Raw genomic sequence first — 70,964 nt, forward strand, 5'->3', positions numbered from 1 at the left:
AGCAATTTTGGTCTACTTTATCAGGTGCTGATAGCAGTAAGCATGTGTTTGGCAGGCTCACTGAAGGCAGGATGGTGCCCCAGCAAACCAGTGAGGCCGGTGCTCTCTGGCAGCGTGTGCTGCACCATGGCTGTGCAGTAAAGGGCCAGCATCTTCATATGGTCTGTAGATAGTGCTGCTTTATGGGCCTGGGATGTGTGCTCAGGAAGCAACAGAGGACAGAGGCAAGCGAGCAGATGAAGTATCAGTGGGATGTGTGCTCGGGAAGCGACAGAGGCCAGAGGCAAGTGAGCAGATTAAGTATCAGTGGGATTCGTGGGCAGCTGGGACTCGTACGTCTTGTGTTGTGCACTCCAGAAGTGAAAGCAGAGCACTGGGCAGCATCGCAGCACAGCACACATTGTCCTGCTTGGTGGGACGGGGCTGGAACATGCAGAAACCAGGAGTGAGCAAGCAGCAGTGGAGGGCTCTGTGAACAGCGTGTCTGTATAAACCAATCAAAGCTTACGGAGGCAGAGAGGAGTAGGCATGCTTAGGGAAAAGTGGAAATTACTTCCACGCTGTTAAACGAGCGTAAGGAGCACACCCCTGCATATGCTTTCTGCTCATGCAAACAAGCATTTCCAGCTGGATTTCAGCCCAGTTGCCCTCTCAGCCGTGCACACACAATTGCTTTTGACCAAGGGATCTCTCCTCCGTTGCTGTAGCCAGAGGCTGAAGAGGGGTTCTGCTGGTGTCAGCCATTGACACCAGTGTCCCCTGGAGTCCCTGAGCTCCTTCGGCTTTTCCTTTCTTACTGATGGCGCAGATGCAGCTAGCGCTGCACACAAAAGCAGGGCATGGCTCTGCCCAGAGCAGGTGGGATCTGTATCCCGAATCCAGACACACCACCCTCGGGGATAGATGCATGCGGTGTGCTGGGGAGCCTCTCTCTTTTAGACTAAAAACATGGGACGTAAACATCCAAAGTTTTCACGTTTTATGCTCATGTGGTAGTTTGTCTCTGGATCAGACTCCTGGTAAGAGCTTGAGAAGCCTCAGGCTTGGATTTAGAGCTTCGGATTCAAGTGCTGAGTCTGTGGATGTTGCACATTCCTTTGGCACCGGCTGCTTATCAGCAAATCCCTGCCAGAGGTTACAGGGATTTGCCAGTCTACCAGCAGAGCTGCTCATGTCTTGCTCTTCCATCTGGCTCTGCCAAAAAGCACAGGTTAGCAAAGCCCAGCCATTTAAGGTATTTGAACTATCCCAGTTTCATTTTGATGGAGATGGGCCGCAGCGCAATCATGCCTGTAGCTCCACCGGAGCGTCTTTAGAGTATGAATGCTTGGCAGGGGAGCAGCTACAGCCAGAGGAGGGCATGAACTGCGTCTTTATTGAACTCGGGTTTTGCTGTGGCGAGAAAGGTGTCCTTTGAGCGGTTACCACAGGTACATGGTGACAGCAGGGGTCACCCCTGTGCAGACAGGGTCTCCGCAGCCCCCGCTCCCCGGAATCGAGCACTCTGCGGGGAGTCCCTTCCCCCTGTACCCCGCTCTGTCAACAACCTGCCCTGCTGCCCCCGTTCCGCTTCCCTTCTCGGGGGCGCCGAGGACGGGGGAGCAGCGGCAGGCAGCCGTCCGTCGACGGCCTCTCACCGCCAGGCCGCAGACGGGGGAAGCCCGACGGCCCGGCAGCCGCCTTGTGCCCACCGCGCCGGGCGGGAGGAGCGCGGGCAGCCCCCTCCCCCCTCACCGGCCCGCGGTCCTGCTCCGCGGCCCCGGCCCCGGCCGGGGAGGAGGCGCCCGGGGAGTTCCCTTTCGGGGCATTGTGGGAAGGCGCGGTGCGGCCGAGGCCTCACCTGCCGCGGGGCGGGGAGCGGAGGCAGGCAGGGCGGGAGGGAGGCGGCCGGCAGCCAGCCGGGCCGGGCCGGGCCGGCTCCCAGCCTGCCGCCACGCCATGGTAAGTGGGACGGGGCCGGGCGGGAGCGGCCGCCCCCCGCCCCGCCGTTCGCCCCCCGCGGGCCGGGCCGGGCCGGCGGCGGAGCCCCCCTCGACGGGAGCCTTCCCTGTGCTGTCGGGAGGCAGGGCGGAGCGGAGACGCCCCGTCCCCCTCAGACCCGCCGGGATGGGCCGGGGGAGACCCGCCGCGGGGCCGGGCTGGACGGCGGTGTGCCCGGGGCCGGGAGCAAACAGGAGCGGTTGCTGGAAAGGCAAAGTCCCCGCGGAGGGGCCGGGCCGGGGAAGGGCGCAGCCGGCCGAACCCCCCTGCCCTGGTCGGGGTGGGGAGGGGGCCGTCTCCAAACGGGTCGCCAGCGGCTCCTTCGGGGTCGGAAAAAAGAAACTCGGCTTAGTTTTTTGAAAAAAAAAAAAAAAAAAAAAAAAATCGTTCGGCGGGAATAGTGCGAGTTAGCTTTACATAGAGGTAAAGTGTGTTCTTTGGGAAAGCGCATGCCAGCCTGCCTGCTTAGAGATGTGCCGGCTGCTCCGAGACGCAGAAATGCTGTTTCCAAGTGGGTTTGAACAAGGTTTGCACCTGCTTTGGGGAAATGAAAGTTACGTTCTTTTCCTTTCTGTCTTCTGACCCTTGGGGTGAGCCTGGGTCAGGCTGGTAGCCTTTCCCAGCCAACCAGGAAAACAAGGCTGTTACAGAGAGAGGTTTTATAAAGTCTTCCTGTAACCTGAGGAGCCGAGGTTCAAGTCTGCTCCAGTGCCTGGAGAAGGATCGAATGTGGTTTCATGTGGATCTGTGTCTTTCGGATGGCTCTGGTGTCAAAGTGGAGCAGTGTTGGGCAGTGGATTGTCTTGGTAAGAGCTTTTCCCCACCTGTATTCCCTGGTGCTGGGTAAGTGGAGAGCTTGGATGGCCACCTTGCCTCCAGCTCGGGTGCCTCTGCCCCCCTGCCTGGTCCCAGGGGGGTTGTAGAAACTTCGCTCTGCCTTTCCATCAAGTAATGCATCTGTGATAGAGCGTATGGGTCTGGTTTTTTCCCTTGTATGTTGTCTGTTGGCAACCAGTCTGCATGTCGGACCCGGCTCCATGGCTGGGGAGAGGTGGTAGCAGTGGCTAGTTTTAGCTTGGAAGGAACCTGGGAGGCTGGATCCTGGGAGGGAGGCCCTGTGGCTCTCCAATGCTGTGCTTGGTGGTGGTTCGCTGGGATGAGAAAAGGTTGCCGTGGTTATTCTCTTTTGTTAAGCTTGATGACCAACATCCTCAGAGTAATGGCTAGATTTTCCCCAAGGAGGACTGCAGGCTCTCAAGCAGTAAGATGGTCAGTGATGCCTCTTAATTGAGAAACTATCTCGGTGCTTGATAATTCAGAGTTGGGGCAGGTTCTGCGAGCATGCCCCGAGCTGCTGTCTTGCACAGTTTGCCTATTGTGTGCATCTGTAGCATCAGTTACCAGCAGTGCAGCTGAACGGGAGTCTCGCAGCTCCTTCATCCGAGGCCAAGTTTTGTTGTTTGTCTCTATCCTCAAAGGCAGAGCTGTGTTGTTTCTTTTCAGTGGTTTAGCCAGAATGCTAAATATGTGTTAGTCTAGCGTATTTAGAAAGGTCTACCTGTCATTACCTTTGCAAATAGAATATGCACAGTGACGAATTTACGCAGTCTCCCTATGTGAAGTCCCCATAAAGCTATAACCTTTCTGGTTACACCCCGAGACAGCCCTACATGTCTACTTCCCTTGGGTAAAGCTTATGTAAACAACTGGAGTTCCTATTCTGCCCTTGAAGGTCAGTAAATATGGGAGCTGATTTCAGGGAAGCTGATCTCAGAACTCTCCCTGATGCACGCACTTCACAAATGCCGATTTTCAAAGCACTCACGATGGTCCCAGGGGAGCGCTGCTTACAGCAGTGCTGCTTATTCACAATTTGGAGACTGTCTGCGGTATTGATTGTTACAATTTTATAAGGTGAGTGTGCATTCTTACCATTAATAACTTTTCTTTTTTGCTTTTCTGAGGCCATAGTACAAACTCTTGCTGGCATTACTACACTAACTAGTGCTCTCAGCCTTACCCCATTCTCCTGTTGTTGAGCCAGTGCTGATGAAAGGGTGCTTTTGTCAGGGTACTCTTTTGCTTAAAATTCCTCTGTCTGTCATCCAGTCTCTGTGAAGGGGTTGTTGCACTGCGTAACGTGTCAAGAAATAAGGGTACTGGGTTACAAACCAAGAATAAGCCTTATTCAGGCTCGCGACTGAAGAACTTTCAACAGGTCATTTAAACTCTCCGTAGATCAGTTCCTCTGGTTTGGAATGACATAGTTGTGCTTGCCACCTTTTTTCTGTGTTTTGAGATCTGACTGGAAGGTTCTTGTGCAAAGGGTACAGTGTCTTAGCAAGAGGGTTGCTTCAATAGTTTGCTCTGATGCAGATTTCCAGGGAAGTTTCAGGAAAGAGTCTGTTTAGCGAAGCTAACTTCACATCCTGCTGAGAAAGATAGCTTTTCTGCCCGGCTGCTACTTTGTGACATGTTAAAAAAAAAAAAAAAAAAAAAAGGAAGACTTTTTACAACCGAGACTTAGTTCTGCTCCCTGACATATATAGGTGCAGCAGAGAAACATGTCCTGAAGGATTGCTGTCTCAACAAAGTTGAAGAATGGGGAGAGAGCAGAGAGGAGAAAATTATTAGTTTCCCCCAGGACATGTGTTGCTATAGCCTTTCATGCCTGGAAGTGTTGCAACACCTGGATTCTACTGCCACCTCAGTGTTATCAGTATTACTTTTGTGACAGTACATGACTCTGTTTGCGTAGCTTTGAGTGTAGAATTGTTGCCTGCATAGTAAAGGGCCTGCTTCCCTCCGACCTGTGCTGCTCATCCGTACGGTGAGAAAAATTAGTACTTGTGGGCATGCTCTGAAACCCTGGGGAAAGATCAAAAGAATCCCACCGAGCACAGGGGCTCTTAAAATGTACTTGGCCTGAACAGAAAAGGAGTTGCTAAGCACTGGTTCCACTTAGCAAGACATTTGATACCAGCCACTGGCCTAGAAGCTTGCGTGGAAATACTAGTGGAAGTAACTGCAGCTGCTGACACCTGCCTGGTGTTTGGAAATGAACTTTCAGCTATTCTGAAAATTGACCTCACCAACAGTCTCAATGCTCTTAATTGTTAAAATGGACACAGATCTGCAAAAGATATTTTTCAATGCTGCACAGAATCTACTATCTGCAGTTTGAAGAACCGCTTTTATCCACTCTGTGGTACAGCTGTGTATTTGCCTAGCAAAGAGGATGAACTTTGCCTCTAGGCATTTACCTCTGAAAGACAAGATGGGCAGCAGGTTAGAATAGATGAGGGAAGGAGAGAAAATGACAAATAAAAAATTCTTGTGCGAGGCAACTGTTCTACATGGAAAAAAAAAAAAGTCCATGTGGTATTTCTTTGCTTATTTATCTTGTAGTGAACTATTAGTGTGGCAGTAGATAATGGTAATGGAATGGCGGGTTTTTTTTTTTTTTTAGAAGATCCTAAGTAGATAGACTTTTCAGCTTGGAAAGAGATGACTGGGGGGGAATTGGTAGAAATGCATGAAATCATGAACGCTATAAAGAATGGTTGCTACAAGAAGAGTCAGGGTACATCCTGTGAAATTTTTAGGCACTAAATGTAAATAAAACAAAAGGGAATGCTTTTTTACCCAGTGTAGACGAATGTTTTTAATCCACTGCTGAGGGTGTTGTAGGTATCCTAGTAATTAGGCAGTTCATGGAGGATGGGTCCACAGGTGGGTTGTCTGGATGCAGTTTCTGGCTTTGTATCCTTAAACCTGTGATTCCTAGAGGCAGGACCACCAGAATGATTTTATGCATGCCCTGTTGTTTATGCTCCCCACTTCTGAAAGTTATCACGTCAGAGTACTGCGCCAGAGGGTGATCCATAACCTGGTATTCAGTTACTCCCTGTCATTCAGTTGGACTTTTGAATACCATTTTGTGGGATTTGCTGGGAGAAATGTTTTTTAGGGTTCTTCTCATGAAGTCTGTAATCTTTGAGTGTTGATGTGATCCTCTTCCAATTTTGGATGTCCCCTCTCAAGTACTCAGTATCATTACAGATTGTCACTGTTACACTAGAGGCTGCTCTGGACTGACTGGCTGTGCAGTAACTGCGATGCACACTTTACTGTCTGTGGGTAATAAGCTCATTTCCAGAAAGCAAAAGAAATTTTATGATAGATCATTTGCTGATTCTTTGCTTAAGTAATTTTTATTTTTTTTTTTTAATATTTTCACTCACAAATATGGAAATTGTAGGCGTGTCTCAGAGCCAGGAGTTGATAGGATGTGGAGTGCCAGGAGGGCTTTGGAGAAAGCCATGGCATCTGAGGTAGGCAAATGCAGGGAAGAGGGCTGGAGGGGTAATGGGGAGGAGGCAAGAAAATGATGCCGAGTGTGTGGACCATGTAAAATATTTGCTGCTTTTCTGTATCTTTTATTACTTCAAAATTCCATGCTTTATAAACCATCCCGTAGACCTTCTGCCATCCAAAGACATCAGTTATGTGCAAGAGCAGCAAAGGGAGAAAACGATGAAAGGACTGAGGAAGCTAATGGGTCAGGGAGGGCAGGTAGAGCTTCTCCTCCCCGAAGTACTTACAAGATTTATGCTTTGGCATGTACATCAAGCATTTGTGTCAGCCAGTTGTAGTCTTTCCAGTGATGCCTAAATTAAAACCATACTGCTCCTGTAAAAAGAATTCTTTCTGTATCACATATGCATAGCTACTAATTACCATCCCTGCCCATTCATTTCGCTGCTGTCCTGTTCCTACAGGCTGTCATCTGCATTTACTTGGCTGCATTGCATGTATGCTTTCTCCAGTGGCCACTAGGCCTTTGCATTTTTGCAGATGTTGCAGTTTAGAGAGGTGCAAAGTGCAGTCCTGCACAAATGGTACTTTGTGAGCAGGAATCATAGAATCACAGAATGGTTTGGGTTGGAAGGGACCTTAAAGATCATCTAGTTCCACCCCTCTGCCATGGGCAGGGACACCTCCCACTAGACCAGGCTGCTCAAAGCCCCATCCAGCCTGGCCTTGAATACTTCCAGGGATGGAGCATCCACAGCTTCTCTGGGCAACCTGTTCCAGTGTCTCACCACCCTCACAGTAAAGAATTTCTTCCTGATATCCAATCTAAATCTACCTTCCTTCAGTTTGAGGCTGTTACCCCATGTCCTATCATTACACTCCCTGATAAAGAGTCCCTCCCCATCCTTTCTGTAGGTCCTTTAGGTACTGGAAGGCTGCTATAAGGTCTCCCCGGAGCCTCCTCTTCTCCAGGCTGAATACAGCATGCAGAGTCACTGGGGCAGGATGGGAAAAGAAAATTTACATTTGTGTTTGAAGGCAAGCTTGACGTGCCTTTCTGGCCAGACATGTCTTTCTGGCCTAGTATGTCCTGGTTTTATGTTTCTCAATATCACAGACGTAACCCCAGGTACTCTATGCACCAGTCTTTATTTTCTTCTCTGACTTGCTGAACTTGTGTAGGATGTCCATCTGCTATCCTCCTTTCAGACCTGAGAAGAGAGGGCATTAAAATCCCTCTTCTCCAGCCTGTAAATGCCTGTTGTTGCCTTGCTGTGTGCCGTTGGATCTTGAAGGCAGTTTTGCTCAGACACTTGCAGTTCTCAGTGGCTCGTTAACCAGCGCAGGAACTCCTGTATGGTCATCACCCTCTGCTTAGTCCCTTGAGGGGAGCGATAGACACAAACCGCAGGGGAAGGAGAAACAGAATCAATTTTGTTTGAAGAAAATGGGGAAATTTACCATGTTGTGCCTTTGTCTTTTGCAAGGCTGCAGGCTGGGAGGAGAACACGTAAGTGTTGGGTGAGTGTCTGCCTGTCTGCTCTGAGCTCTAGAAGAGCCGGGGGAATGGCTGCATAAAACTCACAGCTCAACAGACACTGGGCTCAGGAGATGGGGATGGGGAAGGGGCAGTACCTCAGACATTCCCTTTCCTCCAAGTCTCATGACAAGACCTGGATGAATATCAGAATTAATTTTTGGTCCATTTTTTCATTCTGGAGGCTAAATTTCAGGCCAACATAAAGCATTTTGTGACATCCTGGGCTTTGGCCCTTCCTTCCATAAACAATGGTTGCTTCTTTTATGTTTAGGTTATTAAATCCATGTTGGTTTTTTTACCTTAATGAAAAAATGCCATTTTGAAAGGGAAAATTGATAATTTCTTTATTGAAAACGCCTAAATGAAATGCTTCAGTGTTTCCAAAAAATCACTCCCGTGCTCTTTTGGAGTCATTCACAAATGTGACTCTGACTCACACGTATCTTCGGTCCTTCCAGAGCTCGGGTTTTCCCTCAGCATCTTTGCTGGGAGCTGGTGGAACGGGCGTGAGGCCGCTGCAGACCTGCAGTGTTCCTGCTCCACTAGGCACGGGCATCCCCGGGCTGCAGCACTGTCTGTCCCTGGCTGAGGAGTCGGGGAAACTCTGTCACCTTCTGGTGTGCCCGCCAAAGCTTTTTAACTTTGCTTCTTGAAAGGTCGGAGGCAAGGGAAGGGCACCGTAGTGCCTTCACGTAGCAGGGATTTGCAGATGCCTGATAAGACAAACTGGAAATGAGATTCGAAGAGGCTCTACCTTTTCCCAGAGTCCATTGGGCTAGATTTTAGCTCTGTTTCTTCACCAGGTGTTCAAGGAACAGACTGGGAAAATGGCATTTTGTGACTGTAAAGTACACTGGGGCTATAGTGAATTAGGGGTAGCTCTCAGCAGCTTGTTCAGCTTCTCCCCTGGTCTCCTCCTCCTTGTGATAACCTAATGAGGATTTCCACAGCCTCCCAAAAAATGTATAAACATGTATACTTGTTTATATAACTCTGAGACCCCAGCCCAGGAGGCAGAAGGGATGTGAGTACCTAGTTAATAATTGTTCTGAATATCTTCAAATGGTGCTGCTTTTTGTGGGGTTGGCCAGCGGCATCCCTGTGGCTGTGTGGCCCGGAGTGGAGACCGAAGGTGTGAGTGCCATCTCCCCGGTTCACACGGCTGTAGTGCGGTCACCGGCCTGCTCTCACATTGCAGCAGTCGGGGCAGGTTTTGGGCAAATAGCCTGCCTGGATTTCTTCTTGCTTATTGCCTAGAAACTGCAGTTAATTCCACTTGCAGGAATGAAAAACCACTGATTTAAGAAAACAGAGTAATTATCTTTTACAAAAGATGGATGTCATTGCCTGCGTCTACGTCTTAGGATCTATTTTGGACAGATTTGCCATCTTCGCTGTTGGCGGGATGCCCGTCAGCCTGCGAGGAGGAGGCACAAGCATGCCTGTATTGTGGGGAGGATGTTGTTGAAGGAATGCTACCGGCTTATGAGAAATGAGCCAAGGTTGGGAGGACTGGGCATGTTAGGGGCAGCAATAAGCAAGAGCAGAGCTGAGGGGAGCTTGTGGGGCACTTAGGGCTTCATTGAGCTTGGTTTTCTGATCCTTAGGTAGGGATCAGAAGTGAGGAGCTTCAAGATGTTTTTGGTTCGGAGCTTGAGCTCAGCTGTACTGTTTTGATTATAGTTTATTTAACTCAAGTGAGGCTATCGAGAAGGCTGTTGACTGGATCAATACTATATGGTGTAAATATCCTTTAAATGCTAGTATGTTGGTCAATTTAAAATCTTCAGTAATAAGATAAGGGTGACTTCGGCATCATGCAAAGCGTAAAATCAATGTGTAACTATAGTCACGTGTGCCTGTAATGATCTGGCACAGCTTTTATTGCGTGGACTTTGGATGTATTGTTTAGGGGAAATTGTTCAGAAATGTTCCTAATGGAGATTAAGCAAGAAAGAATTCTGTGCCAGTTAGGCAGCAATACACTACTCTGGTACTTTTGTGTTGCTGTTTTTTTGCTTTCTTTTTTTCTTATTTGCTTGCATCATACAGACTAAATAGGTGGTTTAAATTTTAAAGCTGAAATTCTACAGTATTTAACAAACTTATCTGTCAGCTTCTGCGCTGCTGTGAGTAACAGTTTTAGTAACAGAGTAAACAAGTAAGGAAATCAAGATTTTTAATACAGTAGCCTGTTTTGGATTTTACATAATTGTTTTAAAAGTCCCTAAAACTCCAATGTGTATATATTAAAGGTCAGTAGCCAGGTGGAGACTCCATGCCACAGCAGAATACCAAAATACCTATGCTTCAGACTGTTATTATTCTGTCTCTTCCTGATGTGGCTAGGTTGTTAATACATTAGGTCAATACTTGTCCATTTATTATGTCTTTCTCATTTCACCCTAAATGTCTAGCATTCCAAACCGTATGTCTGTTCACACTATAGCTATTCATTTTGGTGGGAAAAATTCAGTATTTACGTCCCTCCCTCCAAAAAAAGGCACTAAACAAAGCAAAAACTAAAAGAGAAATATTTTAGTCTTCAAATGTTTTGGAGAAAAAAAAATCAGCTAATGGCTGGAGTAATTTGGATGTTCATACTTTTTAAAAGAAACAACTTAATGAAAGTAGATTTTGTTCATTTTCAGATGTGATGTAAAATTCTGGACAGCTGTCTGTGTTGGGAAATACATTCTTTCATATCAGAGGAAAGAATGAAAAATAGTAAAAGATAAGCAGAATATGGACTCAACTAGACTAAAACAGTGCCAGAAGATCAAAGAGACTTCAAGGGAGCCAGAATAAGTTAAAAGAGAATGTTATGATGAAAAGTGGCTTCCTCTCCACCAGGTACAGCCAGTCAGCCTGGTTTTCCCCAGGCTTCTGTCCGCAGCTGAAGGTGTGGCTTTTTTCATCCCACTTCCCTTTTTATGTGGTCCGTGAGTTTTTCTTCATTAGCGTCTCATATTTTGCCTGTTACCCTACTGGCAGCAGCAGGCTTAAGTGGAAAGTTCCAAGTTCTGCCAAGCTGTCTGTTTTAGGATAGTAATTCCTAATTTGCAAATTTTATCTAACTTGTGAATTTCAGGAATCTTTCTGTTTTATAAAGGTTTGATTTGGGAGGGCTCTTAACCGAATTCGGAAAGGTTACAGCTGAAGCAGAATCTAAACCCAGTGCTGCTGGAGCGGCAGAGCTGCCTAGCCGAGCAAATCCTTGCCCAAACCAAGCACCCAGGAAAGAGGAGGGTGCTTGCTTTTCCCAGTCTTCCAGCCGCCGTCTCCTCTTCTGCCTTCCGTCCCCTTAGGCTTCTTGGAGTCCTCCTCCCTGTCCTCCTTTCCCACCAAGGGGCCTGGAGCAGCCACATGCCACAGAACAGGTTTGAAAGCAGTCGGCAGGTTGAGTTACAGGAGGAAGAGAAGCATTTCTAGCACATGTTATTCTCATGGAGGGCTGAATTAGAGCCTCGCTGCATTGACCCTGGAGTTCACCTCGCAGGAAGAAATGTGGCATCTTTTATGTGTGTATGTCATTGGATGGTAAACTGGAGAAATGACCCTGGCAGTCAGGAAAGCCACTTTGTCTTCCCCTGTAGTTGTCTTTATTGGATATCCCTACAGGTGGTTTGTTCTGTATGTCGTAGAATATAGTCTGCAGTCCTTTAGACAGTTGTACTAAACGTTGCAGCACAGGTTAAGTTAAGTTTTAAAACCTCTGTAAAAGTTACATGTGATCCAAGTTTGAAATGAGTGAGCCAACCGTAAAGTGTTTGATCGGTCTGGAGTGTGAAATGCCAAATACAGGGGAAGGCTGCGCCGAAGGGGACCTCCAGTCTCGGCCGGGAGCAGTCCAGGAGACGAGCTTAGTGAGCTGCTTATCAGATCGTGACAGACCATTATCAAAAGGAGGGAAAGGTCTCCCAAGGAAGGTGAAGAAAAATCACAATGTGTGTTAGTTTTACATATTTTATTTACATCTGCTGTTTGTAAACATGTAGACCTTCTGTATTTTGCATTTTTGATGTCTGTTCTATTTGTTGTTGAATTATTTTATGTCAAAGCCTACCATTTGATTTTTTTTTTTTTGTAGCCCTGAAGCTCGGGTTGGTGTTTGTTATCCTGGTACACTTCTGTAGATCTCTATAAAACAGAAGGCCCTGTAACTTTCCAGCCCGCTATATAACTTACAGCTGCAATTGATTCAGAGATGCATAAGAAGGGGCTAGAGTTCAGGTTTAGAAATCTAGTTTGAATGCTTGATTTAAAAAAATCCTATTTTTCCAACTAGAAAATAATGGCCTACAAGTATAACGTGGAGTCATTTAGGCTACTTACTGATGTTTATGGAGATCATTTTGCACCGTGGTGTAGGTGGTTGGGTCTGATTCAGTAAAACAAGCTAATAAAATTACACTCAGCTCCCAGACCAAAACGTGTCTCCTGCAGACTCCGCATGTGAAGGCAGCTGATTCTCTCATGGGAACTGCACTCCTCATCCTGACCCACTCAGGCTTGGACCCAAACATTCCCTCTGGCGTCGCCCCTGGGTCTGGCGATTGTTAGTCACAGCCAGCACACCCCAGAAGGGTAGGAAAGGAAACCAAGCACCCCTGGTTCAAAGGTATTTTGCTTGAAGCGAGTCATTTGCCTTTGTTTTCCTCTGGAATTTTTGAAGATGAGTAAAACATTGCAGGGTAATCTACCTCGATTGGTAGTTTGGCTGCTGGAAACCCACTAAAAATTCCTTAATCAACATCCATCTTGTCATTAGCACTATAGGAAAGCAAATATGTTTTCACAGTCAAGGAGCAAAGAGCAGATGAGCGCTTAGATTTGTGTTTGTGCAGTACTTCAACATTTCCAGGTTTACCGATGCATCAAAATCTTTCCAGTGAGCCGTAATGAGCAGAGCTATGAGAGTGAGGAATGTGTTGTATCATGTCAGTTTGGTTGGGCAGAGCAAAGCTGAACTGAACGAAACCACCTCTACAGCAATTGGATGGTTACGCTTACAGGAATTAAGCCATTTAACCTCTTGAGAATGAAATATTATTTACCCCGTAGAGAGTTCCCCAGATAGAATGGGCTTTAGAAATTAGAAAAAGGAAGGAGAATCAAAAGAGAAAAAAACTAAAAACCACCACACGATATTTTCTCTTTTAAGTATCTGCAGCTTTCCAATATGTTGTTTTGTTCCAGGAGCTCTCAGCTGGCCAGTAATATGTACCTAGGCTTGAGGGTATGCTATTTTGCTGCAGAGTGTAAAATTAGAAATGGACTACAGCAGAGGCTCTTATCTATTTTCTAGCTGTATATATTTCTATAATAGTAAAATTGCCTTATGAGGTATGCAGTTATATTCTGCATTTGAAATAGCGTCGGATAGGAGACGCAAAAGAGAGGATTTTTGAAGCTTGTGTATGAATCTTGATACATTTAAGAGCATTAGTGTGTATTTTCTGATTGCAAAGAATGTTCCCTTTACTCATGAAAGTGGTGGTGAAACATCAGCTGCCGTCTGTATAAGAAACAGTGGAGTTTCAAAGCAATTTTAAATGGAGAGCAGCTCACTTTCCTATGGGTGAAGCATAACGTACTGAAGTAAACTAAGCAGCAGAAAATAGTAATAATATTCACAGTAATTCCCTGGCTCATCGGTAGTTAACCTTTTAGAGGCGTAAGGTTGCTGTCCTGGAGATACATGTATTACTTGCAGGCACTTAGATTTAAGGTCCTTTGGGTCCAACAGCTGAACTTAAACCAGAACACCCTTTCATTGTCTGCCCCTGCTGAAGCGCTGCAGGCAAACATATTTCTTCCTGAGGATGTCTTGGGCAGCATGATCTTGTTACGCTGCACGTGCTGTCGGCTTTTGCTAGGGATTCATTGACTAGTTCCCTGCATTTTCAATCAAATCTGATCATCCTTTCCCATCTGATTCAACATATTCTTAGAAATTTGTTTGTGAAGTAGCTGCTACCTGTGCCTGATTGCTTCTAAATGGACGCCTGCTGACCGGCTGCGCTTATCTGCAGAACATACGCTCTGCTTTTTGGAACACGCTCATCTTTGCAAAGTCTTTGGAATTAACGTGCGGCGCAGCAGGCAAAATAGTCTTTCATTCCTCCAGCTCCTCTCAGTGGACAAGCATATGGACAGTAAGTATTGTCCCTTCATCTGCTGGGAAGGGGTAGCCCTGACAGCTGGAGTATTACCATGTCAAAACCCAGCTGGTAATATGGACTGAGAAAGGCAAGAACATGGTGCTTTGATCTTCACTGTAATCAGGCCATGTGTACTGCCAGCAGCATAATTGTTTTTATTTAGCAAGCTCATCTGGAGAGTATTACAGGACTCAACGCAAGGCAGCTACAAAATCCTTGTAATTTTATCAAGCACATTAGACTAATGATGGTAAGAGCCATGTTTCCAGCAGTAGATCCTGCCACAGGCACATATGAATAAAACAGTCCATCTTTCTCTAAAATGATCCCACATTTGAAATCTTTCTCAATATAGTCAGAACTCTTATCTCTGGATTACTCAACAACTATGTGGTTTAATAGCTCAAGAATGGTTCTGAATTATGAATGAATGCTTTGTTTAAAATTCAGTAGCGTTTTTTTTGTTTGGTTTTGAGGGTTGTTTTTAATGTCTTTTGGGTAGAAACTTCTCTGGTGCACTTCTCTGCTTGGACTTCACCGGAGCATAGAATGTCTTTACAGAAATCAGCGTTGTAATCTTGATCGTAATTGTGAACATTAACTTTAGTCCTCACTGGGGAGGTGGAGTGAGGGTGAAGTATAGGTACAGCAATAAACTGCAATAGAAAACAAGAGGGAGACGCCCTTCCTGCAAGTCCCTGGCCTTCAAGCACTGGTACTGGTTAGAAAAGCGATGGGGATGCCTGTCAAGAACGTTGTTTGCAGTGTCTTAAGCCATTGGAAGCGTCTCTGTCCCTCCTAGGTTCTTTTTTTTTTTCCCATTTAGCAGAGGACATCCCATTGAGATGGATGTCATCCCCAAATAGATTTCCTGCATTCTTAAAGCCATTTCCGTGCTGTGGGTAGATGCCTTACTGTACTGCTTAAAGAGTTAGTATGGTCAGTTATTTTAATCTGCTAGTAAAAGTATTTGTATAAATGTGAATTGATACTTTTCTCCCAAAGGCCCACTGGCATTTAAAAGCTAGCACTTCTGTATTTCAATAGTACTGCTAATGCTAAGCATGAAAAAATCATGGGTCAAACCATGTAAAATTTTGACTAGCTTTAAAATTGAAATTTTAGAACGGTGTATGTATCATGCTTTATTTAATGTAAATCCTCGGTCACTGAGGTCTGTCCTTCGTCATCACAGTCATCTGTGTTTCATAACCTGGTGATTTCTTTAGTAAAATAGTCAAGCTCCCTTTCCCAAGTAGTTGGTTTCTTCTGTTCCTTATAGCCTCTTCTCGGAACACGCTGCTTTGTTTGTGACCTGAAACGGTGCAATACCAGAACCGTTGGTGATTATGATTTCTATCTAAGTATTCATACTTCTATTCTTGTGCCACACTGCATCCTTGGTCTCCCTAGCCCTGTTCTATATAAGTCTTTACTTCACTAAGGTGTCTGATCTTGCTGGAGGAGGGGCTGGGGCCCTCTCCTCACCACCGCGAGTGGTGAAGCTCCTCCTGTTCCCCAGGGAAGTGGGATAACAGGAAGCAAAGCTGCTGTTTGCCCAAGTTAGGGGATGGCGGGTGGGAGAGGATGCAAAGGGGATGCCCAGGGGAGAGGTCCCACAGGGAGGGGAGAGCTGCTGGGGGAAGAAACAGGAGAGGGGGAGTATCTCTGCTGCCATGCTCAGCCTCCCCAGACCTCACGGATGCCACCTCTGAACATCCCACCAGGGCTGGAGATGCCTTCACCAAGATCTCACAAGTGTTTGGCGTCAGGCACAGGAACGCTTTTCTCTGGCCGTGGCCCCGGCGTTAACCATGTCGCTTTGTTTACTTTAGATACACTTCATACTGCTCTTCAGTCGGCAGGGGAAATTAAGGCTTCAGAAATGGTACACGACGCTACCTGATAAAGAGAAGAAAAAGATCATTCGAGAAATTGTTCAGATTATTTTGTCTCGCAATCAAAAAACAAGTAGTTTTGTTGACTGGAAAGACCTCAAGCTTGTTTACAAAAGGTGTGAGTAACTTTATGAGAACATGTAATTACTATTCATATAAATAACACATGCTAGAAGAGGAAAAATAAAGGCTCACTAAGAAAAACACCAAACAAACCCTACGTGCTAGACTAAGCTGGTAGGAGCCTGCCATCAGCAATCTAACAGTGTCTAACGGCACAGTGTCCCTGCACAAACCATCAGGGTAAATTGTGGGGTGAAAAATACTTGTACAATCTGTCAAATGAGAAAAATGGGAGTAACCTAATAAGTATTAGTGGTTGAAATTCTGTTAGAAGGCTTTAGGCTTCACTGCTCCTTCTAATTCCCCAGGGTGGCCTGCTGAAACGTGTGCTGGGCTTTATCAGGCTCTTCAGGAGGCTGCAGGAACTGTTCTGAGGCTCCTTCAACATTTTGTCCAATTTTGTCTTTGAAATATTTTTTGCTCTGGAAAGTGTTAATTCCCACTTCCTTTTCCGAACAAATCACTGGTCCCCAGTTACGTGATGCTTAGCATTAACTGCCTTTTAGTTTTTGTAAAGTTGTAGCAAACAAAAAGTAGCCTTTAAGGTATAGCGCACTGTATTAAGCGGCATCTCCCATTTAGCAAAAATGGAGTCCCTTGCTGTGAAGTGACGGATGTAAACATCCGACCAGATGCTGTGACAAGTTGGGGCCCTGCCCACAGCACCAGAGACTTGAGGTAGATTGTTAACTCCCATCTTGGGTTGATTTAAACATAAAGTTTTGCTGCAAGTTATGAAGATTGTTTGGCCCAAGCAGTTTCATGCTTTCTGGCCCTATGTAAAACACTGTCAGTCCTCTGAGAGCCAGCAGGCTTGCTGAGATGTAACTCCTTCCACCTTTATTTTTGCCTTTATTTTTATTTTTTGATAAAGAGCAGTAACTGATTCTACAGTTTAACTAACCCCACTTACTGTCGTGCTATTGCAGCAGGTGAGGAAGACTTTTAAAGTACTATTGATTTACTGTTTGTTTTATTTAGACCAGCGATGCGGGTATCCCACTTTGCCAAGGGTGCGGTTTGTTTTTCTAACTAAATTAATAATTTGTTGAAATTATGTGATTGATTTTTTTTTAAGTGTTCTCTGGGACACTATGAGAATGAAAGAAAATTATTATTTTAGAGACAAGATAGATATTAACTGTGATTTGCATAACTTTTAAGAGACAAGCAGAGCACTGAGGATCCAGCTGTTCACTCTCGCGTTTTTGCCTTTGTTTTTGTAGGTATGCTAGTTTGTATTTCTGTTGTGCAATAGAAGACCAGGATAACGAGCTCCTGACACTAGAGGTCGTTCATCGATACGTAGAGCTTCTGGACAGATACTTTGGAAACGTAGGTTTTACTTTCTCCCATGAACTGCACTCCTGGCTGTCTGATAAACAAAGTTACCTGTAGCTGTTTTGCTTCATGTTTCCGTCTGCCCTACTTGCCCCATAGATTCTCTCCATCCAGAGTGAAATTCATTATTAAAATATTTTAAAAAATAGTGCTGAGACTATCATAAGATATTTTTCCATCCATTTTTCCTCCCAGAATTAATCTTGATGTTTTGTGTATCTTTGTCAGAACAGATTTCAAGGGGAAAGCTTGAGGAAAATTACTTAAACCCACCCCCCCCGGTGACATTTCTTTAATTCTCCCTCCGGACATCTTCAGATATAGTGATTTTGTTTGTTTCATAATAATGACATATAAAGAGGAAGAAGATAAAGTGTTGGGTTCTTAAGAAAATACCTGAAGAAGGTCCAAATAAGTCTTTCAGTAAGTCTTTAAAGACTACAAGAGACCCACCTTTTCTATGACTATTTTTTAAATTGTCCCCACTACTTTAATTCATCTCTTATTTAAATCACTGTGCCATGACTCACATTTGTACCACCTCAAAACAAAAAAGCAGTTGGTGACTGCAAGGTCACTAGGACAGGGGATTTGTCTGGCTCTGTGAAACTGCGTGAACACATGTAACCCATATTACAAGTGCTACATAAGACCTCTTATAAGGTTAGTAGGCTAGGAAGTCAGCTTTGGTCTCTGAAAACTAGTATGGAAGTACTGTATCATATAAAATACAGTAAGTAGAATATCTTTGCTATAAGTCTAGGCTATATACATGGAGAGAATATGTGCAGAAGCTGCAATATTACTAATTTGTAGTATCTTTCTTCCCCCTGCTACCTGCCACAAGAGTGCATATGTTGAATACATTTGATCATCTTAACTTCTGGCACAGTAGTGCTTATAATGCTGTAGAAGTCATTTAAATGTTGCGTGTCCTTTTGTTCTGGCAGGTGTGTGAGCTGGATATCATCTTTAATTTTGAAAAAGCTTATTTTATTCTTGATGAGTTTATAATTGGTGGAGAAGTACAAGAAACTTCAAAGAGGTCTGCAGTGAAAGCCATGGAAGACTCTGACATGTTGCAGGAGGTAAGGCAGAGGAAGACAAAAGGCAAACACCACATCTTCCTACATCTTCCTTGTTTGACACAAGCTTAAAATACAGCTAAGCACTTCCGGTACTTAATTATCCAAATGTGTCTTAACTTCAGTTTTGATAGGTACAACAATGCGGTTACATAGGCTTTCAATTCAACCCTCTTGCATCTTGTGGAATCATCTGGAGGCTCTTTATATACTGCTGTTCTTCTCTTGCAGTTTAACTGCTAGAGTTTCTCAGATATTATATTCATAAAAAGTATAAGACAAGTCTAAGATATTTATATAATATAAGAACGTAATTTAAGGTTATATTTTATGTATACAAATATAAATAGAGAAAAATCTGTTCTGTTTCACTAATACATTGGAACAGATGACCGACTATTAACAGTTAAGATTGGCAAGAGTGTGTGCTGGCAAACTCCACTTCCATTCATAAACACAGGGCACAGATGTGAAACCTACGTTTTCCTGCAGGGCGCAGATACGTAACCTTTATTCAGAACGCTGCAGGAATTCTCTTCTGTAACTTGTACTGTTGAGCCAGGAGTGGCAAAAACAGTTGAATGTGATGGATTTATTTAATTTTTTCCTAGCTGGTGAAAGATCCGTCCTAACACCGAAGGAAACAGCACGCTGGTAGGACTAGCTATGGGCACGCTATGCAAGTCAGACAGGTTTTCACAGTGGTCTGGCATTTGTGCATGAAACTAGGCCAGTTATGGACAAAGCTAGATGTGATGAGTTTAGCCACAACCGTGGTATGTCATGATTTGAAGATCAGATTCTAAAAGGCCATTACAGGTTTTTAAAGCAGAATTATTTCTACATTTTAATTAATCTGATCTAATTCCACGCAAAACTACAACTGTCTTCAAAGAGGAGAAGAGGGTTTGTTTGAATATTACTGTACCACTCCATAATGCATCAATTGTTTCTTTTTCTTTTTTTTTTTTTTTTTTTCTCCTCCAGACAGTAGAAGAGTACATGAACAAGCCTGCATTTTAACATTAAAACTACCTGGAGAGGACCTGCTCTATGCACCTGTAAAATGCACTTCCTGAAATTGCTTCCCAATGTGCCAGATCCTCAGAGAAATACCAAAAACCAATGACTAAAGGGGTTTGTTTGTATAATGGTGAAGATGAAGGTCAGCTAATGTAGCACAGGGTTTAACAATTCTGTATTTGCATTACTCTGCAAATGAGTTTCTCAGAATTGTTATTACCCTTGATCTAGTTTCTCTTTTCATTGCTGGACTAAACACTTGTTTTGTATCATGTCTTTTAGCTATGGGTTTTGCCATCATTAAATGTTACTCTGACAGTACTTTGAAGAGGTATTTTTACTAGTTTTGGTCCACTGCTGACCGTATGACTCTACTTTTGTACAAATGTCCATTATTTTGAATGTAATGATTATTCTGCTCTAATAATAATTTTTTTTCTAAAAGCCAAATTGTTGTGGGCCCTGTTTTCACAAGCTTCTTCTGAAAAGATTAATCCGTCTAGTTTAAGAAGTATGTGTCCCTTTCTTTCACTATTTTCTGTCTATTTTCGGCTCTAGTCTGCTAATAAGACTGCTCCAACTGCTATTAGAGCACGCTCCACACCTCCCTTTAATCTGGAAGACTGTGCTGACTCGAGGTAGGCTTCTCCCAGGTTTAATGAATCCTTGTCGCTGCTGCATGCGGATGGCCTGTTTCTGCCTTTCTCCTCATTTTCCTATCCCCTTCCTAGATCCCCTGGACCTGGACAAAGGCTCCAGCCCTTGGAAGTGTGCAGCTTGACAGCAAGAGATATCTTGAAGAGAAGAAATTAGTCTTTGGGATTTTAGGGTGAAGGTCATCTCATCCATCTTTTGACTCTTTATACACCGATAACCATCTTTCCCAGCAGAGTTTTCCTGTCTGCAATTCACACACCTATGGGGATGATCAGCTTTCTAGTAGTTGAGCATGACCCATTTTTGTGAAGGCTGGACAATTTAATCAACCTTTTATAACTTTGCAACCTGCACAAAGGGAAAAGGGGTAAGGTAGTAGAGACGAGAAGAATCAGCTGGGCTAGGCATCTTGCTGTGTGTTATAAAACGCTGTAGCTGTGTGTTAACTCGCCTGTCTTTCTGCAATTTGGACTCTATGAACTGTTTGAACTGGCTTCCTTAGAGAGATTATTTCCTCCCTTAACAGAATTCAAAGCTTAGAGAAATTCTGTTCATCTTAGCCCATAACTCGTAGCTACATGTTTTGTCTCTGTCAAATCATGAAATCATCCCATACAAAAACTTACTTACTGCAGGGGGTTGGACTAGATGACCTTTAAAGCTCCCTTCCAACCCAACACATTCTGTGACTCTATGACAAAAATTAGGTAAGTTATCAGACAAATATGCCAGAACGATCCAAGCATTGATTCACATTTCCCTTATTTTCTTTTATTTCTGGGATGTACAGTCAGTATTTTCCTTCAGGGATTTTTCTAATCTTTAAATGTCCTGCATACTTATTGTATTATTTTTATCACTTCTTCCTTCCCAGTCTGTTTGTATCTTCCTGGGGAGGGGTTTGGGTTTGGTTTGGGTTTTTTTGGGGGAGGGTGGGAGCACTTTGACAGAACATGACAACTTTGCTAATTGTCAACCCACTTTTCTGCCTGTGTTATTTAGTCTGTTAGTAAAACTGTGACAAGCTGGTTCGTAGCGTCATGCTGCTCTTTTTATAATTACCTTATCCATCTGTTTGCTCTGTATTGATGTCAAAGGCATACTTTCAGCATTGAAAAAACAGTAAAATTGCCTGAAGGGCTTTTAATAGCTCTGAAGACATGCAATTTAATAGTAAATTAATGAAATTGTATGAGTTGTATATTATTTTCTCATGGTTTGAAATGAAGTTTTTTAAAGTAGAGTGTTTAATTGATTAAGAAGCCACTTCAGAATGTGCAAAGAGTCTCTTTCCGCTCTTTACTTTTATAAGTGACTTCTGTTCAGTGAAATCATTAGCTTTTACTCTTTTGCTTTTACTCTTTTTTGGAGCCATGCTGTGAGTCTCTGACTCTTATTAAAACGGTCATGTTGCTTGAATTCTGGAGGGTATCAAAACAGGAGTTCCAAAAAGAAGATTTCTTGGTATGAATAAGGACATCATAAGCCTGTCTTTTCAATCATTCTAAGAAGAGCTGTAGGACGTCTTTCTCTCTTTTCAAATGAAGAAGAATTCCTTCTGGAAAAAAATAATACATTAGCTAAGGGTACTTATGCCAGCCATATCAATATAGCATCTGAAATAAATAGCATTGCCAAGCTGATGTATCCAGTGTCAGCTTCAGAAGCGTGAAGGAATTAGTGTGGTTTCCTTGCCCTAGTGCAAAAGGTCATTGGAAGGTGGTGTGCCTGTTGTACCAGCTGCCTTTGTGCTACAAAGTTGGATGGAAAGTATGCGTTAAGCACCCTAAAGAACTGCTGACTTATATTTGTGCTTTAAGAAACATCTACAGATTCCTGTTGCCTTTGCCTGGAGATGGGCTACCCAAAGTAGGCAAGTGAGCCTTACCTAATGTGACTTTTGCAAGTGTCAGCCTCTATGTATAGCATACTTAGGTTTCAAATCAATTTGTTCTTAAAACTTGTATTTATACTATTTATAACCTTCAGTAAGAAAGGAGTCACTCACCTCAGTGGTGTTACAATAGCATTCAGCTCAACACAACTCTTTCTCCAAAGGGAAAAAGCCCAAATGACACCCAGTTGTTGTCAGGTTACCTTTAGGTCACCGCGTCAAAATGCATCCGTCTTTGTGGAACTCCATTGCCATCAGCAGGACTCTACATACATTAGCACACTGTGGAGTACAGCTCATCAGATGATTTGTTTCTCTTGGTATCTTAGTTCTTTGATTTTTTCTTAAAGCAGAAGATACGTATATCTTTGTATATATTCATAAATCTCTCTGAGGCGTTGCCCGTTTCATTCGTGTTTGCTGTTGATGTTTCTCTCTCCAACCTGCCTGACTATTCTAGCAAATGATCAATGTAAAGTTTCCTGAGATTACTTTATGAAATTGTTATCAAAAAAAGTATTAGAAAGCAGCTTCCTTAACAGTTTTCCCAATCTCACTAACGTATTTTGCAGTTATCCAAACTCTCACCTTGCTGAGAAGCTTCAAGCCCCTATGTCCTAGTTTGCAAAATTACATTTACTAAAACAACCATTAATCACAGTTGTCTTGCTAGCCTAGATTCCCTTCCTTGCTTTCGCTGCCTGCATCTAACAAAAAGCTACTTAATTTTCTTATTAGCATCTCTGCCCGGAGGATTCTTACTGTGATCTTACTGCTTCCCAGTTGTGACAGGGCTGGTTCTCTGTCATGCAACTGTTTGCAACTCATGAGTTGTGACATCTTTGAACATATCATGGCAATTAAAAAGAGAGAGACAGACGTTAGACTGGGATAAAAATAAGTGTAGTAATGTCAATAGGAATATTAAAACTATGACAAATCATCATGAGTGAGAAGCGAGAGTGTCAGGATCTCACAGGATTCATGAATCCTTATAATTTCTGTTTCTTTTTTCTGAGTGTTGTGGCTCATTAAAAGGTGTCAACTCTTACAAATAACTGTAGGAAAACTGGTGTTTAGGTTACCTCCTATCAGCCTTTGTTTAACAGAAAGCCGCTGAAAGTGAATCTTCAACGCCTCCCCCCAGCTGCTCCCACAAAAAAACCCTGTGCTTTCAGAAACCCAGGTGGGGAACTTACTGTGCAGTTTAGGTATGGTTCTGTGTCTGAGTTTATGTTGGACCGAGTAATGCTGTACTTATGAAAGGATGAATTACTATTTTTTCATTTATTTCACAGTCCTTCCAATAGATAACACTTTTTTTTTTTATCCTCGGCTTAGCACTGTGCTGTGTTGGAGGAATACAGCATGCAGTAACAGTACATTAGGGGTCAGGAGGGACCGGTTTATAGGGAAAGATTAGAGGAGCTTAACAGTGTGAGTGAGGCTTTCAAAGATACCCAGAGACATTGAATCAACGGTCCCCTCAAAATAACATGGCTCAACACAGTTCATAAAGAGAGAAAACTCCTATCCCTGTCTGTTCGTGATGTTCTGCTCCATTGAAAATGCGTTTCAGCACAGCTCCTGTGTGGGGGACGTTGCTCTCACCCTGCAGAAAATGACTAAACCCAAAGGTCTCAATTCTGCCGTTAATCCCTACGGTGGGATTTTCATTAACTTAATCTGACGCCGTTATGAGCGTGGGGTCTGCATCATCACTTACATCGTTATATTTTTGTTTTAGGCAAGTTGCCAAGAACTTGTGAGCTCAGACCAGGTAAAAGCATCCTTCTGGGGAATCTGAAGGCGTTCTCACTGAATTCAATAGAGTGTGTGTTCCTTAGCATGAGCATAATACAAATAAAATATAGCTGTTGATTTACATGTCTATTAGGATTTTTCAGGGATTTCTTTTCCTGAAGACAGCGGCTCTAGCGTGAAGTATAGTAGAGAAAGCTTAGCGTTTGTAGCAGAAATAATGGGCTGTGCTGCAAGAGACTTAATGTTTGCTGTCATGGAAACCTGTTGCCTTGGAACATGACTAATGAGACCCAGGCTAAGGGAAAGGAAGAAGCTATTCTTGAAATTATTGCTCAGCGAGCCCTAAGGAAGTCCAGCAATATACATTATCTTTAATTATAGTTATTTCAAGTTCCATTGCCTAGTCCACTTAACCTTATCTTTTTGTTTACTTACTTAACAGCTCTTGTAACCGGATGTTTTAATACAAAGAACGCTATAAAGCAGTTAAAAACTAATCTCTTGGCCATCTAGAAACAAATAGCATCTTATTTGCATTCCTCTTTCCCAGTACACTACAGTATTTGCCCAACTTTTGTGGAAAGGACGCACTGAAAACAAACTTGTGGCTGGTCTGGAATGCCCTGTAAGCCAGGGGATAGTTTATCAGCAGTTTGGCTGAGGATTTTTGCCTTTGGTTGTAGCTGTTAGTTTTAAAGACAGTCCATGTATATGGGGTAGGGAACATTTTGGTGTACATATCCACGTTGAAAAATCTGCTTACCCCTGTGTATCAGTGGGGTAAGATTGCTGCTCTCTGATGCCAAAAGGAAACTTCGTGGGGGGAACATATAGAAGGTATCTTAAAGTTTACTTTGCCCCTCCGTCATTTCCTTCTAAAATTCCCGGTGAGAATTCTCCTCTCTTCTGGAGCTTCTTGCTCCAAACCCAATACGCATCACTACACACCAGATTCTGCAGCGGAGAATAGGAACTTGCTAAGGTCTCCTAAATGACGATGGTTTTTTTCCCTGCAAAGGTGAATTTTGTGTGTCGTAAAAAAACCAATGCCGAATATAGAATCCCTAGTTACACAGGGTGACAAATTCATTATAGCTTGCTGCGGATCTCAGCTGCTCTCTGGACCAGGATCTTGCATGAATAAATTGCCAGCAGCTGGGTAAGTCTCCCTGCCTTGTGGAGATCACGATTCAGGGTCCTTCTGGAAGCCAACAGCGAGAAGTCAGCCGCAGCTGAGCGGAGCCGACAATGACAAATCACAGAGGAACATCTTCATAGAAGTTTCAGGTGAAAGAATATGTTCTTTTTCATTTCTCGGGAGGGCTTGGGAAGTGGTCCTCAGTGAATATTATGCTGGATAACGGCTCTGAAAGAACAGTCTGACAACGTGGCAAGAAAGGAATATTCTGGGGAAAAAGAAGAAAAAACTGGCTGGATTTGTAAGCTGACAGCTGCATTTGGGGCGAAGGAGGGTTTTTTTTTCTGGTGTCTGTTGTCAGTGACAAGGTGGTCCTTGTTCTCAGAGGGAAAACTGGCTTGGGCAATCAGTTCTTGTTTGGCAAGCACTGACACAGAGTGTTATGTTGGCAGTGACAAGAATGTTCTGCTGGCAAAAAAGGTATCGCAGAGGGCAATGAAATATTATAAATTATTTTAAAATATGATAATAAAACATTGATTCATTCTGGTTGGGTTAATATGGGGAAAACCGCAACATTTAGCATGACAGTTCTGTCTGAATGATGATGAAAATAATTAGTATGTCAAATTAGTATGTTACATAGTAGTGTATTTATGTTTAAATCTGGTATAAAAATGGAAAGACTAGGGCCTCAAGAAATCATACTGCTCGTCCTTCAGTCCCAGGCAAGGTCAGGTGCACTTGTGTCGTTCTGAGTGAGGTTTCTCTGACTTCTTCAAATCCGCCTATGCTGCAGATCCCAAAAGGTTCTTGGACAGTCTGCCCTGAAACTAAACGCCCCCTCTCAGCTGAAATGCTCGTCCTAATGCCAGCTCCTTCACCGCGACTTAAGCCCAGCGCTACCTGTGATATCAAGCATCAATACAGAAATCCCTTTTATTACCTTTCTCTTTGCAGCAGCCTTTTAAGGGGTTCTCTGTTCTGTCCAACTCCCAGGTAATGCTTAGGGAGCAGTGGAGTGCAAGGATGGCCGTGCCTTCAGGTTAGGGATATTGGGTGGTTTTAACCTTGATTCTGTTGTGTGAATCGTATTCAGTTGTGGCTCATGGGTAGCTGGTCAGAAAATTTAAATAACAACTATATTGAAGAAAAGCAGGAGCACAATTCCTTTCTCTTCCTCCTGTTTTCTTACACTGTGTAACCGCTTGTAGCAGCCGTGCATGAGGCCTGGATTCAGCAAAGTACTTTGGGGTGTCCCCTGTTACAAGCACGGAAGAAAGCTCAGGCTGCTTTAATGGGGCCACCTGCATTTTTGAGGTTTGAAGGAAACCCTCTGTCTCGCTGGCTCCGTGCTGTGGAAACAGCTGTTTCTTTTCAGATGTAGAAAGGGGGAGTTCTCTTCACTCTTACAGTTCTTGCACTCATGCTTTAAAATAAAGTCAATGAGAAATGAGAAATAAAGGTTGTTTAAACACTAACAGGTGATGGCTGCGGGAGGGAGGTTCCTGCACATCATTTTCCATCTGGAAAGCAGCAGAAGACCTCACCTCCGACAGGCAGGGCTCTTCCGGAGGAGGAGGGGAGGTCAAAATGTGAAACTGGGTATGTTGTGAAGCCAAGGCAAACAGGGAAGTGAGACGTTACAAAAGGGATGATTTCTGCCTTGCCCAGCTTCTCTGTGGGGCGCTGGGGGCTGGAAGCCGGGCTGGGCAGGTGGTGATGTGCTGTGTCCGTGCTGGAGCGGGCACAGCTGGGCACAGCTGTCCCTGCGGGCGGAGGTGTGGTTTCATAAGGCATGGCCGTGCTCCATAGGATCATAGAACGGTGCGGGTTGGAAGGGACCTTAAAGATCATCAAGTTTCACCCCCCTGCCCTGGGCAGGGACACCTCCCACTAGACCAGGCTGCTCAAAGCCCCATCCAGCCTGGCCTGGAACACCTCCAGGGATGGGGCAGCCACAGCTTCTCTGGGCAACCTGTTTCTGTGCCTCAGCACCCTCAGAATGAAAAATTTCTTCTGGGTAGGGCTCATCTTTGAAAAAGTGTATCTACTTAAAATGCTTTTACTCTAAATTGTCAGCATTTCACTATGGAAAGGCCTAAGAAAACACGTGGACACCTGATCTCTGAGAGAGCGTGGTGGTCGGGATAGTCCCGTTTGGCATACGAGCACCCAGACAGTGCCCTAAACCACTGCGACGGCTTCCAGAAGAAGTGGGAGACGGAGCCGTTTGGGAGGCCAGGAGGAGCGGGCTGGGAGACACAAGGGTTTGCTGGTGGTTGACTTGTCCTGCCATGGGCTAACGAGCAGAGCAGCCTGTGCGTCCTGTGCTCATAAGGTTGCCCCAAACATTATAGCCAAGTTGGAACATCCAGTTGTCCCCTAAAGAACGGGAAAAATCTGTGATCACAAATATTCACAGATTACTCAGGTAAAAAGAAAAAGGGGTGCTTAGAGAGGGAGGAGAGCCTCAGTTTTCCTTTTGTTTATTTTTTAAAAATTAAGATTAGTCTAGAACAGGAAGGTATGAGAAGACCTTCAGACTTAATAAATAGATGTCATCCTCTCTGAATTGCTATAAATCCCAGGAAACATGGAAAAGATGAGGACATCTTTGAATAAGGGCTTGTGGGCCAGGTGTGGAACGGCGTTTCCAGAAGACGCTGTATCTTCCCTCAGCTTTGTGAGTGAACTCCGTCGCTTGGAAAAAGAAGTGAGTGGTGTTTCTTAATGAAAATGCAAGAACTGTATTTGCTTAAAAGAAGGTACTGATGACAAATACGTGGTTGTTGGGGTTTTTTGCTCATTCTTTTTAATAATGACATTAATAATGACTGCAGAATACGCGAGGCCAAGCAGTACCAGTATGGCACAAGTGAACAGGAGTGAAAGTGCTTGCTGCTCCCTTTCTGCTCCAAGGTGATCCTGGCCAGGAGAAGGAGGGATGTCCTCCAGGGCTCTGGCAGGCAGCTCCCTCTTTGCACAGCTTGGGGAGGCAGGAGATCTCTCGGTCAGGGATGGATGCCAAGAGCATTTTAGAAGTCCCCAGTGCCAGCTGGCGGTGGGAGGGATGGCAGCCTTTCCTGCATCCAGCATCCCTGCTGGAGCAGGGAGCAGGGCAAGGAGAGGGAGAGCCACCCTACGGGCAGGAGAGAGTTTGTGCAAGAGGGAGGAATAAGAAAGAGGTTCTTCCAGATGCTGTCTCCACACCGTCTGGAGAGGCACAGTTTCATTAGTGTTATGCACAGCTTTCCATTTCTGCGTGGGCTGACACCCCGCTATTCTCATTATCACTTTTTTACAACCCTTCCCTGTTTTCTCCAGCCTCGTTTTCCTCCCTTTCCTTTTCCTGCTGTCTGCTCTAACATAAACTCCCCTTCATATCCCGTCCCTTCCCTTCTCCACTGGCTTTGCACTGACTCTCCATGGCGGGGATGAAGGCTCTGCCTCACCAGGGCAGGGAGAGCCCAGGAGCTGTACCCTGCCGGCGCTTCTTCCACCGTTTCCTCTCTTCTCCTGTCTCTGATTGTTTCGGCCAAGAATGCAAATTCTTTTAGAAACCTTCGTTTGAGGAATGCCTGCATTTCTGGTATTGTGTTCCCCGTTTCTCCTTCTGCAGTAGCGGGAGTTACTGGGGTGCGTTTTGCAGCGCAGGGAGGCTCCGTGTGCCTGGCTGCCACTGGAGAGGGCGGCAGCTCGGCGCTTCTTCACACTGAAATCTTATTTAGGGCCTACACTTGAGATGATGAGGCATGTGCAAAATTTAAGTCTGCTAGCACTTCATTGCTAATAGATTCCAGAAAGATAAGCAATAAGAGTTGCAATAATAAGTATTCTAGAAAGACAAGGAATAATAATTTTCATTCCCATTTTAGAGTGCTCTGTTGTCTGGAGTTAGCTTGGACGCCCAGACGCCACCTTTGCTGTGGACCTTCCATCTCTCTGCTGCACATCTACTTGAGAAAACAAATTCTGACCCCGACTGCAGAAGGACAGAGACCCCCATAGACAAATAAGCAGTCAAACCGAGTGGAGGCTAAGAATGCTCACAGAGGCAGAAGGTCAGACAGTAAACTCATTTCTGCAAAGTGACATCAAGGTAATGTTGATTTTTTTTTATTTATTTATTTTTTTTTTAATAGAAAAGTGTGTTGGGCAGAGGCTCATGACATGGGAACTCTCGGCCTGTGTGTATCACCCTTTTTTCTGCACTTTTTATGTTCATAGAATCATAGAAGGTGTTGGGTCGGAAGGGACCTTTAAAGGCCATCTAGTCCAACCCCCCTGCAGTCAGCAGGGACATCTGCAACTAGATCGGGTTGCTCAGAGCCTCATCCAGCCTGGCCTTGAATGTCTCCAGGGATGGGGCCTCCACCACCTCTCTGGGCAACCTGTTCCAGTGTCTCACCACCCTCATTGTAAAGAACTTCTTCCTAATGTCTAATCTAAACCTACCCTGCTCTAGTTTAATAGTTTAAACCATTGTCCCTCGTCCTATCGCTACATGCCCTTGCAAACAGCCCCTCCCCAGCTTTCTTGTAGGCCCCCTTCAGGTACTGGAAGGCTGCTGTAAGGTCTCCTCAGAGCCTTCTCTTCTCCAGGCTCAACAACCCCAGCTCCTTCAGCCTTTCCTCATAGCAGAGGTGCTCCAGCCCTCGGATCATCTTTGTGGCCCTCCTCTGGACCTGCTCCAACAGGTCCACGTCCCTCTTGCGCTGAGAGCTGGATGCAGTACTCCAGGTGGGGTCTCACGAGAGCAGAGCAGAGGGGGAGAATCACCTCTCTGGGTCTGCCAGCCAGATCAAGAGATGTGGTGTATGTTTGGTCAGTCGTTTCAGTCAGCCTGGGGCTTTCATATCATACCATGGCCTGACCGCTTCACAGGGACAGCAGTGCAGGTGGGAACGCCCGTGCCCCAGCAGCGTTCCCCAGCTCTGGCACTAGCCCCATGTGCCCGAGCAGCCCCCATGGTGCCATGGTCTCTTTCCAAACCTCCATTTAACTCCCTAATCGACTGCCATTGATGAAGGGGAAGAGCTAAGAGTCGTGTTTCTGCTCCCAGCTCCGCGCTGGGGGCAGTCAGGAGCGGCAGGCTGTAAGCGATGCTGCCCTCCAGGGAGCCAAATGCATCTCCTGTCCCCTGCCACCGCCCAGCCCAGACCGAGAGCCGAGCTGGGATGTTCCAAGGAGGCTGAGGCTTGGCTTTGCAGCCCAAAGCTAGCAGAGGAAATAAAAGTATCACAGACGTCAGTAATTAATCCCATGTAAGGGCTAAATCTCAAATTAGCCGGCTTGCTCCCCTCTCTGTTGCTTTGCAGATTTTCTGGGTGAAATGCTGTTGTCCATGTGACAGCAGGACTTGCCATCTGGAGTAAAAATCTGAATTTTAACTACAGAGAAGCAGCCCCTCCCTAGAACACTTCTTTTGCTTCTAACTTTCATGGTGCTGGGCCCACGTTTCTTCACAAAGATAGGGAATCATGGCTGCGTTCGCATCCATTTTTTTTCCCATCTGCACATTTCAGCGCAACCTTAGCAGGGCAGGGAGGCAAGGGGGGGACGGGTCTTGAATTTGGCAGCACTAGACTTGTTGCTGCTTGTCTGCGTGTCTGTTTGGGCACCCTTATCAGGTGTTACTGGGAAGTGTTACTGGGGCAGTTTCAAGGAGCTCTTAACAGCTACTTTGGGTTGTGCAAACATCTTGTGAGGGTGCTCCCGCCTGGCGATGCAGGTGGGGAGAGTGGAGATGCGCCCGTTCACCGCCCCGCTGAGCAGGGAGGCGCTCCTGCAAGATGCACGAGGGGCTTCAGTTTGCTTTCAGCTTGATTTTTGAGTCAGTATCCAAAAAAAATCAGCTTGCCCGAGGAAGTACGTTTCCTGTTTTTTAGTGTTCAACAGAAAAGTTTACCCTGTGAAGGAGCCGTCGGTGCGTACACGCGGTGTAACTCTTCGGGCGGCAGCAGCGGCAGAGATGACCCCTGACCAAACCCCCGTGCGTTTGGGAGGAAGTTCAGGCTGTTATGTTGATACCTTTTTTTATCTTTTTAATGAAACCTCCTTCCTGCCATTTCAGAGGAGAGGAGGGTTTGACGTCATGTGCTGATGAGTCACTGCTTTTAACAGGCCAGCAAGCAGGGATTGAGAGTGCTGTCTGGAGCAGCTGCTCTGTTAATCATTCACAAAAAGCCCAGAGAAAGCTCAAGGGGAATGCTTGTGAATAATTAAATTTCTGTTTTCATTATGAAGATGCAGTTGATTTACCTGGATCTGGTAGAATCCAGGTACTGGGAAGTGAGGGAGAAGGACAGTGATCTCATCGATTTATTGATACCACTGTAAATAGCTTTTGGAAAGTCATTGGTGTCAGCCCAGCATATACATGATTTAACAATTTCATGCAAAGCTTATGTAATATAGCTCTGACTGTCAGCTACGTCTCACTGGCTGCAACCACTTCAGCCATACCCATCTTCTCTAGAAAAAGGTCTCGGGAAAGCAAATGCCCTTGATAGGGCAAGACATGGATTTTACTGAAAGGCTGAAGATCTGGCATTCATAGAATGATAGAATGGTTCAGATTAGAAGGGACCTTAAAGATCCTCTAGTTCCGCCCCCCTGCCCTGGGCAGGGACACCTCCCACTAGACCAGGCTGCTCAAAGCCCCATCCAGCCTGGCCTGGAACACCTCCAGGGATGGGGCATCCACAGCTTCTCTGGGCAACCTGTTCCAGTGCCTCACCACCCAGTAAAGAATTTCTTCCTAATATCTAATCTAAATCTCCCCTCTTTCAGTTTAAAACCGTTACCCCTTGTCCTATCGCTCCACTCCCTGATAAAGAGTCCCTCTCCATCTCTCCTGTAGTGCCGTTAAGTACTGAAAGGCTGCTATAAGGTCTCCCTGGAGCCTTCTCTTCTCCAGGCTGAACAACCCCAACTCTCTCAGCCTGTCCCCATAGGAGAGGTGCTCCAGTCCTCTGATCACCTTTGTGGCCCTCTACTGGACCCTCTCCAACACATCCATGTCCTTCTTGTGCTGAGGACTCCAGATCATCAGCATCATCACCTAAAGTCATGTATTCTCAAAGGAAGCAGAGTTGTCCAGGTTTGTTCACTGATGGTTCTGCTGGTCATAAACACCTTTCTTCTGAGGATGACTCCATCATTTTGAGTTAATGCTGAATTGGATCTTGGCAAGATATGTTGCATTCATCCTTGTTGTGATGAGCTTTAAACTTCAGTTGCCGACATGCAATGATCAGAGAGTTCATTAGATTCTGCTTTGGATGAGTGGGACTGTTATTTCAGTGAAGGTCCCAACTTCCTACATAGTGAACTATTCAGTGCTCAACTCTTCCTCTTCTAGGTTGTTCAAGCGTCTTAAGCAAGACAAGAGCTGCTGCCTTTTACCCACAGGTAGAGTTAGATGGGCAGTTTTACTCCCAAAGCAAGCCCATCCCCTCAGTGGCCAGTTGAAGCTGCCTTAGGAGAGAAGCTTGCCACCCGGCTTTGGCAAAATAGTAGATTCAGCTTCACCTACACAGTTGGAATGCTGGCGCTGTTAGGGGAGTAGGATTGCTCACAAACATTTACTTTAATTATCTATACAATGTAAGTAGAAAGTTGTTATTCTGGCTGACAGAGGAATAATGAGAAAAAAAAACCCCACGCTATGAAACCATTTGAGTCTGAAGAAACTTTCTGTCTTTGGGCTTTGTTTTCATGGATTTGTGATATCCCACCAATGTGTAGGCAGAACTTAATTAGCTACAGCCACTGAAAGAGCAAACTTTTAAATAATTTGTTGAAAATGGAATACGTTTTTCTTCTTTCAGCACTGTGGCCAATTTACTGTGGATTTTCTTTTTTGAATTCATTAGTAGAAATCATATCAACTTCTCCATACCCATGTTAACCCCAAATTCTAAAGCTTCTTACCACAGTAAAATGCGCTTATTCAATGGGCTGCGCTATTCTTAACGGAAAAAAACGTTGATAGCTGAAACAAGATAATATCACTGGGAAGAGAGAGTTGTCCTGTAAATGCAATAGCTTATGGTTTGCCACTTCTGCAATGAGATGATTTCCAGAACCCACTTCTCCATCTGTAGATACGATGGCCATTCTGGACCCTTTCAGAGGAGCTGACCACATTCCCTGGGCAGGTACACGCACAGGACCACAGCCTGAGAAAAAGGATGCCCAAGGATGGCTGATTTGTAGCTTTGGTCCTGAGGAACATCCTTCCTGGAGCTCTTCTTGTTTGACTTCTGAGCCTTTGAGATTCCTATGTTTGAGTTCCTATTAATGTTAAGGCCTGGAGAAACTTAAACATTGAACGCTGTGATTCTAATTAATTAATAACATTATAAGTATACCTAGCTGTACTAACAACTCCAGATATTGTGAGATTTTAATTCTTCGGTGTCAGGAGCCACTGAGTCTGGGATGTGGAATAGAGCCCAGTTTGAATATCACAGCTTAGGATGGTTATTTATATCAGCAGGGGAAAAGGTATCAGCAAAGCAAATTGTGTTGCTTGCAGATGGAGCCTATTTTGTGTGGTGTACAATAACGATGAAGGTCATAGCAAAGTTGCCATTGAAAAGTTGAGGAATACCGAAGATAGAGGAAATCAAACAGGAACTTATAAAGTATGAGAATATAACAAAATCAAAAGGAGGAAAGTGGTTAAAATCTAAAAAGAACACTGTTTCTGAGGCCTCATGTCAAATGTTGATTCTACAAAAGATGCTTTTTTTCAGTTGCTCATTAAAAAGGGTCCTACTGAAGAGTTATTGTTCCCTGAGAGATCAGATGCATTGTGTAGTCAAATATCATATTAAAAAAGAAAAGGATTTCCAGAAAGATGTGGATGCAAGAAAGCAATGAAGCCTGAAGAGGTTATTAAAAGCCACCCAGAGAAACTGGCCATGTGGGGTGTATTACAAAACAGAGAAGCCATCAACAACAAGAAATCTTCTGGGACACGAAAGCCTAAGGCTGCACGTAATCCTGAGCACCTGGGAGCCTCTGATCTCCCTCTCCTGGAGGCCTCGCCATGTGGATGAAGACAGCTGATGGCCTTTGCTCTGGCATTTCTACGGCTGGAAGGTTTAAAAACAAGTCTGAAAATTTTCCCTATTCTCCAGACACATTTTTTTCTCCTAATTGCAAAGCAAGTATAGGGTGTTTTGTTTTTTTTTTAAAAAAAAAAAAACAAACAAAACAAAAACAAAAAACAAAACCAAACTGATTCAGCCAGCCATTTAATCTCTTGCTCTCTGTACCCAGCAAAAAAGTGTGAGTTTGTCTGGGAAAATAATAATTGGAGAAAGATTAACACAAGGGACCAAAGCCATCTGCAATTAAACGGTGGGCTCTGGAACCTTTCACCAGCCTAGGCCAACAGTACCCAGAGATCGTCCAGTGGGTTTTGACATAAATATTGTTCTCAGGCCAGTGTCCAGGGGTCAGTGTCAGCTCTGTGACATTAAAGGGTGGGCATTCCCTCCCTCAGGCTCTCATCAGAGCGCAAGCCTCTCTGCTTGCCTGCCTTGGTGCTCGTTAGCGATCACAGTCTTGTGGGGTAGGAAAAAGCACAACTGGTTGCTGGTCAAATAATCAGATTTATTCCCTTGCTTGTGGCCTCTCGATTTGTGCTTGGGAGAGCTCGTCTACTGCTCAAACCTGCCGGCTCTAAGGCTGCAGTCAATGTCTTACTCACATGGCAAAGCATTAGGGAGTTCTTGTAATGCCATAGCCTATTACGTTAGATGTGTCATTATTAATTATTGACAGAGCACTCAACGATTGGATCGTGATATTTCTGTTCTTTGTTTCTTTTATAACAAAAAGAATAGTTTCTAAAGTTAAATTAACAAGTTTAAAACTTAAAAAAGATGCCTGCTCTCCCATGCCTGAAGGATAGGTTTGTTTTCTTCTAAGGTCGGGAACAAGTTTCTCTTCCAGCTTCCATCCGTGATCTGACACCATGACATGGGCTCTGTGTAGGCCAACACATCAGATGACTCCAACGCATCAGCCACGAGCTGTTCTCACAGGTACGGTATCAAAGGCAGAAGAGAAGGTGCAGTTATTCACTACTACCCCATTCTCAAAAGGGGCTAGCAGGCATCATAGAATGGTTTGGGTTGGAAGGGACCACTAGACCAGGCTGCTCAAAGCCTCATCCAGCCCCTCCCCATCTTTCCTGTAGGCCCCCTTTAGGTACTGGAAGGGGCTCTAAGGTCTCCCTGGAGCCTTTTCTTCTCCAGGTTGAACAATCCCAACTCTCTCAGACATCCTCATAGCAGAGGTGCATTCTCAGAATTGGTCACAGCTCGAGTTGATGCTCGTAAAGAGGGAAATACTTGCTGCACCCCCAGCTCTGGCAGCCTGCTCTCGCCTGTTACGAGCAGCATCCCTCCGTGTGTTGCGGCAGGGATTCTGAGTGTCCCCGTGAAGCTGTTCTGCATTTTGAGAGCACGGCACTTTGTCTCCTCAGAGAGACACAGACGTGTCTTTCTTTTAGATAGCAGCCTACTGGAAAACAAGGTCAACCTGATTGTTTTGGAACAGATGGCTTCCTTCCATGTAGCGGCATTTCCCTGGCTAAATGGAGCCTGACTATACATAAAAATATCAAATGTGGCTATATGTGGATTGATAAGTGTAGTAACAAAGTATAGGATTAGGAGAATTTAGAGCTGCTGAAAAAATTACCAATTTTTTTTCCAAAAAATCAGTCAGCATTTTAAGTAACTAGTTTTCTTTATCTTCAATAGTCACCCTTTAAACTAAGCTAAGCTGGCAGGTGACAGGTTATTCCAGTCCCTGCTGGGGAAGGTTTACAGTGGAAGATGACTGGAAGCAACTGCACAAGAAGAGCTTGATATATTCTGAGCCATCTCCCCCAGCGGAGAGAGGTTTTGTTGGGTTTTGTGGAAATGTGAGCTAAACCAGATCTGATCTGGATGCTAAATCACGAGGCTGACTGTGAAGCAGGGGTAAGGAGGCTACAAAGACTACAGGTGGATTAATTGGACACAGAATGACTAACTTCATGTTCCAGAGTAAATGCGTGCTGTTGTCAATTTTGCTTGGGTTTTTTTTTTCAGAATATAGGATTGTGCCCCAAATTCTTGTCTGTCTGTATTACAACATGCCTGGCAGGGGGTGGGGGGAGTGACCTACATGCCTTGTGCGAGAGCGCGTTATTTGAGATTTCCTGTGTTTTTCGGATGTCTGCATGCTTTTCCTGGTCCTAAAGAAATAATTTAGATGATATTATTTAATTATTTCAAAGAATATTGTGCAGGAGGGAGGAGGACCATATGACCTCCAGAGGCCCATTCCAGCTCTATTTTCTATAGCTTTAAGAAAGCTGGTGGCTATTTACCCCTGTGCGAAAGGGTCGTCCTGGCAGCCTGCGGAGAGCCCTGCCCTTCCAAGGGTGGCATTCGGAGCTCTCCTCTCCAGCTTTGTCTCATTAGCTCTTTTCAGAAAATACAGAATAAATATAATCCAATCAGTTTGGCGTTCCGAGGCCCCTGGCTCAGCCTAGGACACTCCAGCTCAGTAACGAGAGATGCTGCTTCGTGACTCATTTCCTCTCCTCGGCCACTGAGTCACTGTCCATTCTTATTGCTAAAAACTACCTGAAAAAATCTGAATGGATTCCCGGGCATTTGGTGGTTTATCTAACTTTAGATGGAGAAGGAGGCACTTAAGACACGGGGGTTTGTCGCCCCCTCCAAAACACCAAAAACTGTGTTGAAATCGAGATTTAGCAAGTGTGTTTGAAAGCCTGGCTTTAAAATGTACAGGTTTTCTTTGGCTGGTAGACCATCACTAGAAAAGGACTGAAACACAAATACAAGGACGTCAAAGGGGTTCAAATCTAGGCTAGAGCTGAAATTCTGTTTTATAGCTTGGACTTGTTTCCAGAGCAGACCAGAACTCAGATCTGGATTTAGAATACCCCCAGTCTTGTAAATCAAGTACCAAGTTCAAGTGTACAGTCAAGCAAGGACCTTGACCTACATCTCCCAGCTGTGCCTAGCCATGGTTTACATGCCTTTGTGTAAAGCCCAGAAGCTGAGGTGGCCTTAGGACTGCTCAGCCTCTCCTGCTGGCCCACGTAAGCCAGTCCACTCCTGGCAAGGGATCCAAGGTGTTTTAAAAGCAAACCCAGTTTATTATAAAACAGTGAGTTTTCTGAAACAAAACACTTCTGTTTATTTTAAGGATTATTTTTCTTCCTTCAATCAAAGGACTTTTTTATCGGTATTAAAGTCATCCTGTTTTAAGAAATTCAGATTTTTCTCTTTTGAGATGGAAACTAATTTAACACAATAAATCCCAGTATGCTGATAAAAATAGCTCGCTTGTTTAAACCTCTTCATAAATCCCAGGGAACCAATACCAGCATAAGCATTAACAGACTGAAGGGAACATGAACTTCCTGTCTTCATAGTATTTGTTCCCTGGGATTCATGAAGACCATGCATCATGTATTTTTCCGTAAACTTAGGCTAGCCAACCCCCCAAATTCACATATTTTCATCCTTTTTCTTGTGTTTTGGTTATCTAATGTAATCATTGTGTGGTGATGTGATATGATGTAACATTGCTTCACTCAGACCTTGTATTTCGTGCCAGTAGTTCCAAAGGAGACCTCCCAACCTGCTTAGAGCAACCTGCCAGAAGGCAAACTCACTGTAGAGAGACCTGCTTTATGTAGATGTCCTCTCTGCTCCCAAGTAAAAATGACCCCAGTCATGCGAGTTGTTGACCTGTTGACTTGGCAGTGTTCATCAACCCAACTGTTAGTCCGGAATAGTTTCTTTTGACTTTTTTACGATCTGGCAAACATTTGAAGTGACCAAAAGAGAGTTGGACCTGCTGTAGAGCTGCTGCCTTCTGCTAGATCTGTACTCCTGGTGCTCGTGTCTAACCTATACACAGCTGTGGCGGATTGTGGCAGCAACCGGGAGCTTGGGCTGAGACCGTCGTTCACCCCTGTAAATTGCTACATCCCCCCCGGAATAAACACACAGACCAGATTATTACCATAAGTAGGCCCATTATGTGAGACAGCTAAAAAATTAGGGGAAAACAAAGCAAAACCTGGCTTCATAAAGTCTGTTTAGTAGATTTTGCTAGAAAATGCTGGCAACACAAAGATTTTATTTGTGTTGTTTCATAGAGATTGTCTGAGATTAAATGACAGAACCTGAGCAAGGACTGATGTGTGTGCTTGATTTACATCTGCTCTGTCCAAAACGATCTTGATGTTCATGTGCGAGTTTAAACGTCCTCAAAGTCTTTGCAGAAGCAAGTCCCTGAAAATTAGCTTTCAGATACGTTTCCCCAGAGCTCATAGATATTCAAATCGCTGTTATTTGGCTTTGCTCATTATAGGATGCATCCTTCTCTCCTGATTAAGAAGTTTGAGATATGTACAGTCAGATAAGCACATATAAATGAGATTGGTTTATGAGTTACTGGACCTCAGTAGCCCCTGGTGATTGATGCAGTCTTGGTGTGGTTTGTGTGGTATCTCCACTGCAGCCGCTTGGAGCTGTCTGTACCCTCCTTGCGTCTCTCCTTCCCTCTGGGAGGGAGAAGGACCATCCCTGGGGTCTGAACCTGGCTTCTGAATTTCTGCACTCTTTTAAGTTTGCTTTTATTGGTTGTATTTGAGATGCGTCATGAAGCAACTTAGTAGTGGGGTGTTGAATATTGCTGAATATTGGGGCTTCTTCATTTGGTTTTAGTTCTATAGCTGCGTTTTAGTTCTCTTTTCCATCATTTAAACCATATTAAAATACAATGTATGTTTTGTATCAGAAAATTAAATGTTCCAAAGCAATTTGAAAACTAATAGCTATCAGGAGCTAAATTTCAGTCCGCGAGCAGCCTGGGGGTTTGCTCTTCTTGCAGACAAGTTTTCAGAAAACTCTGTGGGTAAGATGCAGAAAGGTTGCATCATTGCCACAGCTCTGGCTGGAAAAAAGTGCTATAAGAGCAGAGTCCTGTTGCTTAGCGACTCGTGAAAGATAACTAACCCTTTCCCAGTGCTGCCCAATATTTGTGCGGAAGCCCTCCCGAGGCATCTTTCGGGACAATAATTGAATATGAAGAAACGACTCTAATATCTCTAGCTACTGGATGTATTGATTTATTCATCATTAACGTCAAATGAAGGACCATCTTAATCTTGCCATTAGTTAGTGAAGGAGATCGCTTAATAAAAAGTCATTCTTCCATAGTATGACATGCAATTATTGTAAAGGAAGGATCATATAATTACAGTAAAGATGGAGTAAGAAGTAATTAAAAATAATTTGGGGGGGGTGGTGGTTAGCGCTACTACCGGTATTTCTTCATATGGGCTCAAGTATTTCTAAAACTTCTGCAAGGTTTAAAGACTGAGTCCATGTATTGACATTGCTCTTGCACAGGGTGCCTTAAAGTGGGGTTTGGTAGCAACAGTAGTTAGGGAAGTTTCTCGCCTCTCATCTCCTTCCTGTGCAACAGGGAAATTAGAAAGACCACTTCAGGCTGAAAACGCTCCTTTTAATTAAAAATGGAATTAATCTCTGAGGTTGATGGGCTGAAATGTTTCAATTTTCTTCTTCGAAAGGTGCCTGAAATTCAGCAAGAGCTGACAGGCAGGAATGTGTGGGTGTGGTGGCCGCGTTTGGGTTTACCTGGTGTCGCCCTTTTGCAGGTACTACAGTGCAGAAATTTTTCATAAGGTGTTACTAACATGTTCTGTCCCTCAGATTGATGTATTTTTCAAATGTGATCGGTTTGGATGGTGTTGACCTCATCCAGCTTGAGCTGTCTTAAAAATCAGATGTGGAGTCAGCCTAGCCATCTAGGGTCAGAGCCAGAGGAGGAATTCTGGTGGGTCGTTCATTACATCTCTGGAACATATCTTTGGGTGGGCTGAGCCGCCTGGGTTTGCCACCCTTTGAAGGCAGCCTGGAAAGACCATTGCAGTCCGGCCTCGAGCGGACGCTAGGCGAGATGAGGCCAGCCCTCTGGTTTTAGTGGTGCCTGGTGGAGCGTTATTTCCACAAGGATGGCTTTCTGGTGTTCAGGCTGCTGCTTAGTAACAGTGACAGAGCAACACGGCCTTCAGTTGCAGCGGTGGAAAAAACCCTCACGTGGGAGCAGAGGTTAAGGCATAGATAGAGGATTTTAAATTGGAGTGGCCCCTCTTTGTGAAATTAGCTGGTAATAAAGGCAAGAATTCCCCTGAAGCAAAAAAACACTCTGGGTTTCACCTCTCCCCCTCGCACTGTTCCTGCAGTAGCAATTAGTTTCTGTAACTATTGGCCCTCAATTCTGGTAGCTTGAGAGTAGGTGGGGGCTGTTGGCTGCTGAGAACACCGCTGCGAACACATTAATCTCTGTGCAGCAGCATCCCCAGCAGCTTTGTGTATCTATCGGCTGTCATTACCAGAGAAAACTATCTGAGCTAGAAATATTTTGTATTTGGCAGCGTTGAGGTTGTGTTCTCCTCTTGTTTGCAGGCAGGTTGACTCTGTGACCCTAGCAGAGACCTGCAAGGCGTTAGAATCCATCCAGATGACAACTTGCCACTAATACAGCCTTCCCCATTACATATCTGAACGCAGGCCCCATGTTTCTTAATCTGTCCTTATTCAGTAGTATTATGTGTGCTCCTGTCAGGCAAGTACAGAAACGGCTGGAGATCTTGTTTCCCAAATGTCTTCTCCTGATGCATTTAAGACTTTCGGCTCCGGAGAGCAGCCTGTGTCGTGTTCTGCACTACTGCTTCTCCTACGAGTCTCCATGCCACCGAAAGATCTCAAGGGAGATGAATACCGTAACAGAGGCACGAACCAAAGCAGAGAGTTCTGAATTGTTAGGCAGATTATTTACTGCTGGTTTGAACACGCTTTTTTAACTCTCCAGCAGCAAAAAAAACCCCCACTTGTTCCACCAATATCTGAGCTGGTTTCTTTCACTGCTGTAAGTAAGGAGACGGAGCTTGCAAACTGGGACGTTTTGGCATTTCTCTAGGATGGATGGGTTTGACTTGTCTGAAATGCCATTTCTGTTGGCGCCTATCAGAGGAAATGCCCATTTATCCTCCCTCATGCTAGCCAGAGTGTCACGCAGTGGGGACAGCATGTGGTGTTAGCTGCTGGCACGCGTTCATCATGCGAGCTGGGGCGGTTCGGCTATGGGCGAGTAATCCTGCGCCTGTGCTTCCAGTTTCGTTTCTGGGCAGAGACCAGCCTGGGAAACTGTAAGATAAGTGCCACGTACAAAAACAAGTCCAGCCGTGTGTGGTCCAAAGGAGAAACAAGAGGCACAGCACGGCTCCCGGGGACAAGGAGGGATGGGGCTGAAGCACCAGTGCCCCAAGGTCTCCGCTGAGCCGTGGGGAGGGGGCAATGTCCTCCTCTTGTCCCCTCTCTCCCTGCCTGCTCACCAAGGCTGGAAATCAGACCCCTGGCACCGCTCAGCACTGATAGGCACCCCGCGGGGCAGCAAGCCTTCACACCGCGTGCTCTTCCCTGGCCAGACGCTGTGTTTCTGTCTTCCCCTTGGCGTGTCTCTAGTTTTCACAGTGTTGAGATGCTGGAACTTAATAATGTGCTTTTAAGGGAAACAAACGTAAGCCAGGATTTTTGCGGGCAGTAGGGTCGTAGCGACGTAATATGTGTGGATGAATCTGGTTGCCGCTGGGGGAGTGCTGAGGATTTTTTCTACCTTTCTGATTCGGGTTTTGTGTGTAGCTGAAGGGCTCGTGATTTTGAGGAGCGGTGTGGTTTTGTCTCTGTAGGAGAGCCTGTGCTCCGGACAGGTTGTACCTTACTTTGGTACTGAAACGTTAGAGTAAATGGTGCATCCTGGGGGTGGGGGTGAGTTTCGGGGTGAAGGGTGGTCCAGGGGCTAAGATGCTTCTGTGGGCGAGGGCAGACTAGGATCAGTTCTGGGTCCCCCGCAGACATCCCGTGTGAGCACCTCAGGTACCTTGGGCTTAGAGTCTCTGTGAAGCCACGGCTATTTGTGAAGTAACGTCCTCTGCTCTCCTGCACCAGGGAAGGAGTACTGCCGAGGGGAGAACGCTCAGATACGCTGGTGATGAGTGAGGGGGATGTCAGCATTGGAGAGCAAGCTGGGACCTGCCCGAACCCATCTCCATACGCTCCAGGGTAGGTGGACCTGCTCTGGTCCAGCACCCACAGAGCTGTGTCAGCACCATGCTGCATCTGTTGCTCGGCAAATACACAATGTACCTGCCCATGGGGATCAAATTCACATAAATTCTTTAATTTAGGGGGGGGGGGGAAATCTGAACATGCAGATATTCATTAAGTTGAGAGGCGCTTCTGCCATGTGAATTGTGAATAAAAAAATGGCACATGAAATTTTAGTTGATAGAATGGGGAAATAAAAGGCAACTAATCTAGAAATTATTGATTTTTTTCTTTTTTCTTTTTTTTTTTTTGCTTTTACTTGGTTAATGTTCAGCCATCCCTAGCTGTTCTTGAACGCAGTTGCAAACGCAAAATGCGAGACGGGCAATAAGGCGTGTCTGATCTCGTTCTAACATCCTTTAATTAGTGCAGAAAGTAGCCTGTCGACCATATCTGAAGTGGAAGGGCTGCACACCGACGCGTTCACCGGGATGAATTAATATGTGGTTCCAGGTGAGGCTGTTTCTTTCAGTGCTGTCAACAGTGAGCCCTGGGGAGTTTGTTCTTCCCAAGCGGATGACAGCTCGTGACAGATTTCTTAATATTCGTTATGGTGCTGATGCCTTTAACTGTATGGCACATCAGGAGAAAAAGATTCACTGCTCTGAATAGCTGAACCTGGCCTTTTTGTTCTCACCATTTGAGTTTAATAGTATAGCTTAAAATGTAAATAGCCTGTGATAGGAGGTTATCAGAAGCTCTTTAGTTAGACTGTAAACTGCCATATTTTAAATGGCTTTACATTCATCATGCTTCAGAGCCAGAATGAACCTTAATGCCACAATGCTGTAGAACACCGAAATTTTTGTAGGTAACTTCCGTACAAAACCATAGAAAACTGTTTTAAGGCGCAGTACAGGAGGCTATTCTCATTTTTCTGGGTTTTTTTGAGCAGTTTTCTATCCTGTGAGTTGTTACCCTTCCTACCCCCCTCAAAACCTAATGAAAATTTTATGATATTTTTCAAACTAAGGGGGCCTCACAGTCTTGAATGCCTAATGGATGGGCAGGGAAACTGTTCTGCAGAGAAAGAAAGGGGGAAGAGGGAGGCAAAGTGAGCTGCTGAAGTCCCTGCAGGAAATCCCTGGCCGAGGGGGTAAGACATGCTCTTGGTTGCCCTGCTAGCCCACGGGGCCAGCCTTGCTCTCAAACTGGCTGTTTGGACCTGTGTGTCGAGCATCCCTGTTGCTGAAAGGAAGGGTCTCTGCTGCCAGGAACGAGGCCCCCCCTCCCCCCAAAGCAAAATGCAGCAAATTCTGGAAAGAGAAAAGCCACAACTTTGGGCGGCTGTGCCTTAATATAGTGCAATACTGACAGAATACCAACTTTTCCACCCAGGGAGATCTCTGGGTGCCCACGCAGCCTCTGCAGCCATCGTGGTAACATGACAGACCGACTGCTGCTGCGCTCTCCTAGCCGGCAAAAAAAGGAGCAGAACCTGGAGCCCCGTCATAAGCTCACTTTGGAAACAGCAAGCGGTCATTATGTCTGGAAATCTTCATAATCTGATTTATTTTCAGTGACTGGGTAAACATATTGCTGTATTTCGTACTGCAAAGGAGAACCTGCTTTCTCTCTAGTCTCTTGTAGGCTGCCAAGCATTAGCAGAGACCTACTAAAAGCAACTCTTAGCAGTGTTTCTTTCCACTGGGATGTAGATCACTGTGGAAGGATGGTTGTAGGTAATAAGGACTGTCTGTTGGACCTTAGACTCAGAGCCACTGCACACAGGCAGAAAGGCTATAATCATTGCTTAGTGTCTTCAAAATCTCCATCCAATCTGAATCCCTTGGCTGGGATGCGGGTGAGTGTTGATGGAGAAGAGCTCTATGCTTTGCCTTCAAACATTGGAGAGCATCTTCTATTTGTCCTAGCAATTATTTCAAGGTTTTCTAGCCCAATAAACTTGAATTGCAACGCAATGGTTGAAGATAGTGTTTTGCAACCATGACTAAAACTGAAAGTTAGGTACCTTTTCACAGATACTATAGCCATCTCCATTAAAAAGGCTTCCCCCTCTGGCTCCAAGAAAGTCCGGGTGATGGTAACAGAGGTAATAGCCGAATGTTTTGATTCTGTCTAAAAGCTAATTTCTGTAGTATGAAGAGGGAGAAAATGCTATGGAATCACATAGTTCCGGGAAAGTACCTATATAACAAATGCTATATGGTGAGAAGGAGGCTATCTGCAGGTAAAAGGTTATTATTATTGAGCAAGATCAGAAGACACCCAGGAAATATACCACTGAAAGTATTTGATGGTAGACAAAGATGGTCATCGAAACCAAAAGTCTCACAGTTACAGATATTCAGTGCACTTCCTGTGATCTGGACCACCTAATTCCATCTGATAAGCATTACCTTTAGTTCGGGAGCGCTTTTTCTCCTCCTTTCATTTTCCCAGCCCATTTGCAGCAGCATGTAATGGCAGAGTGTATCTTAAGATGTTGCACAGGGGTTTATGTCCTGCGATCCTGGCTATCGGTCACAGCTTGGAGCATTGACAATATCCAGTAATGAGGCAGTGCCATGTCAGATACAACTGGATGAGTTATTTGTAGCAAACAACTGATTTAATTTCTTTCCCTCAGTCCCTCAATGATCCACTGTGAGGTTTTGACTGCCGGAGATCTGCGTGTGTGAAATGACAATGACTGTTTTATGCAAATAGGTTTCATGCTCTGGATTGCCTATCAGCTATTCAGAGAAATTATTTCTCATTATTTGCTATTTCGGCTGAATGACAGGCCTCGCAAGTCACGGGGCATTGAGTCTGATCCCTGAATGAACATGGAAATGCACATGGAGCTTTCACGATGATCTTGCAATAGGGCCATATGCCTGCTCTGAGCATAAACCCTGATGAAAACCCATTTGCCGTGCTTTCCTCTTCCATACCACGTTCTTCTCGATGTCTGTTCATTGCCAGCAAGGAATGGGAGTGCTGCCTCATCTGTAGGGCAGTCAACTGCTTGTCTTCAGATGCAGCTTTGTGAGTACTTTTTTGGCAGCATTTTCTTGGTTGTAGGTGCTCATTGGTGCAGGAAGACGGGGTTGAATGTATAGGCAATGTGGTAGTGGTTAAGGGGTGACTTGGTATGGGTTTGCCGGTGCCATCACAGGTGGGTTGAGCCAAGCCATGACAGCGGGTCTTGGGGACTGTCCCTGCTCCAGCGAGCAGCCACCGGTGCAGCCGGGCTGCAACACTCCTTCAGCCCAGGCTTCATCTCTGCCTGGGAAGCATCAACATTTTCTGCGTTCCTTATGCGTTTTTTCAGCAGGAGGTTGTACATGAGAGCGCTACATCATTTGTGACAGTTGTAGCTGTAAATAGGAAATGATTAATATTTCATGATTATTTTTCTGTAAGGCATGATTCTTGGGAGAATGCATCAGTCTGACTTGCTGCAGAGAATGAGCCTGCCTTGCTCAGCTTCAAATCAAAATGTGGCCAGGCACCGCATGCTAATATACCTGTATTAGAGGAAAACTCTCTGCCTGTCTGACTAATGCTCTGCTGCCAATGCGTCAGTACAAAAGTGAACACTTATGTTTTAGAAACTTCTGTTTCACTCGTCAGTCTTGTAAGTTAGCTGTCTTTCTGCCTTTGTCTTGTGCACCTTTAATCTAGGCTTTAAAATAGCGCAGGAGACTGTGAATATCCACCGATTGCGTCGATTGCAAAATCTTTGATTCTGATGAAAATCTTTCCTTTTTTCTTATTTATTTATTTTTCCCTTTCTTGAGTTGTCAGCAAACCTCCTTAAAATATTTCAGGATTGCTCTAGAGAATACCAAACAATTGGTCAAGGAAACGTTCCTGTATCTGTAATGCAACTTTTCTGAGGAGGCAGCTATTCAAAATGCCTCAGGGTAAAATATATTGGCAAATATCTTACAGAACTTTTGTTCTTATAATATTAATAGGACGGTCCCAGAGCTATGGTTAATTGGCAGCTAGGCCACCAAGACTTTGACTTATGCCCCAGACTGCTCACAAGAAGGTCTACAGGAAGGTCAAGGAAAGGTCAGTAAGAAAAGTGCAATGGAAGCTACTCTTCTTTCTTCTCTGCAAGTCGTTCTGTAGGAGATTTATGCCATATTGTAGTAGGACGCTGGTAAATGCTTCAAATCAGAATGAAAGAACCAGCAGGACAGGCATGTACGTTCTATACTTTAATCTGATCAAAGTCAGACCAGAAGAAAATGAGACTAAAAGATGATGTATATTCCCACAGACTAGTATAATGGCTTAATCCTTGTGCAGCAATACTGGAATATAAATAATTCACTGCAGATTCTGCTGGTACCAACCAGGGCTTCATTCTGTTAGACACAGTAGAGAATACTACAAAAACACGATGAAGGAGAGCTAAGATTGCAGAGAAAACAGATGTTAGGAAGTGTCAGCATTAAGGTGGTCTGTGAAATGTTAATTTACCCCTCCCATGCAAGTGCTACACTTGTTCTTAATTACAGTCATGTCTACCTGCTCTGTCTGTACAATGGAGAGGATATACTTGCTATAACCAAGCAAAACGAGGACTTCTGGTTCTTTCTAGGATGCTATTTTAGAGTTGGATTTGTTTTTATATCACAGCTGTTGCAGATTTTTTAAGGGCTGTTGGTAGAGTCTAAATAAGGCAGAAGGAATGTGTAGGAATGGCAACTGCTTTGTAAGACAGCTCTACGTTCACAAGACACATGAAAATAAGTTTCGGAGAGGAATGATTTACACCACTAGAAGTACTTTGAGACCTCATTGAGTGACAGGGTCGTCTCAGAACTTTTGTCTGCAGTATCCAAGGATTCAGGGACTTAGAAAATTACATAGCCGAATTGCTTTGCTTTTCTGGCTAAAAAACCTGATAAAACAACCCCTTTGTGGTGTGTATAATTTTCTGCATGTGTAGGTATACACTATGGTATTTGATGATCCATCTTTTTTAAGCTAATGCAGCTGATGTGTCAGGCAAGACTTGCTCAGCATTATTAAAATTCATGCTGCTTTATGAATTTAGGACTTAGATATCAGCACAGTGCAAAGTATGAATTCAAAGCTACTTCGGAGGTCAGAGTAGTCTTCAGATGATATGGGAAGATACCGCATTTATCAGTGGATTGTGGGCCCCTTTGTAGATGTTGCTTTCCATGCAGCAACCAAATTTGCAGGCTTGTTTTATGATCTGTTTGCCTGAAAACCATTGTTGGTTGTTTGTTTGTTTGTTTCTTGGGACCTTTTCTCTTAAAGTGTCATTGTTTGGCAAAAGGAGTGGTCGGACTTGGTTGTGATGGTTATAAAAGGGAGGTTGTTTGGTTTGGTTTGGTTTTGTCTGATGCCACTGGCACAGAAAAGCCTCTGCGGTTCTCTTTGTTTTCCAGGGTAAGACTGTCTCGGCGCTGCTGGCTGTCGGTAGCTGGTCTCTGAGCCCTGGCTGGCTAAGCAGCTGTGAGAACTAACAGCATAAACTTAGAATTAAGATTGTCAGTAGTAATTAAAAATCATGGTTAAGGGCTCTCATTCAGCAAACACTGGCTGCAGCTCAAAGCACTTAGGCATGTCTTTAATTTTGTGCGTATTCCAAATGTATTCGGTCTTACTACAACCAAAGCATATACTTTCAATTTTATTGTTTTACTGCTTTTTTTTAAAGCAAATAAATGGCTGTAAGTCATATATGTACTTGTTGGTTAAAAGTCAGGGAACATAGCTGCAGTTGTATGTACGGATTTACTTTTAGGAAGCAGGTTCTGTATTTCTGCTTCCCTCGCAGGTTAATTGTGATGGGATTAGGTCTGTTATGCTTCTCAATTCGACTTCTTTTTTCCTAAGACTTCTCTTATTTTGTAAGCTTCATTTCCTACATTTAACACTGCTGTTCATCAGCCTAATTACCCTTTGGTCCCACCTCTTTGGCACAGACCCTGAAAGGGAGACTCAATATTCCTGCCTCAGCTCCTGTACCATCTGGTCTTTCCAGCTCGGAGCCCCTGGCCGTGCTCTCCAGAGGAGCACACATCTTCTCAGCTGTGCTGGCTCACCTGCTGCTGCTGCATCACTGACAACCAAATTCTTTCTTTCTCTGCCCAATTTCTTCTGTGTCTTCTCACATGGTACAGTCCTTCCTTCCCATTTCTTCCTGTTCTGTACAGAAAACCTCCATACAAAAAACCACAATAAGACGGGAATCGATGTCCTTCACAACGCCTAGCAGTGAGGAAGGAATCCACAGGAGCTCAAGGAGGACTGCTTCTACACGAGTCTGTACCCACCAGCCACTGCCAGGTCCTTGCAGAAGAGAGGAAGAGGAATGAGAAAAGGACCTTGGTGGGTCAGGGTGAAAACCAGCCATTGGAGGCTTGTACAAACAGCCCCTGAGGCAGGCAGGTTCTGCAGCCGTAGTCTAAGAGAGAAGCCAAGCGGCAGCACAGTGCTGTGTGGAGCACCATGGACATCCGCTGCAACAGGCAACAGCACGTCGGGAGAAGCTGAGAAGATACCACTTCAACAAACATACGGTTGTGACTTCCTGATTAAAAGCACGACACGTCAACCCAGAAGGGCTGTGTTTGGGTTTGCTTGTTTGTTCGTCATATAATAATATCGTGAAACAGTTATGTAAAATTGAGAACCTCATCAATATTACATCAGCAACAGATGGTGAAAACCACCCTGCAAGGACAAGTAATCCATTTGGTTCTTCAGACAAGATCTCCAGTGCCAGATGTAGTCTCTGGCCTTTGGATTCAGTTTTGAGATAAACTAGTGGAAAACCACAGCCAGCCAAACAACTCCCTGTTGACCCCACGTCTACACAGGAGCATATGCAAGCCGCACTCTAGGTAAGGCTGATAGTAATTCATTGTGGTACCTTGCGACCTGACTTTAAACAGCTGCAATGAATTGCTTTTGCCTTGAGTTTCAAACGATTTATTTTGGGTGAACGAGAACACTTCTATGGGATCCAGCATCACGCCGAATGCAGTAGATACAGATGACAGGATACCTGTCATTTTTCAGAAGATGCCCACGGAGTCCTTGGAGGACACAGCTTGTATTTGGGAGCAGCTGCGGGGCTGCAGTTTTCTCTGTGTGCAGATCTGCTGCTGGTGGGGTGGCCCCGGGGTGACGGTTTGCAGTGCAGCAGCAGGACGGCTTCCATAGAGTCATAGAGTCATAGAATCATAGGGTTGGAAGGGACCTCTGGAGATCATCTAGTCCAACCCCCCTGCCAGAGCAGGGTCACCTAGAGCAGGTTACACAGGAACACATCCAGGTGGGTTTTGAATGTCTCCAGAGATGGAGACTCCACCACCTCTCTGGGCAGCCTGTTCCAGTGCTCTGCCACCCTCAGGGTAAAGAAGTTCCTCCTCATGTTTAGGTGGAACTTCCTATGCTCAAGTTTGTGCCCATTGCCTCTTGTCCTGTCCCCGGGCACCACTGAAAAGAGCCTCGCCCCATCGTCCTGACACCCACCCTTTAAGTATTTATAAGCGTTGATAAGGTCACCCCTCAGACGTCTTTTTTCCAGACTGAAGAGACCCAAATCCCTCAGCCTTTCCTCATAAGAGAGGTGTTCCAGTCCCCTAATCATCCTCGTAGCCCTCCGCTGCACCCTTTCCAGCAGTTCCCTGTCCCTCTTGAACCGGGGAGCCCAGAACTGGACACAGGACTCCAGGTGCGGCCTCACCAAGGCAGAGTAGAGGGGGAGGATGACCTCCCTTGACCTGCTGGCCACGCTCCTCTTGATGCACCCCAGGATGCCATTGGCCTTCTTGGCCACAAGGGCACATTGCTGGCTCATGGTCATCCTGTTGTCCACCAGGACTCCCAGGTCTCTTTCCACAGAGCTGCTCTCCAGCAGGTCAGCCCCCAACCTGTACTGGTGCATGGGGTTGTTCCTCCCCAGGTGCAGCACCCTACACTTGCCCTTGTTGAACTTCATAAGGTTCTTCTCTGCCCAGATCTCCAACCTGTCCAGGTCTCTCTGTATGGTGGCACAGCCTTCCAGTGTGTCAGCCACCCCACCTAGCTTGGTGTCATCAGCAAACTTGCTGAGGGTGCACTCTGTCCCCTCATCCAGGTCATTGATGAATATGTTGAACAGGACTGGACCCAGTACTGACCCCTGGGGAACACCACTCGTCACTGGTCTCCAACTAGACTCTGTGCCCCTAATCACAACCCTCTGAGCTCTATCTTTCAACCAGTTTTCTATCCACCCCACTGTCCATTCATCTAACCCACACTTCCTAAGCTTCCCTATGAGGATGCTGTGGGAGACCGTGTCAAACGCCTTGCTTAAGTCAAGGTAGACCACATCTACCGCCCTCCCCTCATCTATCCATCTAGTCATGCCATCGTAGAAGGCTATCAGGTTAGTCAGACATGATTTCCCCTTGGTGAATCCATGCTGAGTACTTCTGATAGCTTTCCTTTCCTCCACGTGCCTTGAGATGACACCCAGAACGAGGGTTCCAAATAAAGTTAAGAGCTACAAGTCTGCTGGAAAACGTATTATGCTGATCCAGACCTTCCCCCACCACGTCGCCTTGTACAGGGGAGACCATCACTGAAAATCGGGTTGGTTTTAGGGACAGGCAGACAGTTTGCTAAGGTGGTGAAATAGAAGAGGTACAAAAACAGCGTTAACGGTAAAAATGGTCGGACCCGAGTCTCACGAGCAGCACCGGCTCTGGCCCTGTGCAGTGTCCCTGCGCCTGGGAAGCCTTGCTCCATCTGCGGAATGCGGATAGCGCTGGGGGAGCTACTGCCAGCCTCACATCAACCCATGTTGCTGCCATCAGGCAAAGACAAAATAATATCGTCTCAGTTGCCACGATGCTCACGTGATATGCTCACCTCGATATGAGAGAGATATCAAGGTGCTGGAGCGAGTGCAGAGGAGGGCAACGACGCTGGTGAAGGGCCTGGAGAATAAATCTTATGAGGAGCGATTGAAGGAGCTGGGACTGTTTAGTTTGAGGAAGAGGAGGCTGAGGGAAGACCTCATCGCTCTCTACAACTACTTGAAAGGACATTGTAGAGAGGTTGGCACTGGTCTCTTCTCACAGGTAATTAGTGATAGAACAAGAGGGAATGGCTTCAAGCTGCAACAGGGTAGGTTTAGGCTGGACATTAGGAAAAAATTCTTCACAGAAAGAGTGGTCAGACACTGGAATAGGCTGCCCAGGGAGGTGGTGGAGTCACCATCCCTGAATGTGTTTAAGACTCGTTTAGATGTGGTGTTAAGGGATATGGTGTAAGGGATATGTTGTAAGGGAGAACTTTTTAGAGTGGAGATGATGGTTGGACTCAATGATCCCAAGGGTCTTTTCCAACCTAAATGATTCTATGATTCTATGATGCGCGTGGCAACAGAAGTCGGTGTTCCCCACTCAGTTGAAAAGCCCTGCGTGAAAATTAAAGGGCTTTTTCGGAGTGAGCACTTGCAAATGGAAGCCAATGAGTCAGTCCCATCCCGCTGGAGAAACGCGTTTCCTGCAGCCACAGCCCTGTTGCAGATTCCGGCTGATAAGACCGGAGCAAACAGTATCTATAGCATTCACACTTGATTTTTAAATGTATCTGGGAGAAAATTTCCCGAGCAAGGATGCTGCGGATTTGGGGTGAGATACAATAACAGGTCTGTTTACTTTCAGATTCAAATCTGATTGAATCTGAATTATTAGCCCAGCACTCAAGCTGCTATTTTCATGAGAAGCCTTCTGTCGCCTGCAGGGCCCCCTGGATACAAATGGTTTGTTCTGCGTACATTTCATTCGATTGGAAAAATAGCTTATGTTTAATATTTTATAAATGAGGCTGCGTATTTTATCTCTGCCAGTACAGAATCTATGCTCTCCGTCTTACTTGTCAACACGTATCCAATTTTTTGCTCAGTTCTTTCACTCTGAGGCAGAGAAAAAAAATGATCTTGCATCACACAGTCCTATCTTGCGCTTCAGCTGGGACTGCTCAGCCCGACGCCTGTAGCCAGAAGCTGTTTGGACTAATATTCAGGGAAGACAGCGCGTGGGCCGCGTTCTCACTGGGTATTTGTCCCTTCACCAACTTAATTGTTCCTACACCATTTTCCCACCTGGAAAAAGAGCCGGTCAGTGGGTTGGCACACGTCTGCCTTGACCCAGTGGTGGTGTCTCAGCCTGGAGTGGGTTTCCATACATCCCAGCCGGTGGGTGGCTGGGTGGACTGGCCCAGGGTTTGGAAGAAGAGCAAAGCAGGAGCCTCGGGGCTGGGAAGGGCTCTCAGCCTGTCTCAGGCACTTACCAGCAAGGAGTATTGGACAGAAAGTATTTGCCTCAGGGGGAAATCGCAGCGTTGTCTCCTGATTATATGGATTTTACTTGCCAGTCAGGGCTCTGATAGCTGAGATATGCGAGACTGCTATCTAAAACAGTTTGGAGGCCCAAGGAAATGTTCTCCCCAGCTTGCAGGGGTGTTACTAGTTGTCATGTAGATTGCAGCCTGTTTAGGGAAACAGCGTCACCCCTTACATTTTGCCTTTGGTCAGAGAAGGCAGCAGCCTGCCCTCGCACTTTCTTCCTAGCCCATGAGACCATTTCAGGATTGAGTAATATAAAAGAGCAAATTATAGCTGTTAACAGAGCTCGTAATCTTTTCAGTGGATGGACACGTTGTGCCATGTCCCCAGCTGTACTCACCCCCCAGCTCCCACCCCATCCCATGCTGGATGGAGCGCGGTGGCTTGTCCATGTGCATTAATGCAGGGTGGCAGCTCGCTGCTGCTAGACCGTGTTGCTTGATTTCTCCATCTCTTGCTGTTCAAAATATTCCTCCTGCACATCTGGACGACGGCATTAAATCATCACTGTCCGGGGAGTGTCTCTGCCAGTTGATAAATGGTCCGTGCTGGAGTTCTGCTCGGCTGTGGGAGCCGTGGGCATGCTGACCACAGCCCGGCTGCTGGTGCCAGGCTGGGGGGTAAATGATTAACCCTCTACTACTTCTGCTTTTTGCACAGAGGTTCTGGAATTGCCTTGATCCTACAACCGCTAAACCAGCGAAGCTGCCCTTGAATCCAGGCAACTCTCCCTGTAATTCAAAGTGAGTACAATTCAACCCTAAAAATATAAGCTCCCTGCTTTAATGCTGATGTGACAAATGTTACTAGCTATAACCTCATGGGGTGATATGGATTTGTGCTCTCGTGTTGATGCAATCACTCATCTCTATGTCGAATTAACTTTTAATTTAGTATACATTTTAAAAAAAGGGCACGACAGGAAGTGGTTCTGCCTTGTCCACACGAGCTACAAAGTCAAACTCTTTGCCCTCTTCTTGGTAGAAATTGTCTCTAGGAAGAAATTCTGTAGCATCGGCTCTGTGCTGTGCCTTGCACTGAGTCTCTTTTTTTCTATTTTTGTCACATTCATGACCAAATGCTAAATTTGGTTTTGACCCAGATTTATAGAAATTACTGTAGCAATAGGGTTGGAACCTCTGTAGGCACATACTTACTAAGCAAAGAAGGACAAACCTATGGCCACAAAAAAGGTTGTAATGACACCAGTGAAACTAATGACGTTAGCAAAGACAATGCAAGAGAAAATTGTGATAATGTTTTATGTCAAGGAAACAGAGCGTGGCTTCTGGCATGGCTTCTAGCTTTAGCGGATGGATTCTCACACGTTGCGTTGCTAAAGCACCTGTTGCCCTGCTGGCTTGGGGATGGAAGAACATTTGCCCACATGAAGGAACACAAGCACGTTAGCGCATGCTTTGAGAATAGTTGTATTCTCAAAAAAAAAAAGGAGTAAGAACAGGAGCGTTAATTCTGAGTGGCGATTTTGCCACTGGAGTCCTGTCCTGTGTTGTCAGACAAGGCAGCAGATAACAAAATGGAGGTTTTTTGCCAGAGACAGGGAGATCCAAAATCACTGAGCTTTTTCATGTTTATGAGTGATTGATGTGAAAATTAATGGGGCTTTAATGTAAGTAAGGGATAGAGATGGCTTAGCCCCAAGATCATGAACTTTCTGTAGAGCAGAATTGATGAATTGATTTAGCAGAGGAGTAAGTGTCGTAACTAACCTTATATACAGCTGTGAAATCACTTCTATCCGTTTATTTAAAACGAAAAATCACATAGATGTGTGTACAGCTTTGCGTGCCAACTTTTTTCACTCCCATGTAAAACCTTCGTTCTTCTCTCATGGAAAAAACATCACTGAAGGTCAACCTTGGCTGACCTGAATACCCCAAGGTGGCCAATACCCCAGGTTGGACCCTCACACCAGCCAAGGAGCTTGACTCGGGCAGGCGGCGCTCGCCTGGGAAAGCAGAGGCAAACTGGTTTTGCTGTCTGCTCTTGGAGGTTGTTGCCACTGCTGCTCTGAAGGGCTCAGAGGTTAAGTAATCGCCAATGATTTGGGGTGAACCTGTGGAGTTTCTCCAACGGCGAAGCCGTGCTTGCTTTGTCTCCTTCCCCCGTGAGCCCGCAGTGGGGAGCAGCGCAGCTCCTCAAAGAGATGCGACCTGGTTATAAGCAATCATATTTTTATTTTTTTTTTTAACTCAACTTTGGCAAAGGGAAAGTTGGCTGGGGCTGGAGTACGAGCTGCATCTTCTGTACCCGAATGACGCTAAAAGCTGCCGGGTCGTGCAAAGTCCCATGGGTGACGCATGGGGAAAGCAGCTTGTGAGCAGCGAAACGTCCCCGAGCACAGTGAGCCCCGCTGCCGAGCTCCTCTGGGTGTCAAGGAAAGGGGAGCCTGCCCCACGCTAATTAGAACTCTTTTCTCAACTTCTCTTTGGCAAGCTGCAAAGAAATCCTCTTTTCATGCTCAATGCCTAAAAATAAATCCTATTTTAGGTTTTAGAAGCAGCCGCATGACTAAAATGAGCCGTTCGTTTTCATTCATGTTTGCTGTCTGTTAATCTGTTCTCCTCACCCTCAGCAGGGTATGACTCAGGGCTTCGCATTGTCTTCCTCCCCAAACTATCTGTGTTTTGACTTTAAATTCTGCTGTCTGACGCAAAGCAATGCTGAAATCATGACAGTTTGATCCAGCCAGCTCCCAGGAGGCTCTTGATCTTTACTGGCTGGTAAATGTAGCACTCAGAACAGCTAAGCAGAGCAGATATTGATATTTTTACACCCAATGTTGGTAAGCAGATGTCACAGGCTTTGTGAAGAGCCTTGAAACTCCACGGAAGAAAATATGTGAGTACATATGTGGGGGAGGCCTGGAGATAAAAATAATTCGGTGGTTATATGAGAAGACATATATTCCTTAATCTGTTGGCGTTTTGCTATTCCTGTTCATGGTACTCAAACTGGAGGCTGCGCTGGAACAAGGATAACAGTAAACTCTTTCCCTGTTGATTCATCCGCTGCTTTTACACGCTCCTTCCAGCGGAGGCTTCTCTCCTCCTCTACCCTCAGCTGAGCTGATCAGTCCTACCACAAGGAGAGGGTCTGTGCTACGTGGTGGACCCCAACTATCCCAAGCTCGAGGCATCCTCTAGTAAGTGTCAGTCTGTGGGCAGGGAGGCAGGGAACGGTGAGGCAGCAGGTCTGGGCTCCTCCCGCGGTCACTGGAGAGAACGAGAGGCACTTCCAGGGGTGACAAAGCCCTGGGGCAGGACTCACAAGCGGGCATGGCACAGCTGAGCCGTGGGTGACCCCAGCCCTGGCGCAGGCAGGCCGAGCTGCTGTCGGCACAGAGCAGGGTTTTCCATCACCAGCCACCACCCATTTTAGTTGTCTGTAAGCCGCAGTGCTGCAGGCTGAGCAGCCGGACCAGGGGAGGCTCTGGGAGAGCCTGCGAGATGCCCTCAGCGAGGCTGCATGGCCACCTCGGCCACCTCCTTGGTCCAGGCTCCTGCAGAGGGGCTGCTCCGTCCCCAGGCCACGGAAGCCACAGGAGTATGGAGAGCCTGGATTTCAGATGGTGCAGGGTGTGTAGGGGACACCCCACCAGTGGCACAAGAGGCTTGCGCTGAGATAGTGACACTCGCAAGGCTGTTGGTGTGTCCACGTTGCAAAGGCGGACGTACCCCCACGTCTCAGAGGTGACAGTCAAGTCTTGCCCTAAGGCTCCTTTTTCTATGTAATTTTTTTAAACACAGGCAGCACGAAATCCTGAACCTGTAAATGTTGGGTAAAAGTCAGGATTTGTATTTTTTACTGTTGTTCGCAGCAAAATCTGTTCTTGAAATGTCCCTACGGAGCCAGCAGCAAACCTCCAGGGAGGCGTGTCGGTCAGGCTGGCGTTGAACCTACTTAATCTCATTGCAGCGTGGAATAAAGCCCAGAGATCTACGGCCACCAGAAGCTTGCCTTGACGTCCATGCTTTTAAAGGACCGTACAAACTGCAAAGCCCTCACTTTTCCTCACCATGTTATATTTTTCCCTCTCCTTACAGCTTTGGTAATGAAATCTGACCCATTTATTATGTACTAAATTTAGGGAGGCCACAAACATTTGCATACAAATACGTTTGATCTTTCAAGCGTGCAAGATGAGCACAAAATAACAAGTCTAATGTTGGACACAAGCAGAGTTCAAGTACTTTAAAATTAAAACAGTGTAAAAGAATCCATATCTGTGATGGCAGAGGAACTTTTTCGGAGGAAAGAAAACCTCCCCCTTCTCATTACATACAGAATAAATGCAGATATTCAAGTCAGATATAGACTGAATTTTAAATGTGACAATGGCACTTATTCTGCAAGAAATGCTATGTCTGTAATGAATTGTAAATTATTTTTAGTTGCCACTGGAAACAGAGGAAAAGGGGTGTGCGTGTGTGAATAATCAATATTGACACAACCCCACTTTATTTTTAAGCAGTACTGATCTTTGGTGACACCAATTAGAGGAGGAGAGAGCTAGAGCAGAAGGGAACGGCACAAAACTATTTTGGTGTTTAGAAGAGAGCCACAACAGCCAGACAAAGGTGCCGCGCGTTGCTGCTGGGGTGCTCGTACCATCAACACCACTGCTTCACCCTCTCGCGCCAGCTGGGCAGGCGTGGGGGGAGGCAGGTTTCCCCGGGACACCGCAGTCCATGAACGGTGGTGGTTCTTGCCACCATCACCCCACCAGTGACGATGCTGTCCTGGGGGCTGGGCACACGGGCAGCGACGGCAAGCCCCACGTCAGACCTTGCCACCACCCCAAGTCAAGTCGTCTGACTTTTCTTTCTCCGTTAACTTGAGGGATGATGATCCAGCTGGGTATGACACAACACAGCGGGCTGCGGCCCTCTTGCCTCTGTTTCTTGAAATGAAATGAAAATAAAAATGAATGAAATGAAATGAAAATGAAATGAAGTAAAAAAAAATCTCTCTGAAGCTTTTCTTACCCTTAAGTTAGCATGCAAGATGCGGGATTGATTGATTAACTTCTTAGTGTCTCATGATGCACAACTATGTAAGGCAGAGCATGTGATGGGGCAGGCCAGAGAAACCATTACGTTTATTACTGGTCCGTTCCCAGCATCCACAAAAGGATGCAGCGTGGTCAAAATGCTCTCAGGAAAACAAGATTACCAAGCTCCTCTGGTTAAAGAGTTGATATTGAGCTAGTTCTAATGCAATTTCCTAAAATTCAGAGATGCCATGATGTGATCTTACTCTCGTATAAAATGCCATGGAACTTCTAATGACAGCACAGATCAAATTTTCTGTTGCATGACTCATGCTGAGGAAAAGAATGCCATGCACTCAATATGGGCGGAAAAAAAATAGTACATTCACTAAGGCCCTCCTTACAGGGCTGTGCGGATGCAATCAATCATAAGCACAAAGTCCAGACAACGCTTTTTGATGTGGAGTAAAATTGACAGCTGAATTGTGGATACCCTTCGGTAAATTTTATCCACTGAACCCAAAATAGCCGCGGCAGAGACCTAAGCCAAGTGTCTGCCTGACTTGACACGCTGTAAATCTCAAGCGGGCGGTTAAGGAGCAGAGGAAGGAATCGTGCTGATGTGCCAATTAATCTGGGCTGTCTGAAATACGCACTGATGCTGAAGATCAGGGATAGATGGATGGGGGCAGCGTGATGATTTCACGGGAAAGAAGTTGCTAGATAAATGTTAGGCGTTTGGTGGCAGAAAGCACCAAACAAGAGTCTGTCAGAAATGCCTCCAGAGGCACAAGAAAATTCCTGAAAATCCAAATTGAGCGTTTTTTGTCTTGGTTTTTTTCGCTGTTGTGGCTTTGTGTTGATCACAATGACTATTTTTCTCCATGGCCTAAGGTGTGTAAGCAATAACGTTGTCTGCGACTATATGTTTTATGGGCATTCAAAGATTTGGTGTTCAGCAATACAGTTCCCAGCTGCTCCGCGGGAGCTGGACCTTTCTTTCTGCTTACTGCAGCAGATGCCTTTCTGTTTCCCTTCTTCAGGGATGCTGTTGTGGGTCATAACGTAACTTCTCTTTTAGCTCTTTTCTTCCTGGGTCCAGTAAAAAGAGAACATTTTGGGTTGTATCTGGGGCCTGAATAAGGCTGCTGATTGAGAGTTCCAGCACAAAAACTGGTCCTCTGGTTTACTCATACAGCTACGCGAGGTGAAACGAGAGGCTTCCAGCTCTCCGTTTCAACTACAACAAATGCAGCAAGGATAGTCCTTTTGTCTGTGTTCATGGCTGCAATTATTTCTAACTTGCTGATCTTACGACAATTTAATTTTGTAACATTTATTGGCTCGGAAGGTACATTCATCCTAGTTTTGGTTTTTTTGCATTTTGTGCTGTAAAAGGTCAAAATTGTCAGGAAAGATTTATTTTGGGGGAAAAGGAGTCTTGATTTAAAAGCCAAAGTGCAACAACCTTTCTGGAACAGAAAGGAAGCAGAAGGAATGAGCTTAAACCCCAGAGCAGCAGCTGAAGCCACGTGTTACATCTCATGCTTTCTGATTTATGCCGGCTGGTATTTACTCACCCTGGTGAGCTTTGCTTGCAAGCGCTGGCCTTTTTTTCTTGCCCACGGAGCGCTGAGAACGAAGCTGGAGCAGCTGGGGCCTGGCCAGCAGTGCCGTAGGTGGACAGCCCTTCTCTGGCTCTCTCCGCACCCCAGGAAGTGGGAGTCGAAGCCGGGAGCCCATGGAGGCAGAGCCCTGCAGGAGTGGGATGCTTGTGTCCAGGGAGCTACTGGGCGGGGGGAGCTGGGACGGACAGATCCTGCTGCATTATCTCTCCCCAACGTGCTTCAGTTTTTCCGCCTGTCTCAGGCATACAATGGAGGGGTGTCATTTTTTCCCCCCGAGAACACCCAGCCTGCAGCAGAATGCTCCAGTTGGCCTGTCCCCATGAGGGGACACACACCAACCTCCCAGTTTGGCTCACACCCTATCCCGTCCCTGTGCGCCCCCAGCTGCTCCCTGTCCCACAGACCCGGCCGTGTGCCCCCACTGCTGCTTCTGCTGTCACCTACAAGCCCGAGATATTGGTCAGCTTAATGAAGCTCCCCCTTCCCCGCCAGCTCCTCACCACCCCGGACTGTGGGAGCCGGGAAGCAGAAGGCACTGACTGTACCCTGTCTGCCTACTTTATTTTCTTCTTACTCCTTTTTTTTTTTTCTTCCCCTTTTCCCCTCTTTCTCCCCCCCCATCTTTTTTCCTTTTTCTTTCTTTTTTTTGGGTTTTTTTTTGCCTGTTTCTCCTTTTTTCTTCTTTTTGTCTTTTTTCTTTTTTTCTTTTCACCTTTTTTCTTTTTTCCTTTTCTTCTTTTCCCCTTTTTCTTTGTTCTTTTTTCTTTTTTTATCTTTTTCTTTTTTATCTTTTTCCTTTTTTTCTTGCCTTATTTCTTCTTGCCTTTTTTCTTTTTGCCTTTTCTCCCCTTTTTCCTTTTTTTTACTTTTTTCCTTTTCTTTTCCCCGTTTTTCTCGTGTGTCCCGCCCCTCCCGTTCTTTATTTGCACACCCCCGCGATGCGGAGGAAGGAAGGGGGGGGTTGTTCCTCAGCCTGCCCCCCGGGGATGGCGGTGCGGGTGCCCGGCACCGTCTCGGCCCGTCCCCGGTGACGCCGCCCGGGCGGGGCGTGGCCGCGCGGTGACGTCAGGCGCGTCGAGGGCGGTATAAGCGGGCGCTGTCCGTGGTGCTGGCGGCGGCGGCGGCGGCGGCGGGAGCGGCGCGGGCAGGTAGGGGCTGCGCCGGGCTCCGCGGGGCGGCCGCGGCCGGGGGGAGACACGGTGGGGTCCGGGGAGGTCCGGGCGACCCTTGTGCCGCCTTCCCGCGGCTGCCACCCGGGCGGGGATCAACCCACAAAAAAACCCCGCTGGGGATGAAGTGAAACGGCGAGTTACAGCAGAAAGTTGATGGGGTTGTAGCTGTTTGCAATGAAATATATCTATAAAACATAGACCTATTGCTATATATATATTTTATATGTATTATCAGCGTGGTTTGTGGCTGAAGGCGGGAAGCAAAACGTTTCTGTTTGCGATTGCGCTCAGTTGTGCTGGCTCGCCGACACGGCACTACAGCCGCGTCAAAATATAGGCTGAGAGGTTACCTTGGACGCAAACACAATCTGACTGACTCTCCAGGTGTACAAACAGGCATTATATTCATCCACAACTGCTTGGGGTTTGCGGTTTTCTCCTTCTCCTCACCTCATTCTTATTTTGTTTATGGTTTGAGTCCCTTGCACAGGATGAAGTGTTACATATACTTTAAAAAAGCGCAAATTTACTGCAGTCCTGTTAATTATTGCAAAAGTAAAAAGGGAGGAAGAGTGCGTGACATGTTTCCTTATTTTCCTTATGGAAAACGGCTGTCGGATTCCCCCACAGACTCTCAGGGCAGGGACTATAGGAAAGCTTATGAGTTTTCATCGCAGATTTTCACTGGAAACATTACATACACATCCGAAATGACTGCTGAGAGAGATCGAGAGAGAGAGAGAAAATTACTGCTACCATGGAAACATCCCAGAAAGGAGATTTATTGTTTTGCCTGTTTTCTCAGGAACTTCTGTCAGTCTGCATTGCCTTTGTGCATGTTAAATTGTGAACTCGATCGCCTCATTTTGTAAATAGAAACTTCTACTTTTGTTGCCTAAAAGATGATTTTCCTGCTTGTTAGGTACTAATAGAGGAGAAAATATGCTCCCCATCTAAGCTAGCTTCACAATTATCCATCTGTAGACAAACCAGCCATTTTAGCTTATTGTCCCTTGCGAGGCACAGAAGAGAATGTGTTAATACAAATTCTAAAGATAGTCTAAAATGTCTTCTGTTTTCTCAAAAAAAAAAAAAAAAAGAAGAAGAATCAAAGTCTGAAAGACTGTGAAGGAGTCCTCTTACCCTAGATAATGCAGTATATTTAATGACAAGATTTTATGACCTGAACTCAAAGCTTTTAAAAGAAATCATTCCCAAGCCCATTTGACAAGGCTTTCAAGTATCATATACCAATAAACTAGAAGCAAAAATTGATCTAGAGACAAATATACCCAACATATCCAGAGAGGAGCCAATGACCTGTTATTCCTGCAAGGGAAATATCCAGTTGAGCAACATCCCTGTGGAACACTAAAGTAAACTTTGCCCGACTATGCGCATTTTCATTTTATTGGGATGCTGACAACTCTTACAGAGGCTGTGACAATACATAATTGTGTGCAGTGGAGGAGGTTGAGTTCCAGGTCTCTGTGAGTGGGAGGTGCCTGGCAGATAATTATGGAACAACTCTCCCTTCCCCCACCCCTTGGACAGGACAGAGTTTCTCATGCACTGGTCAAACTAACTCTGTGAAGAACCAGTCTCTCTGCTGGAAAAGAAAGTCTTAATTTCATTTATTTACTACAATAGGTAGAAAAGTGCTTTTTTTTTTTCATGGAGAAGCACATTTTTATCTATAGGACTAGTGCCTTTTCTGTGACAGGAAACAACAAAGCTGTGTATTGGCTTTGTTTCAGGGCAAACTCTGGTCTCGAGGGTGGGACCTTCTAATCAGCTGTTCTGAGCGAATTCTTTGTGAAATCAATGCTCAGTCCTACCCAGGCTTGAGTAGTCAGAAACGTTTGGGGAAATTGTTTGCTCTTGTAGCTGTTAGCTTGGTCAGGCATACTGAGGGGAGAAAAGCAGCTCTCTGAACTCATCCTGCTTTAATTATTTAGTTAAGTCACATTATATTAGGAACAAAAACCGAGTGGAAGAATCTACAAGTGAGCAGAAATAGGCATATTTACGCTCACTTTCTACTTACAGCAGTGGGCAAATAGTGGTATACTTAGCTCTTTCAGTCTGTCATTAATCACCAATGTCTCAACAGGATGCTTTTACTGAGCCAAAAACCAAAGGCACCAAAATAGGTCAATTAAAGTGGTTTCTATCTTTATCGTTTCTTTCTCATTGTTGTGCTTTATTTGCCAACGTAACTGGATCAGAAAAGAGTCTAATCTGCCTCACGGCCCCAGCGTATCAGTGCCTGAGCATCTCCCAGGAAAAAAGTGATGGCAATTTTTCCCTTCGCTGGGTGGAGGGTGCTCAGCTCCCCGCAGGGCTGGGCTTCTGCAGCTCTATCCTCATACGCAGCAGTGGGTAATCTTGTTAATTCGGATGGATGCATATTTTTGCCACTTCTTTTCCAGGGTTTATTGTTGGCTGGCGTAAGCTGGGCACACTGACTAGACAATATGGATCTAGTCTAACTGAATTTAGCTCACTTTTGCCAACGGTCACGTTTCTGCCTGTCCTGGGACCTGATTCAATTTCTGCTGCAGTGAATGAATGAATGAAATCACCACTCAGGACCTACCTACTTGAGCTCATTTCTGAGATGGGCTTTAAAAGATTCAGTAAAATTATATGTACCTAGAGGATAAATTATAGTTTGTCCTTCATATAGAGGATCATTGCCCATAGGAAAATGGTTTGCTCACAGAGCCTTTTAACTAAAACTCATCTATAATATAAATAATATTTTTTAAAATGAAATAGTGAAAAAGGAAGTAATAACGCTAACAGTAATGACAGAAATAAACCCGAAACTCATTTATATGCTATGTTCTCCACTTCATTACATGAATTTTATTGCAGTCTAGCACCATTCAGTGGTATTACCCTGGCATGAAATTAGATACCCTATGGAACAATCTCACAAAATAATTCTGTATGCAGTTTTAATATTAATTTTTTGAGTGGCATTTAAATATATGGATATACTGATTTTACCATTTGAAGCCTCCATTTTCATAATCAAAATGACATCTAGATTCCTCTGAGGGCAGTTCATGAGCTGTATAGGATTTGTATTTTATACTTTGGTGCTGCCATGGGAAAATTGATGTTCATAAAGTACACTGAGCATAGAGATAAGAAATTGCTAGCGTAGGAAACCAGTAGTTTCCAGTAAACTGAGGAATCATGGGAAAGGTTCAGAAAAATCTCATATTTCCACCAAACTACATGTCTGCATGTATGAGTTATATTAGTTTTCCGTAATTAATAAAAACATGTGTAGCACTGGTGGTATTCTTCATGATGAGTTCCAGTTTAAAATAATCTCTGTTTTGCTTCTCAGTTTGCTAATTCTGTCTCCATATGTTAACTGCTTCTTTTTTCCTTCTCCTTCTTTATTTCAAGGAAATATTTTAAATATGGCAGAAACTAAAACCTTCCAGCTTGAAGCAGCCTGTGCTCTCACCTTTTTCTTTGTCCTGATCTGTTGGGTTGATGCAGCTTCCTTCCAGCAGCATCAGCTGCTTCAGAAAGACCCAGACTATGTAATGAAAAACTTACAACGATTCCCAAATCCTGACATGATCAAAGCTTTGGAATACATAGAAGATCTTCGGAAGCAAACGAACAAGGGAGAAAGTAGCCCTGATTACAACTCTTATCAAGGTGTCCCGTATCTCCTGCAACAGAAAGAAAGCAAAGATCAGGTTCGCCTCCCAGATAATGTAAGGGATTCTTTGACTGAAGATGAGTCCCAATGGGTTAAGGTAATGTTGGAAGCTTTGCGGCAAGCTGAGAAAGAGTCAAAAGTTGGCCCGAAGGAGAATAAACCTTACGGTCTGAGTTCAGATAACAGCTTTCCAGCTGGAGTAACTGAAGATTATGAGGCTTACAAGTGGCCTGAGAGGTGGCAAAAATATCTCAAAATGCCACTTGGGCACTATGAAGACAGTTCACGAGACAGTCCTTTCAAGCGTACTAATGAAATAGTGGAAGAGCAATACACACCCCAAAGCCTTGCTACATTGGAGTCCGTGTTTCAGGAGTTGGGGAAGATGGCAGGACCTAGTAACCACAAGAAAGAAAGGCTGGATGAGGACCAGAAATTGTATACAGATGATGAAGATGATGTATATAAAGTGAATAACATTGCCTATGAAGATGTGGTTGGAGGAGAAGACTGGAATCCCATAGAGGAAAAAGTGGAAAGTCAAACCCAGGAAGAGATAAAAGATAGCAAAGAGGAAATTGATAAACATGAAGAGGAGATTGATGACGAAATGAAAAGATCAGGGAAACTCAGCTTCCTTGAGGATGAAATAAGAAGAGACAATAAAGATCAAATGTCAGAGGACGTTTCAAAGCTAATGAATTTTTACCTGAAGAGGCTGATGGGCGGTGCTGCAAATAGGAAATTAAGGACTGGAGGAGAACTTGAGGAAAAAAGAGCACCCACGTTTTTGGATAAGCAACTCGATCCTCAGTCTATAGCTCAGCTGATAGAAATCTCAAGGAATTTACAAATTCCTCCTGAGGATTTAATAGACATGTTGAAAGCTGGAGAAAAAAAGCAGCTTCAGAGTGAAAGGTTGGAAGCTGAGCAGGAAGCGGAATTCCCAGAAGACCTCAACGAGATCGCTGAAACTAATCTAGGACAGAGTGATATATTTAAAAGTAATGTAAACTCTAAAAACGGGTACATGAAGCAGCCCCTTAACGTTATTCCAGAAAATCTACCTGAAGACCTCAATATTGAAGACATTGTCAGTCTTCTGGGAACTGACAATTTAGCTAATCAGAATCCCTCCTACTTACTAAATCGTCTTAATCAAGAAAATGATTTGCCAAGACTGTCTTACATTCCCAGAAGATTGAAAGGACACCCGTTTCCTAAAGCTGCCTGGATGAATGATTTGGAAAGGCGACAAATGGAGTATGAGAAACTGAACGAGAAGGATGAAGAGCTGGCCGATTACTTGGCAAAGGTGTTGGCAAAATATCCTGAAGTTATCAATACGAACCAGATGAAACGAGTCCCAGTTCCAGCTTCTGAAAGCGACTTGCAGGAAGATGACCGGCTGGAGCAGGCCATCAGGGAGCACCTAAGCCAGCTGGGACCACAAGAGGCCGCGAAGTTGACTTCGCTCAGCAAAAGGCTTTCCATGGCTGGGGAAACTGATGACACGCAAAACAGGCAGTATCCGGATGAGGATATGCTAGCAAAGGTGCTAGAGTACCTAAAACAGGAGAAATCAGAGCTTGAAAGAGATCACATTACTAAACGGGCAATGGAAAATATGTAATTGTTCCCCAACTATTATTTCTCTTCAATGTGTTGACTTCTATCCCAATTCAGTTGTGATTTCTTCCCGCTCTCCCACTAAACAACCTATGGTAGACCACTTACCATTGAACAGTCTGCATATCTTTCTCAGAGCTGTTATATTGTTTATTGATATAATATATGTTATAAATTACGGGGCAAACAACAAATTGCTTCGAGTGTTTTAAGAATTTAATGAAATCAAGTAAAACTATAATATGTAAACAAATGACCTTTGCATTGTTAATAAAACATGATAAATGAAGAATGACAATTATAATTTGAAATTTTTAAGATTAATTTGATTATTTTGTTACTGTCTGTAGTGGTTTTTGTGGAGTACCGAATAAAAAAAATAAAGCATTATATATATAGTTTTATTTAAAAGGCTTTTTCTATTCAGTGTTTTATTGTTGATGAATAAATTATTTCTGGACAAGAGACTGTGTTTCTTTGTGGCAGTTGATAAAGTTATAGTAATTTGAAACAGTATATATGTTTTACTTCTACAGAGAATTCTTCTGAAGTCTATTATTTTACTGCAGAGTAAGTTGGTAGCTTTTTTTCTGGGCTGGAAGAACACCGACTGGCATCGTTAAGGGCTGTGCATACCTGAAGAGCTTGCTCAAGTCAACCAGGGCAGTAACTCCATTAACTTTTTTGAAAATTGCTCCCCCCCTGCAGTTAATGGTTATAGATCTCTTGGCAGTGGGAGGAAGATAAATGGTCTGTCCAGCTAAGGCAGACTCTATGGGGAAGCACTCAAAAATTGAACCTTTGTATGTGAGCAGCAGCAGCTCTGGGAAGTTCTGATGAAGTTGATGAGAAGCAGGTGGGTTCCTTGCCATCTGTCATGATGGCTACCACGAAGAAAGAGACAGGCTCCCAGGCAAGGCAAGCAGAGAACTCACCCTGTAGGTGACATCACTTTTTTTCCTAATAAAAATATTATTTCCCATTTCACGAAATGTCCTTTACATGTATACATACATGTACACAGAACCTTTATTATTCACTACATTGCCTCAACACTTGAAACATCTCTTGTGCTCCCGTTAAGACCTGCAGTGGATGTTCTGGAAAAGCTACGGCTCTTTTACAGAACAAAATGTGCTTGTGTAACTCTGTGAGTCAGACATGGTCGTCACCAGGACAGCTCAGGCATAAGCATTTCCAGGATTATAGTTTAAAAGTGGTTTTCCCTGTGGCATTCTCCAGCAACTCATCTCTGCTAAGTGGGGTGGGGATGTTTTTTGGCGAGGCAATGTCTAATGAAGCAAAGTACAAAGGCTGCAGAAATAAGACTTCTTCAGTGTCACCATTACCCTGAGCAATCACAGACTATAGACGTCCAGTCAGAGCTCTTGCTTTGGGACACAGCAAAAGCCTTCCGTTTCCCGTTACTTGGATGAGTCGAAACATTAAACATGCAATTGAAAAAATACCAGAGTTAAATTCACTTCCTTACTCTAAAGTAGGACAAACCTGTTGCCATTTGCGATGCACTTACTTGTGCCACTGGTAGCTTGGAACCACTGTATTTTATTCAAAACAAAATTGTGCTCTTAAAAAAAATAACTATTTTTATCACCTTGATTCCTAATACTATTTTTCTCCTTGATCCTAATAGTGCTCCGGCAATTCCCGCAGTCCAGAAAATTTTCTTTTGGTTAAATCAGTAACATTTAATAATTAAATACGTAATAGACAAAACTGGGGAAGAGTAATAAAAACAAGAGTACTGAAAATTAAATTAATATTTGCTGTTTTCAGTGAGCAAGTTTCAGAGCTTTATATTTGCCTTCCAAGGTCATATTTTAACAGGAGACTTTATTTATTGCCCTTATTCACACACACACACAGAGTACCAAAGCCTAACTCTGTAGCCGACTTGCTAGACTCTGCTTTTACCAGGGCTGTAGTTAAATGCCTTTTTTTTTTTTCCTCCTTTCTTATGGGAAAAAAAGAATTAACTCACATCAGTATTTTCATACAAAGAGATAACGGGCAGCAAGAGAAGCCCAAGGCCATGTGTCCCGCCGGACACAGGTGTTGTGCCACAGAGGAGAGATGCTGGGAAAGGCTCCAGCAGACAGTGTCACAGCTGGCTGTGCACACCTCTGGCTCTCCGGGCTGTAGCCAGGCCATCCTCCCACCACTTCAGGTCTTCCCCTCACACATCAGGTGAGGAGTGGTTTGTTTATCACTGCAAAACATCTTTCCCAGAAGAAGAGGTTTTTTGGAAAGGCTGGCTCCCTTGGGAGCATCCTGCTGTCCCGGGGCTGAGCTTGGCGGGGGACTGAGGGCTCTGAGATAACATCTCAGAGGGGTTGTACTGGGGGAAGCACCACGCAGGAGGATTTGTGCTCCTGCAGCCTCCCAGGCACGAGGATCTCGTCTCCTGGCCAGGGCTACAACCTGCGTGCTGCGGCATGGGGCTGCCATGTGGACCAGCCAGAGGTTGTGTGGGGCCTTGGGCACTCACAGCTTGGATGGAGGTGGTTGCAAACACACTGTTCAACACGCTTGATAAACACCATTGTGACACCAGACCAAATAATTAAAAATACCTTTAGCAGGGATTGGGCAAAGCTCAGTGAAGACAACAGTAATCTTTTTTTCTCCTTTAGCTGCCTGCCTTTCCTTCAATGATGACATACAATAGTGCTTTAAAAAAGAGCTTTTCCATTCCCCCTCAGCGGCTGCTGAGCCACAGGCTCTGAGGAGCATCCCCCTCGCCCCTGCGATGCAGGGCTGAGCAACACGTTGCTATGGCAGCCGGGAGGCAGCCATTCCACATCCCAGCAGCTCATCGCAGGGCCAAGGAAAGGAAGATGAACATGCTTTGAAGTTCCAACCTTCGCTTCTGCTTTGTCCTGAAACTTGTGTTCGGATGGCCTCTGCCGCACAGCCGGCCCCGCACAGCGAGCAGGCTCAAGGCTCCTCTTTCCCTTGTGCTGATACCTGTGGCACCACAGTTTCCCTAATGCTCCCGTAGGTCCCCAGACCTGAGAGCCTTCCTAAGGGACCTGTTTCAGAGGGTATTAGATATTTTCTTCAAGTGGAAATTGAAACCATCGGGCTGTAGGGTTTATGGTTTGACGGGTTTGGGTTTTTTTAAAGTCAACGTAACTGTCTGACTGTCAAAACGATGAAGTTTTACAACATATATATTAATTTAGCATGCTATTATTACTACTACCTCTTTAGCTGATCTCATTTTTCTGAAATAATGATTCTAGCAAAGGGACAGAGGTTCACAGGTGCCTGTTTCAACCATTATTCCTTGAATATACTACCAGGCAATAACAGACCTAATTTACAAGGCGTGCAGAGGACCTAGAAAAGATGCCACACAAAACAAACACGCTCAAGCATGACTGGTGGTAGGTTTAACTTCCTGAGTTTCATTCCCCTCCTACCACAGCCTGTAGCACTCCCTTCCCCTGGGCTACCCAGGCTCCCGAGCTGACCAAAGCCCCGGGGAGCTGTTTGGCACAAACGTTGCCTACAGGATCTTATTCAAGGAGCACTCCATGAAAATATTGGATGCAAGAATGTTTTCGGATCTAAGGAGATAGAGATACAAACCTATGTATAAGAGGACAGGTTCTTTCAGAGACTCTGTACAAGAAGAAAATAAGCTCTGGAAAATCCAAACCCTGGTATGAGTAAATATGTCACTTTTTAGAAGACCATCTCACTTACGGGGTGTGCAAGCCATATTGTTTGTGATTCATCTTCATAAACAAAAGGAGGGACTTTGAGCTTGAAATAAAAGAACTGCACATTGTATAACAGAACTACGTGGAAATTTCAAGCTGATTTCAAGCTAAAAGGTGACGTCAATATCCTTTCCTCTTCTAGCCACAGAAAATAGATAGCTCATCTCCCCGTGAAGTACTTTATTTCTAACAAATGAATCTCCAGCTCCGTTTTGAAATGAAATGAAATGAGCAGATATTAAATAGGCAGCACCCTCTTGGTAGCTATAGCTGTTTCTTGCTGTGCAACCAAAGCTCCTGCAGAAGAGCAGATAGTTATACCTGACTATGCAAGACAACGTTATCAAAATGTACATCATAACGTGAGATCTGCTCCATTAAACCACTCCAGAGCGGCCCCCGGCAGAGAGGCTGTGTAGCGCTTAATTGTTCTTAATAGCCACAGCCGCTTCTGCTTTCATTTGTCTGGGTTTTATGTTTTCCTTATGAGTGCAGTGGGACAAACAGTCATGTTGTTAATAATGCACACAGAATACATAATCCATAACAAATACACTAGCAAGCTTATTAGTATAATTATATACAAAAGAAAGTGACCACCCTGCAATTTTTACTCAGGCAAAGGAAGGGGTAGATTTTTAATTCCTCTTTTGTGCGACGACTTGACAGCATCCCAGATGCAGCTGGTTTGTACTCTCTGTTTATCAGTGGCTTTTGTCCAGCAAAGAAAAATGTTTCTGCTCACATCATCTTCCTCTTAAAACCTGCAGTAAGCTTCGTTGTGTCCTCGTATTTAAGGTCCTCCCCCAAGAAGCAGATTGAGGAGAAATTCTGCATTTGGTCTGAACATAACAAGCTGCTGAACACCTTCCTCAAGACCTGAGGGAGTTCTTCTTTGAACATGTACCAGAATTCATTGTATTGGTACCCACAAGAGTTAATACCTTTTCGGTTTTGCCTTAATTCACATGGTACTGCAAGTGTTTTGTTTACATCTGCATCTTGATGGCTCCATTATTTTGTCAGCTGGGGCTCTTAAATGAGAACATTTGTTGACTGAAAAATTAATGTAACCACATTACCTCATCTGAAGAAATTAGATTGTTGCGATTATTTTTTTCTAAAAGGGTACTTCCACATTGCAGTGGAAGGGGTTTGAGTTGCATATGACAGTCATTAGTATTTCTCAAAGCCCTTTAGAAGATTCCTTGTTTTGCAGGCAAAGTGACACGAACCATCTATGATTTTCTTAACATGGCAAAGGGCAAGCCAAGGCTGGGACCCGGGTGTCCCGAGCCGTGCTTTGCTTCACAGCTTTATTCTGCCACTCTTGCTGTTGCTAGATAACACGGGGGGTTGGGGCTAGATGATCTTTAAGGTCCCTTCCAACCCAAACCATTCTATGATTCTATGATAACGAGAAGATTCATGACTCAAACCTGCTTCTCCAGGCAAACCACACCCAGACCAATCTTCTATCACTTCAGGTCAAACGTAGCATGGTGGAGAACTTCTGTGGACAAGAGCCACATGCAGTGATGATTGCTGTGTGGGATCCGCGTC

At 44.9% G+C, this 70,964-nt stretch overlaps 2 protein-coding genes across 3 annotated transcripts; both read left to right on the top strand.

Annotated features, from left to right (window-relative positions):
- Nucleotides 1-1,718: 1,718 nt before the first annotated feature.
- Nucleotides 1,719-20,980, top strand: AP1S3 (adaptor related protein complex 1 subunit sigma 3). Of its 2 annotated transcripts, none has more exons than XM_063338066.1 (5): nucleotides 1,719-1,941; nucleotides 15,837-16,015; nucleotides 17,249-17,357; nucleotides 18,314-18,451; nucleotides 19,436-20,978. In XM_063338066.1, exons 1-5 carry the CDS (start codon nucleotides 1,939-1,941, stop codon nucleotides 19,469-19,471), a joined length of 465 nt encoding a protein of 154 aa, XP_063194136.1. In that variant the 5' UTR covers nucleotides 1,719-1,938; the 3' UTR covers nucleotides 19,472-20,978. The 2 variants fall into 2 exon arrangements, with proteins under 2 accessions (XP_063194136.1, XP_063194135.1); XM_063338065.1 differs by lacking the exon at nucleotides 1,719-1,941 and adding an exon at nucleotides 2,586-2,786 and having other exon boundaries at nucleotides 19,436-20,980.
- Nucleotides 20,981-60,184: 39,204 nt separating this feature from the next.
- Nucleotides 60,185-66,032, top strand: SCG2 (secretogranin II). The gene is made up of 2 exons (XM_063339757.1): nucleotides 60,185-60,308; nucleotides 63,759-66,032. The coding sequence occupies exon 2, from the start codon at nucleotides 63,773-63,775 to the stop codon at nucleotides 65,654-65,656; it is 1,884 nt and encodes a 627-aa protein (XP_063195827.1). The 5' UTR covers nucleotides 60,185-60,308; nucleotides 63,759-63,772; the 3' UTR covers nucleotides 65,657-66,032.
- Nucleotides 66,033-70,964: the final 4,932 nt, after the last annotated feature.

Source organism: Chroicocephalus ridibundus, chromosome 6, assembly GCF_963924245.1.
Source record: "Chroicocephalus ridibundus chromosome 6, bChrRid1.1, whole genome shotgun sequence".
NCBI classification, from domain to species: domain Eukaryota; kingdom Metazoa; phylum Chordata; class Aves; order Charadriiformes; family Laridae; genus Chroicocephalus; species Chroicocephalus ridibundus.

Coding starts and splice junctions, on each gene's coding strand:
- SCG2 (XM_063339757.1), top strand. CDS start 63,773: ATGGCAGAAACTAAAACCTTCCAGCTTGAAGCAGCCTGTGCTCTCACC.
- AP1S3 (XM_063338065.1), top strand. CDS start 2,718: ATGTGGATCTGTGTCTTTCGGATGGCTCTGGTGTCAAAGTGGAGCAGT. Junction 17,358..18,313: donor TGGACAGATACTTTGGAAAC/GTAGGTTTTACT, acceptor TTGTTCTGGCAG/GTGTGTGAGCTGGATATCAT. Junction 18,452..19,435: donor ACTCTGACATGTTGCAGGAG/GTAAGGCAGAGG, acceptor TTTCTCCTCCAG/ACAGTAGAAGAGTACATGAA.